The following is a 70,485-nucleotide window of genomic DNA, read 5'->3' as shown; positions in this document are numbered from 1 at the left end:
ATGAATAAAGTTTATTATATTTCTCTGATTATTATAGTCTGTAACTTTGTTTATAAGCAAAATAGCTTCAGACCAATCTTAGCTTTCACTCCATTACAGGTATCGTTTCATGCCGATACAACTGTGGAGGAAGTTTCGCACTATGTTCCTGTGATTACAACTGTGCTTACTATGGCAACTGCTGCCCAGATTTCTGTGATCAGTGTTACTACATTAATTCTGGTATGTGGATTTTTAGTGAACGTTTAAATTTATATTTAGTTGTGTACTATAATTGTAAAACTAGGTGATAAACCATAGAACGGGACATGTAGAAAGTTTTTGTGTATCAGTGTAGTTAAGTTCAGTTAGTGTGTGATTTCTATTCTGCAGTATGTGGTGTGTTCTATGATATTATGATCAGGACAGTTCTGTGCTGTAGTGTTTCAAAAATCTGGATCAGCCTGAAGCACGGTAGCTGAGAAGTAGTTTTGCATCACACCCAGGTTTCCAGTGAGTTGATGCAGTCCTGATGTTTGGTGAGGGCATTGGACAGGCATTAGAACTAAGTCCTGGAAATTAGCCCTGTCAGGGTCAGATTTCAACTGGGTTTTACTAAGAATAAGAACGTTAAGAATTTCTCTTGATGTTTAGAATTGGTGACATTTTCAGCAAGTGGTGAAGGCCTTGCTTTGTACTTCAAGTGTTCAGCTCAGATTGCTTACTCTTTGTCATTGTATTGAATGTATCATCATCATGGGGGTCAGTTAGATCAGTAGGCTGGATGGCTGGTTTGTAATCAGTCTGGTTTCAATTCCTGTACTGACTGCGGTGTCTGTGAAGGACTCTCCTTTTCATCTGCTCCGCTTGCTTGTTGCTTGGTGACCCTCAGGTTAAACCACCACTAGTGTCTCTCTCTTTAAAAACAGAGCAGCCTGATGGTCTGGTGAGTCTATATTCTCTTATCATCCTCCAAGGCCTGTAGGCAGTGTGCCAGCACAGATGAGAATGCGGTACCAGGAGAGAGGAGGAGGAACAGGAGAGAGCTCTCCATGAACAATGCTGTATTTACTCAGGGTCCTCATGGAACAAATTCCTGACATCATCCTCACCAAGAATCAACTTCATTTCCAAAGCAGAAGCTCATTAAAATTTCTCACCACTGGCAGTCAGAACTGTATTGTTGGCTACAAAAATGACAATATTCACCTCTCAATTTGCCATCCACTGTGTTATAGGTAGAGACTGACCAGGCTAGGGTATTTATATTGTCTCTCTGGTCAACAGTGGTTTGCCACATTACACAGGGTAACATTCACTGAATACACATACCTTTGTAAGTTCTGCATTTAAATACTGAGATGGCACCAATAGCAAAGACATGCACTGCTCAATTTTATGCCAGTGTGCGGTACATTTCATTTTATTTGGAGATGCACATATATTTTATGCATAGAATACTATGTGTGACAAGCTGAATGCATCTCTGATCATTTCTCTTGATCATTTGTTTGTAAATCTATGATCTCTTTTTGTTATGTGTTATATTAATATTTTTATGAACAGCAGTGGTAAAAGATTCTTCCTATATATTTGACAAATTCAATAAGCTGAATGTATTCCTCTACAGGGTATTGCGGTGAAAACTCAACAACAGGTTAGTAAGAGTTTAACTGATTTGATTGAATTTTTGGTTTGTATATTTGGAGATACTATGTCATAATAATTGATCTTAATAACCATACTCAGAAAATGACATTGCTGATTTGTTATGGTCTTTGTATATTATGTCTAAATCCTCCATGTTACCTCTGTAGACTAGAGATCACCTGAAACTCTGCTGCCCATTCTTTGTTTGAGTTATAACTGGCCATTCGACATAAAGATGCAGTGAGACCAGATCTCCACCATTCCTAGTGTGGAGATAAATTTCTAGCTATCTAGATTGCTATCTCTGGCCAACTTTTGCAGTTTCTTTCTCAAGCGAAGACCCAACAGACATCGATCACTTCATCAAGAAATTGCCTGGTCTCAGGTTTCTTTAATCCCGTTCAAAAACATGACATGATTTTGGAGCTTGAACAATTATGGAATCACCAATCAGCATACCATCTACATGAGATGGATTTGGAGCAAGAGAAAGTCATTTAGCCCGTTGAGCCACTTCCACAATTCAACACGAACGTAAATTGCCTTGACCATCACAAAACCCTAACCATTACCCATGATTCCTTTGTAGAACAGAATTGGACTAAATTACCTTGAATGTATTCAATGACTCACTGCTCTGAGGTATGGGGTTCCAAAGAGCAATTGCCTTTCCGAAAAATGAATTTCTTCTCAGCTCAGTCCTATGTGTTTATTCTAAAATTACCCCTTTTTTTTGGTTTATCCAACAAGGGGCAACATCATAGTCTAAGTTTTATGGGTTAATTGTGGGAGAGAAAGTGGTCATGTATATGGCTAAATTAGCTTACTCTGGTGTTGATGGTGTGCCTGTGGGAATGAACCCAGTATTATGCCAGACTCAAGTGTGTCAGGGGCCATCTGTTGCTCCATTTCATTGTGGTACACCAGGAATACTAGGTGTGGCCTTCTCTCCTGGCGTGACATAGAACTGCTGGCCTTCGATTGATTGCTTCTTCATGAGTCGGTCTTCCTCCTTGAGAACATAAAATGCCACTGCCTAGTAGGCTATGGACTAAATGCAGGTTCAGTGGGATTAGTATAGTTTAGCATAGACGTAGACATGGTGGGCTGAATTGACTGTTTCTATTCTGTATAACTCTTTCTATGGAGGTCTTACTTCATACAAATCAAAGGGCCAGCTCGTGAAATACTAACATGAATCGACCTTGTCAACTGGAGTTGAGCTAACCTCAGTAATTATGCTGTGGGACTCCATCCTTGGTGTGCAATCTATCCCTACCATTCTTGCTGGTATTGAACCTATAGCGGAACCTTCTTATATACTTTTTTAATCATGTCTTTTAATGTAATTTTCTATTCCTTCTTAACCATATGCTTGTCTGCCTTCTACTATTTTGTCTACAAATCTCACCACTCTGTAGCTGAGGATATTTTTTGAATTGTCTGTTTGTTTTCTTGATGGCAATGTAATATTGAATTTTTTGACATTGCCCATCCCTCAGCTGGAAAGTCTTGAACCTTGAACAAGGCAACAGCTGCCAATTCCACATTTTCCTCCCTGTTTGAAACCCAGCAGTCAGATCGGTGTCCCTGTTATAGTACTGGTTCAACAGTTAATAAAGTCATAAAGGATATCCTTTCTGAATATGCTGCATGATAGCAGCATTAATTTCAAGCAATTGGCATAAAGTTATATCAGACCGAATAGTCTTTTTTCTTTAATGTTGTAGGAAAAGATCACATAATGTTTGAGGCTTGAAGAGGTATGGCAAATATTCCTGTTACTAATGCATTATTTTTTATATTTTGACCGTGCTTTCTGGAACAGGGACACCAGGTATGTAAAACATCTTCAAAGAAATGCCTTCATCCACTTTTCAATGATTAAAGTTCATGACGTTTTTCTGAAAATTGTAATCTGTAACCTTGTTTATAATCAACATAACTTCAGACCTAACTCAGCGTTCACTATCTAACAGAAGTCGGTTCATGCCGATATAACTGTGGAGGATATTCATCAGGATGTTCCTGTGATTACAACTGTGCTTACTATGGCAACTGCTGCCCGGATTTCTGTTATCAGTGTTCTTACATTAATTCTGGTAAGAGGACTTCCAAAAAATAAAGTATTAATGAAATATATAGTGTGTGTATTTTGATTATAAAGCAGTTATTAATTAAAGAATAGGGTGTTAAGAAAGATTGTTGCTGTTTTTGTGAATTAGTCTGGTTTAATACTGTTGATGTGCAATTTGTTTCTTCCACAGTGTATGTTGTGTTCCATGATATGGTTTTGTACCATTGTAAAAAGAAATCCTGCTTAGTCTGAAACAGAGTGGCAGCAAAATTTGATTCCATATCACCCAATGTGCTAACGACTTGATACAGACTTGATTTTGGTGAGAGCATTGAGCAGACATTAGGAGAGTGTACTGGAAATAAGCAAAGTAGATGGATCACAATGTCAGTCAGTGTATAACACAGATTTGACTTCAGTCTATATGTTTGATCACTTTAGTCCTTGTCACAGTCCTTGCTCAGACTCATGGAGCTGGATACACATTTAGATTAGATTAGATTAGATTAGATTAGATTACTTACAGTGTGGAAACAGGCCCTTCGACTCAACAAGTCCACACCGCCCCGCCGAAGCGCAACCCACCCATACCCCCTACATTTACCCTTTACCTAACACTACGGGCAATTTAGCATGGCCAATTCACCTGACCTGCACATCTTTGGACTGTGGGAGGAAACCGGAGCACCCGGAGGAAACCCACGCAGACACGGGGAAAACGTGCAACCTCCACACAGTCAGTTGCCTGAGGTGGGAATTGAACCCAGGTCTCTGGAGCTGTGAGGCAGCAGTGCTAACCACTGTGCCACCGTGCAGTGATAGGAACAACCACCCATCAGCCCGACATAAAAACATTGTCAACTATTTGCCTGATACTATTATTATGATATCAGCTGATGATAATCCTGGATGTGTCAGACCTTAGAGTGAAACCTGGTTTGACAGACCATCAGTTTTATTTTTGCAATTTTGTGATTGTGGTCATCGGATACTGAACATAATTCCATGGGCTGCCAATGTACTTTGAACAAAAGGACGTAAGTTTATTACACAAAAGAAAGGAAAAAAGAAACAAAGATTTATGATTACATATTGCACTGACAAGTTTTAGATTTTAAATTTTAAGAGTTAAATGATGCCTCAATACTAAAAGTAGGATCTCTTAAGACATGAGGCAATGTTAATCAAAACACTTCAAGAAGGGCTTGGGGTGGAAAAGGAATATGTTTCGATGAAGCCATCTCTCATTCTTTGAAACTCTAGAGAACACAGGCATAACTTGCCCAATCTCTCTTTGTAAGACAGTCCCATCACTCTGGGAATAGGTCTAGCGAACCTTTGTTTCACTCCTTCAGAGACAATAATATCTTTCCTGAGAAAAGGAGGCCAAAACTGTACACAGTACTCCAGATGCAGTTTAATCAAGCACGAATACAATTGAAGACTCCACTACTCTTGAATTTGGATCATTGTTAGCCACAGATGAGGTGCTGAAAGACTGGAGGTTGGCTAACATGGAGCCATTGTTTCAGGAAGGTGGTACGGAAAAGCCAGCGAACTACAGACCAGAAAGCCTCACATTGGTGATGGGCAAGTTGTTGGAGGGAATCCAAAGTGACAGGATTTACATGCATTTGGAAAGGCAAGGGCTGATTAGGGATAGTTAACATGGCTTTGTCCGTGGGAAATCATGCCTCACTAACTTGAATGAGTCTTTTGAAGAAGTAACAAAGAGGATTGATGGGTCAGGCAGCATCTAGGGAACAGAAGATTCGACGTTTCGGGCACATGCCCTTCTTCATTCATTCCTGAAGAAGGGCATGTGCCCGAAACGTCGAATCTTCTGTTCCCTAGATGCTGCCTGACCTGCTGTGCTGTTCCAGCAATAAAGTTTCAGCTTTGATCTCCAGCGTCTGCAGACCTCACTTTCTCCCCGTGGGAAATCATGCCTCACTAACTTGAATGAGTCTTTTGAAGAAGTAACAAAGAGGATTGATGAAGACAGAGCTGTGGATATGATCTATATGGACTTCACTAAGGCATTCGACAAGGTTCCTCAGGGTAGACTGGTTAGCAAGGTTAGATCACATGGAATACAGTGAGAATCCAGCCATCCGGATACAAAACTGGTTTGAAGGTAGAAAACAGAGGGTGGTGGTAGAGGGTTGCGTTTTGGACTGGAGGCCTTCAGCCAGCAGTGTGCCACAAGGATCATTGCTGGGTTCATCTCTTTTCATCATTTATATAAATGGTTTGGATGTGAACATAGGAGGTATAGTTAGTAAGTTTGCAGATGACACCAAAATTGGAGATGTAGCGAATAGCAAAGAAGGTTACCTCAAAGTACAACAGAATCTTGATCAGATGGGCCAGTGAGCTGAGAAGTGACAGATGAAGTTTAATTTAGACAAATATGAGGTGCTGCATTTTGGAAAGCCAAATCTTAGCAGGACTTATACACTAGATGGTAAGATCCTCGGGAGGCTGCTGAACAAAGAGACCTTGGAGCACAGGTTCATAGCTCCTTGCAAAAGGAGTCGCAGGCAGCAAAGAAGGTTACCTCAGATTACAACGGGATCTTGATCAGATGGGCCAATGAGCTGAGAAGTGGCAGATGGAGTTTAATTCAGATACATGCGAGGTGCTGTATTTTGGGAAAGCAAACCTTAGCTGTTCTTATACACTTGATGGGAAGGTCCTAAGGAGTGTTGTTAAACAAAAAGACCTTGGAGTGCAGGTTCATAGCTCCTTGAAAGTAGAGTCACAGGTAGATAAGGTAGTGAAGAAGGCGTTTGGTATGCTTGCCTTTATTGGTCAGGGTATTGAGTACAGGAGTTGAGAGGTCATGTTGTGCCTGTACAGGGCAATGGTTAGGCCACTGTTGAAATATTGCATGCAGTTTTGGTCTCCCTGCTATTAGAATGATGTTGTGAAACTTGAACGGGTTCAGAAAAGATTTACAAGGATATTGCCAGGGTTGGAGAATTTGAGCTACAGGGAGAGGCTGAATAGGCTTGGACTATTTTCTCTGCTGCGTTGGAGGCTGAGAGGGTGACATTATAGATGTTTATAAAATCATGAGAAATTTTAATTTCTACATGCTTAAAGCCCGATTTTCAACCATCGCAGGACTCTTATCAATAATTAAATAGTTAAATTTATGTTATTGATAACAAACAAAATATTAAAATATATCAGAGTTACCACTTTATTGAAGATTCTTGCTCATTCTATGAGCTAGTGCAATTTATTTCTGAAAAAGGGAGACTTTTTTCTGCAGTATATAAAATTACATAATTGTCAAGACATATTTATGTTGGACTCAAATATTGAGACTAGGTCAGTCTGATTAACAGGGACTCAGTGCAGTTATAGGTGGCTGGCCTTTAAATCTCTTTTTTAAACCTGTTGAGTGTGTTCTGCTGCTTTACCATGAAGGATGGTGAGGTTAATTTCACTAAGAAAGAGGAGATCACTAGAGAGACAGAAATGGTAAATGCTGACAGTTTCATCTCACATTTTACAGGAGTGTGATTTGGATATTAAGAAATATTTGCAAATACTGAAGTTCTTAAAAATAAGATTGTTGTAATATTAAGATGTTGAAATTTATTTCTGTCATATTCTGTAAAATAGTGCAGCAATAAATTCATTGTATGTGGATAATATATATCATGGCTAGACTTTCTAATGGAAAAGCTAGTATTTTTTCTCTGAACACTATGATCAGAATCTTCACCCCCATTCTGGGTGGGTATGGAGCTGGCCTGGTACAGAGATTTGCGCCACCAGTCAGTGTGCCAGACTCATGCCACCAAGGGGCCATTTACCCTGAAGGATGATGGGAGTTGGTAGACCTAATGCCCTACCAGTGGCAGCTAGTCAATCACAGTGAGTTACTTGAGCTTTACTTGGCCCTTTCAAGTAAACTTTCAATTGTACCCACTGTGTCCAAAGGCACAGGGGACTAGGCCAACTCCCTTTCAGCAGATTGGACAAATGTATGTATCCTCTCCATAATACTCCGCTGCTGTGTATGCTATTTAATTTAAAACTTTATAAGTTGGAGTCAGTGATCGGGTTCCATTCAGGAATTTTCAGGGCCCAAGTGAGAGGGCAAAACAATTTTGGATGCCACGGTGGATGAGACCCAGAGAATATGTTGTGCCCATAGGGAGCGGGAATCCACTACACCTTCCTCTCCCTCTTGTTTGTCTCCCTTCACAGCATCTGGTGCTGTCCTGGACTCACTTGTTCCTTCCATTTCTTTTGCAAACCAAATAAAACTCATGGCAATCTTCCAGTTTTAAACACTCCCTTTCTTCTGCTAACTGCTCAAAGGTATCCAGTATGGTGGAGTATATAACATTTATTCTTTGTATTGAAGTCCTCAGGCAAATTCAGGGTTAAATATTGATTGCTGGTGAAGTCTGGGAAAGAGGCCCAATGTGTTTCAATAATATTTTTTAAATCTCTAGCCAAAAAAGTGATAAATCTTTAAGTAGTGCTTGAACTCCTCTGCAATGAGAATTTAACTCCCAATTTGTTGGTTGAGGTGAGGGGAGGGTGTTTGACTCTTGCCAGACACCAAGTCTTCACTCAATCTCCTTAATGAGTGCTGGCAGGCACTTTGCATGGTAATGTCTAATATATGTCCCTAACACACAAATGATACAAATCTTTGCCTAAGAGAAGTTAGACTGATTCACAAGCTTTTTCATGTTTATCTCATTATATGATCCTAAACAAATAACGAGTACGTGAAACCCAGACGTGATTTTAATCATTGGTGATGCTAACCATGCCAGTCAGGGCCATCTGAATAATTGTAATTTTTAAAAGGGCTTAAATTAGTGTTGATCAATGCATAAATGTGGCTGAATTGTTTAAAAACTCTCAGCAAAACAAAATAATTATGTTCCTATGCAGGATATTGCAATGCTCTTGGCACTACTGTTGGTGAGTAATATTTGCATGGATAAATCTGATACCTTTTCACTTTTCTGATAAATTCTCTAAGTGAATAAAACTTCAACAGTATTGCAGAAGTTTTAAGTTTTTACCAAAACTTCCTTCTTCTTGAAAGTAACAATATCTCTTGACAAACGTTCACTGCATTTCTCTGTTTTGATCTCCTCTAATGTACCTGTCACATCATATGGATATCACTGTGAGCTTTGTTCCAGACAGTATTCCATTTATCATTTCCAAAATACGTGCATCTGAGACTTTGATACGTTTTCAGGTTCATGCACTTCCAGCTGATTTTTCTTTGCTCAGTAGTTTGCTTTCTTCTTCCAGTTCCTTAAAGGTTTGTTGCATCTTATATTTGCAATGACTATGCTAATGTATTCACACTGGGAATGATCAGTGGCACAGGAGTTATTACACTATTTCACAGTCTGACATGAAGTGGAGGAGTGAAACTGAGGTTAAAGAGTAAATTTTCTGGTTCTAAGATGGCACATTTCCTCCTGGCAAACTGCACATGTGAAAATCCTGATTATCTGAGAGTGGTGCAGTCAAAAACATTTATCCTAAAATGTTAAACCCAGGAAAAGTAACATCTATGGCATTGGCAAGAAAACACATTCTATTTTCTCATTTGGTACTCTGATTAATAACAAGTATTAAGTTTTCTCTGCCAACCATAGCATTTTCATTACAATGGCCACTGACCAGCTGGGAATCGAAAACATTCTCCTCCAATCCAATTTCTCTAGGTCAGTGTATTATTATCAGTTAAGGTGCAGATTTTGACTGGCTCTGGGTGGGAATACCTACCCCCCCCAAGGACTGCAGCTGTTCCATGACACGCTTTATCAAAGACACTCAGGGATGGGCAATAAAAGCTGACATAGTCAGCAACACCCATGCTGTGAACACATTTTTAAAAAAATGTAAACAGGCAGGGTGTTTATCAATGAAATGTAAAAGTTTGGGGAGAAGCAAGGAGGAGTGTCAGAGTAGAATGCTAGAAATTCTTTGCAGAGAAAGCAATGTAATGTACATGTGCACATTGTTGACTTACTATTTTATTCAATGGGAAACAAAAATTATTTGTCATTTGCTGCCTTTTCAATGGATTACCTGGACGCAGTGAATATTAAATGACCGTCAAGATTCCTTTACTGTTATGTGCTCAGCCCCACCAGAATTTCTGATTCTTGGCATGCTCCCCCTCCCCTCCCTGCCAGTGTCTCCCCGCGTCCCCCCAACCCCGGCCACCCTCTGCATCTAGTCACAGAACCTCAAAGAAGACTCTTAATCAGTATGTTTGTAACATCTTTGTTGGGAAAATAATTTCAGATGTAACTTACCATTTACTGTATGACAGGATACGGCTCATGCAGATACAGCTGCGGAGGAAATTCTTCAGGTTGTTCCTGTGATTACAACTGTTGGTATAATGGCAACTGTTGCTTTGATTTCTGCGACCACTGCTCTTACATGGGTAATGGTAAGTAAACTTTTAAAACACTGATGCTGGCATTTCTATGCTTGTTCAAATTCAAAAATGAAATGAGTTAGACCTTTCACAGTTAGATCAAATTATTTGGCCTAGTCGATCTTCCGCAATGAGACTTAGTAAAGGAGAAGACGCATGAAGAATGCCTTATGAAGATGAGAGCAGAGACTTAGGAAAATAAGGCACAATGGCACAGGGTTAGTACCAGGGACCAGGGTTCGATTCCAGCCTTGGGTGACTGTGTGTTGGCACAGTCTCCCTGTATCTATTTGAGTTTCTCTCGATTACTCCAGTTTCCTCCCACGAAGATGTGCAGGCTAGGTGGATTGGCCATGCTAAATGTGGGGATATGGGGATAGTGTGGTGCTGGAAAAGCACAGTAGGTCAGGCAGCATCCGAGGAGCAGGAGAATCGACATTTTGGGGATAAGCCTTTCATCAGGAATGAGGCTTGTGGGCTGGGGGGCTGAGATATGGGGAAAGTAGCTGAGAATGCAATAGGTACTGAGAGATAAATGGGAGGGGGGTAGGGTAGAGGATTGGGTTTGGGTGGGATGCTCTTCAGAGGGTCAGTGCAGACACTATGGGTCATATGACTTCTTTCTGTCGGGATTACCAAAACTGAGCAGCTGAATAAACATTAAGACAAGGGCAAAGTTGAGGTAATGATAACCAGGTTTGGTTACGTGTAACCTGGAGAATGGACGATATTGGATGATTCACCAATTATGTTCAAATGTATTGTTGTACAATGTGGGAGGTCAGCTGCAAAAGTTAAAAGTATCTCAATGAGGCTGAGGGCAGGAGCACATTTTTTTAAGAGTGAGGGGAGCTGTACATCTGTTCCTGGAATTGATGTCAAGAGTGAACAAGTTCACAAGATCAATATCAACAGCCAAAGGTTTCCGCAGGCTAAAATAATGGGATCGGTGCCATAGGTGAATGCTGTCCCAGAATCAACACCAGAATTTACAATGCTTCTGGGATGGACTGCAAAACTATGGCTGTTCCTGGGATTGAAGGGTGGAACAAAATTCTCATGAAGTTAAGGTCAAAGGTCAAAGTGTTCCAGAGCTCAATGCTCAGTCAAGTTGTTTTGGAGGTCAGGTTCGGAATCAAGATTTTTGTCATACCCAAGCCAAGAATGACAGTATCCCTGGGGAAGGTACCACCTGTTAAAAGGTACTTGGGGATGAATGCTGGAGAAAACCTGTTTCTACTGGCAGTTAGGGAATTACTAGGGTCAATGATAGGTGCAATTGTGGTTCATGTGGAAGCTTTCAGAGTAAAGGTGTTCTTGGAATTGAGGTCAAGAGAGAAGTGGTTTTCAAGGGCTGTCCAAGCAGTTCCCCTGAGGAGCTGAAATGGATAGAGGGTGATACGCAGTGCAATTTGTTTTACAGTTACTGTATGTCTTCCTGCCTATAAGGCAAGTTTGAAAAATTACTCTTAGTTCCTGGTTAGTCAAATACATGTTAACTTGGATTTGAATTTCTGAGATACTAACCTACTGTTTTTAATTCTGTTATTCATAGGATACTGTTATACCACTACATCTAGCCGTAAGTAAAATTTCAATGCATTTGCTGTTTAGTAGCTTGCAACCCAGAGTGAATACGTCAATGTTGTTGTTTTCCAAAATTCACTTAATAGACCAGAATAGGGGCATAAATCGACAAATAAATCATATTTAGTATTGATTAGATCTTTAAATATTTAAATGCCATCATAATAAGTAGAGAAAACATTGTTGAATATTGAGACACCAGGTAGAGTGTTATATCAGCTACCTTTGACAATCGATAGTATTATCATCACTCATCCCCATCCAAATAAAATGAACAATCTAAGCAGCACCAGTAACGACTCCATGGGATCAGCCTCAATAACATGGTGTCATTCAGACCATGTCAGAGCCAGTTATTCTGTAGCAAGTGGATTCCCTCCTGACTCCCCAAAGCCTTAATCATTCAGTCAGAAACACAAGTCGAGGACAGATTGAAGATTCTCCACTTTCCTTGTTGGTTGCTGTTGCAAAAACATGCAAGGACATTGATATCACCCAGAACTCAAAACCTAGTTGATTGGCAGCCCATCTATCAGTTCAAATATTAAAACCATCCATCATGGGTGTCCCATTGCTGCAGTGTGTGCTATGCGTAGGAAGCGCTGTAGCAACTTCAGAAGTCCTTTTGACAGCGCCAGTCAAAGCTGCAACATCCACTGCCAACAAGAAGAATAGCAGTTGGATCTTGGGAATATCACCATCTCCAAACTGCCCTCAAAGTCTCACATCTTTTCAATATGTCATCATTCATCCATTATGACTGGATCAAAATCCTGAAACTGTTGACTTGACCGAAGTATAGGAATATTTTTACTATATGGACTGCAGCAGTTCAATGAGGGGTCCCGCAATATATCCTCAAGTGTATTTAGAAGGATCAATAAATGCTAGCCTATATGGTGATATCCATATCATGATAAAGGGGTAAAATAATAAATTATGCCCCATACTGTAGCAAAGCATATAAACATTGGGACATTTTAGATAAATTCACTCAAATGCTGCTTTGTATAAGAGAATTCAAAAATCAAGAAAGAGTTAAATAATTGGATCATTGTTTGTAGTTGAAGAGAATTTACAGGGTAATAGAACTGTTTATAATTATGAGAAGTTTTCAGATTCTTTCATAGGATGTGTGCATCACTGGCAATGCCAGCTCATCCTTAATTGCTCTGGAGTAGGCGGTGGTGACTCATTGACTGGAGCTGCTGCAGTCTATTTGGCGCGGTAAACCCAGAATGCTATTAGGAAGGCAGTTTCTGGAGTTTTAACTCATGACAGTGAGGAAATTGTAACAAGTTCTATGTCAGGATGGTTTGTAGCCTTGTGGGAAACTTGCAATATGGTGGTGTTCCCATCCATCTGCGGACCTTGTCTTTCTCGATGAATGCAATAGGGCAAATGGAAACACACTGTTCAAAGTTGTTCACTGATTTAAAGTGAGGGCAATAGATACAAAATAAAATATATGATATTAAGAATGACACGATGGGTGCCATTTTCAATCACAGGGTATTGAGTAGGTACAAATCATTTCCTGGGTCAGTGATTAAGTAGAAGCTATATCAGTATTCAAGATTAGATGGAGTAAGTAGAAAAAGGGTTGACGAAATATGTAAATAAAAGGCTAATATGAATGCAGTTAATTACTTAATTGGTGGGCAAAAGTTGTCATGGTTTTATTGGGGCTAAGAGCCTATTTTCATGTTGCAGTTTCAATGTATTGTATCTGTTCTACTTGTCACAACTTTTTAATTATTTGTTTATGGTTAACCAACACATATCCCCCATTTCATCTTTGCTTTAATCTTTTGAACCCTAGCATCATTTTAAATATCCCTGCCTGCACTGCTCCCTGGGAAGAGAGTTTCATAGACTCACTGCCCTCTGAGGGAAAATTATCCTCATCTGACTTAAATAGACAACTGATTAATTTTACACTGTGTACCTCATTCTAGTCTCCCTCACAAAGGAAATCACTCTGTCAAGTCCCATTGAGAACTTATATGTTTCAGTAAGATCACCTCTCACTCTTCTCACCTTAAATGGATACCACCAGTTCTCATAAGACAGACCTTGCATTCCAAGTATTAATTGAGTAAACTTTCTATGTACTGCTTCTAATGCATTTGTATCCTTTGTTACGTCAGCCTAAAACTCCAGATGTGATTGACTTTTGCTTCAATATCTCCATTCCAAACAGAATGGCAGGATCTCTCAATCTGTGCACACTATTACTTCTGCTTGGATAAAATTACTTCCTGCTATTTTGCCACGTTGTCACTCTACATATGAGCCCAAACTGTTGCTGAGTTACTCAACAATGGAGCCACTATTGTCAATAACTTGATATGATTGAGAAATGAAAACTTGACAGTTACAGGGAAAGATAGATATCCAAGTTCACAAGCTGGAAACTGTGCAAACACAACTGGAGAATTGTCTTTACAATGCAGAAACCGAATGGTGTGCAGTGCAGCAGCAAAAGAAAACAATTCACTGAAGTATAGGCACAGTAGATTAAATTTGAGTAGAAATGCCACACGGCTGCATGTTTCAATTCTTCTACACATTAACATTCACACCTAAAGATTACAAAACTTTATGAACCTTTTTATGCAAGAGGACAACAAAGTATACACATTGATATTTGGAATACTTTCTGTAGGTTTATATAAACATTTTTTGTTGATTATGAATTATTATATTAACAATTATGTTATCAATTGTGTTATCTGGTTTTAGCCAAAGCAATGGTAGAGTATTATTGGGCTCAGTATCCAGATGACCTTGGGCTTTAATGTAGAGGTGTGATCAAGCTTTTCCCTGGCTGCCACTAGTAATGCTTGGCACGGAAATCTGGTGAAATCAGAATCCTGCTCAGCTATTAGTTATCCCGTGAATATTCACTGTCAAGAGTCAAGGCAGGTCGACAGTGACACGAGAATCTAACTAGATGGCGCCTGGTAACAAGCAGCAGAGATTACCAGGAAAAAAAGATTACCCACAATCATATTCACTAGAAATGGAACTGGACCAGTTCTAAAACTACTGTGGCTACAAGAGCAGGTCAAAGGCTATGAATTGAGTGGTGAGTAACTCCTCTTCTGAATTTGCAAAGTTTGTCCACCATCTTCAAGGCTCAACCCATGATTGTGACAGAATTTTTTCCACTTGCCTGGATGTGTGTAGCTCCAGCAAGAGACACCATCACAGAAACAGCAGCCCTCTTGAGTACAACTCAATCCGCACCTTAAACATTCATTCCATCCACATCTGACAGAAAGTGGCAACAAGTAGGCGCCATCTATGGGACAGTGCAGCAACTCCATTAACTGTACCATCCAAACCCACAATATCTACCATTTGTAAGGAGAAGGGCAGCATTTACAAGGGAGCACCATCACCTGTGTGTTCTCTTCTAAGCCACATACCATTTTGAATTATTTAAGTATCGCTGTTCCTTCAGTATCACCAGGTCAAAATCCTGTAATGCTCTTCCTCAAAAGCACTGCAGGTGTGCCTAAGGATTGCTGTGGATCAAAAATGAAGCTCGCCATCACTTTCTCAATGGTAATTAGGACTGGGCAATAAATGATGGCCTAACCAATAATGCCACATCTATTGAAAGAATGGTTTGTGACAAGTTGAATCACCAACCTGATCTGAAGTAATAAAACTGAAAGAACTGCAGATGCTGTAAATCAGAAACAAAAGCAGAAATTGCTGGAAAAGCTCAGCAGATCTGGCAGCATCTGTGGATGGAAATCAGAGTTAATGTTTCAGGTTGAGTGACCCTTCCTCAAAACCTGAGGTGTGAAGTAATGCCTACCTAGATGTTTTATGTTCAGGAAAATTAGTGAATACTTTTGGAAAAGAAAGAAGAAAAGAATAGATTGTTCTTTTGCCATGTGCTGATCTATTTCCTTTCTGGCGATAGCTAATTGTGGAGGGTACCTGGATGCTCCAAATGGGACAATCAGTAGTCCCAATTATCCATTCAACTATCCAAACAATGCAGCATGTATTTGGTACATAAGGAGGTACATAAACCAAAGAATACAGCTGGTATTCACTGACATACAGTAAGTAAAATTGTTTCCACTTTTATATGTTATGCTGAATATTGACAGAAGTATTGGTATCAATTAATCATTGCTGATTCACTTAAATTGCAACAATACTCTAGGGGGAAATCAATAATTTTATGTTGAGTGCCAAGTATTTTTGGTCTCCAGAAGATATAATGAAATTGAAATATACCCTTCAGAGAGTCAGCAAGGAGCTATTCTCCCTGTTGTCAACAAGAAACAATGTATGGGATCTTATAGGGGTCTGAGGGAGAATCAAACAACAAGTGCTGTGAGGCTCACCTTGATGTCAAGATCATTTTGTTCCATGTTTTATGCTTTTCACAACCAGGCCTGACAAGTTTCTCACTCAGAAGTGTCACAATGCCAATTAATGATCACTATTGCCAGTTAAACACCCTTATTAATGTCACAACTCACCACATTATTATTCAGCCTTCCATTTTACTAGTCTCGCCAAACAAGCTCAACATCAAGTAAACCCAACAAGCAAACCAGAGTAAGCACCTTGCCAATTCAGCTCCAAAAGATCTTTATGTTGAAAAACAGATACCAACATCTCAGGAAATGCTTAATGGCAAATGACCACACACACCCACACTACAGACATTAGCATCTAACATGTGCCATCCTCTTAAGTCCTCTCATGACAGACCTCTTATCTACCTAAAGGATGCTCATGCATTTCATTGTTGCACCTCTGGCAGCATTGGCAAGTGTTATTGTTATGCTGGAGCTAGGTCACTCAGGGACATACACCCAGACTGATTGGAACAGATTACATCTCTTGGCTCTCTGCTCACAGTCACAGTTTTCTCTCAGTTTCAGCCTACCTGGATGCTCATACTATCCTTTTCTTGCATTGCCTTTACTTACATATCCATGCTTTACCCTCTCAAACAGAGATACCAGACTTATATTACTGCTATGTCACCTTGCTGTTTACTGCAGACACAAAACCAGGAAGCCTGTTATACTGGTCAGCAAGCCTCAGTCAAGGCAAGGGAAATAGCCTTTGCTTGTGTATGCTGGAACAGTAAGGCAAAGATGATCTCCAACACCAGTTTAAGTCCTGCTTGAGGTCGTCAGTCAGAATCCACTTGTCCATAAGGCGTAAGGAGCTGAATGATGGGGAAGTTATCACCCATCTTGATTCTTTTGCTTATCGTGGACATTTTGCATCCTAGAATTGGAAAGGCTATGTGAGCCTTATTATGTGAGATAAAAGTGGATTGCATAGCTATCGCTTGTGCAGGTAGGGACCTGTCCCACACGATTGAGTGGACAGTGCCGAGGGAATGTAGGATTTGGTCTGTTGGGGGTTGAATAGTGTGTGTGTGAGAGTGTGTGAGGGAAAGAAATGTTGGATTATGAGCCCTAGCGGGAGGTGAGTACTCTTGCAGAGTGAGTTTGAGATATTGAATAGAAGACGGCAGCACTTACTCTGGTGGTATAGAGAAGGATGTTTACCTTCTTCTGATAGTGATGTGCATTCCTCCAAATGGTTCTAACTTGGGTGACAACTCGTGCCAGTCTGACATGGTCTGGTATTTCGGCCTCCACCGCTGGTGCTGGGGGAGGTGGAAGACCTGCCTGTGAATTACTCCCTCTGGCCGGACTTCCAAATCAATGTCCATAAAGTGGGACACCATCAGCCCCCAGGCTACCAGGTGTGGTGTAAATGTCAGGAACAGTGCAGGGACCAAAAAAATCCCACATGACTTACTGAAGCACCAGATCAGAATTCTTTCCTGCCTAGCTGGAGTTTAATTGAATAGAAATCAGCATTTCACTGTGAGGAAACTTATTAATGTTACCTAGTAACAATTGTCAGAGAATCTGTTCAACGTGATAAGGACCAATCAGACTTCACAAGAAAAGGCCAAAAAATCTTAATGAGATAAATACAATAATAAAATCATAGCAGAAGGATCGGTAGACAAACCATACTTTGAGTATGTGATAAATATAAATTACTGAAATGAAAACAGAAATAAAAGTTCAGAAAGTATGACAGGGAGTGCAGAGACAAATATAATGTTAATTTAAATCAGTTTGTCATTCCTCTGAGGAGACCAGAAGTATGGGATATTTCCATCATTTTCTGTTTTTAGTATAAATGAATGGAACAAGAAAGATAATCGAGTGTATACAACAAAGGATTGTTTATTTGTGGAAATTAGACGATCAAAAGATTTGACTGTTAATCATTAATTGAAAATATTCCATCAATGTGAAGTCACTATCTACAATGGCAAGCAAATATTAAGACACATCTCAAAGACATTTTATGACAAGTCAAAACAGGTTTTCTTCCCACTTTGTATCATAGACAGTGTTCCATTGTATAGAAGCCAGAGAGGAACAGTAGGACTTAAGCTTAGAATTTCCTCTAGAGTCTCCCCATTTTGCTCTGTATCTGTAATGGAAAAATTATATGCTCAGCCTGTCCAATGTTTCTGCTATATTTTCCCCTGAAGTTGCAGAGTTCCTGTCATGCATTCTACACTTCAACAAGAACTAACAGAAACAAACCAGGTCTTTCCATGAATATATCAAAGAGTTTATACTCAGGATGTAAGGAAGCTGTTTAATTTTGAATTGGGAGCACAATTCTGGTCTTCTCCCTATCGGAAAGACGTTGTGAAACTTGAAAGGATTCAGAAAAGATTTACAAGGATGTTGCCAGGGTTATGTGGTTGAGGCTGGTACAATTGCAACATTTAAGAGGCATTTGGATGGGTATGTGAATAGGAAGGGTTTGGAGAGATATGGGCCAGGTGCTGGCAGGTAGGACTAGATTGGGTTGGGATAGCTGGTCGGCATGGACAGGTTGGACCAAAGGGTCTGTTTCCATGCTGTACATCTCTATGACTCTATAACTGCTGAAGATGTGTTCGGAATTATTATGTGTGGGAATAAAGCAATCACAATAGAGCAACAAAATTGGAACTAGATAGATTCTCAATTACATGTTTGACAGTATTGAAAGGTTAGAAAAGAATTTAAATTATATTTTTTAAAGAATTTTCCAAAATAAATCACAAATCACATTAAGTCTGTTGAAAGAAAGGAATAAGATGCATTATATGCATGCAAGTGATGACTCAGAAAAACCTTCTTACCTCATCACATGTTCCTGGATTCACATCTTGCTCCAGGACTTGAAGATAAAAATCAAGACTGATGTTCAGGTGTGAGAGGAACCTCTTCAATGTCAGTCATGCTGTCTGGTGAATGAACATGAAACTGAGGTCTTGTCTGCCTGCCTCGGTAGATGTAGAAAGTTCTATGCCACTATTTCAAAAGAGAGTAGAGTTTTTTCTGCATTCAACGTAGTGAAAATAGATTACCATGTTGCTTTTTGTGGGATTTTACTGTCTGTACTCTATCTACAATGTTTCCAACATTACAACAAGGTCTACAATTCATAAGTATTTCATTGACTTTGAAGTGTTTTGAGATGCCTGCTAGTCATGAAATGTGCTTTATAATTCAAGTCTTTCCTTTTATATGCCCAGTATTTTCTGATGTTCTTTGCTTAAACCCCAAAATGCCTTCTAATTGCACTGGTACAAGAGGGGGTATCTATAAAAAGTAAGATTCACAAAGTAAGTTGAGTAACAATAATCAATAAATTGCTGCCACATTAAATTTCAAACTCTGTTCATTCTCGTTACAGGTTGGAAGTTACTTCAAGTTGCTCATTTGATTATATTGAAATTTTTGATGGATCATCTACACATAGTGATTTGCTTTCAAAAATTTGTCAAGGATCAAATCTGAGATTTGCATCATCATCCAATAGTATGACAATTTATTTTAGAACTGACTCCAGTGTTACTAGAAGTGGGTTTTCAGCATACTATTACACTGTACCAGACAGCGATGGTAAGTTTTTTTGATAATTCTTATCTCCAAATACCAGAACTGTACTCCAAATCCAGAAGAAATGTTGAGAAATTAGGAATTGATGTGTTTTAAACATTGAAATTCCAATTTGAAAAGCTTTGTTGGTATATTTAAATAGAAAAGAAGACAAAAAGTCAGATTAAAATTAAGTAACCATGCAGATGTAAAAGTAATCTTGAAGTTGTGCACCCATTATAAAGGTTGCCCCAGTTTATTTCCATTGCGTTCTATCACATTCTCGTTACAGGTTGGAAGTTACTTCAAGTGGTGGAGGCTGGTACAATTGCAACATTTAAAAGGCATTTGGATGGGTATATGAATAGGAAGGGTTTGGAGAGATATGGGCCAGGTGCTGGCAGGTAGGACTAGATTGGGTTGGGATAGCTGGTCGGCATGGACAGGTAGTAACAAGTTGTGAATCTGCCACCTATTTTAAAATAGGTTATCATCACATTTTTTTTCTTTTTCAAAGAACAAAGAACAGCAAAGCACAAGAACAGGCCCTTCAGCCTACCAAGCCTGTATAACACATGATGCCTTTCTAAACTAAATTATAATTGGAATGCTCCCTGTAACCAGCAATTCAGAATCAAAAAAAAACTTTATTTTGTTCAGTACTATATGGTAGAATAGAAATTTGGCTCCACCAAACATTCCCCAAAAACAAAGCCATACTAAAAGGAATTTAGTTGCCGTTTGGGTTTTGCTCTTAGCTAAGGCCATGGTAGGTGTGTTGTTGGCCTTAGAGTTTAGATAGACTAGGGAGGCTAATGAAGATAACTTCCCAGTAGCTGTCATCAGTATTTATTGAGAATGGGCATCTGATGAAATCTGAAACATGCTCAGCTGTGATGCCTCAACAGTTCACTCATAACCATTCATGGCGAAGGAAATCAACAATAATTTGAACCCGGTACAAGATGGTACCTGGTATTTGTTCAACATTATGGTAACAAGGAATGATTAGATTTGAGTTGAAACTTTATTGCTGGAACAGCACAGCAGGTCAGGCAGCATCCAGGGATCACTCATAACCATTCATGGCGAAGGAAATCAACAATAATTTGAACCCGGTACAAGATGGTACCTGGTATTTGTTCAACATTATGGTAACAAGGAATGATTAGATTTGAGTTGAAACTTTATTGCTGGAACAGCACAGCAGGTCAGGCAGCATCCAGGGAACAGGGGATTCGACGTTTCGGGCACAGGCCCTTCTTCAGGAATGAGCAGAGAGTGTTCAGCAGGAGAAGATAAAAGGTAGGGAGGAGGGACTTGGAGGAGGGGCGTTGGAAATGTGATAGGTGGAAAGCGTAGAAGGATGGGTTAGTAAATTTACAAATGACTCTAAGGTCGGTCGAGCTGTGGACAGTGCTGAAGGATATTGCTGCTTACAGAGGGACATAGATAAGCTGCAGAGTTGGGCTGAAAGGTGGCAAATGGAGTTTAATGCAGAAAAGTGTGAGGTGATTCATTTTGGAAGAAGTAACAGTAATACAGAGTACTGGGGTAATGGTAAGGTTCTTGCAGTGTGGATGAGCAGAAAGATCTCCGTGTCCATGTACATAGATCCCTGAAAGTTGCCACCCAGGTTAATAGGATTGTTAAGAAGGCATATGAACCATGGGGTTATGTTGCAGCTGTAGGAAACTATGGTGTGGCCGCACTTGGAGTATTGCGTACAGTTCTGGTTACCACATTATAGGAAGGATGTGTAAGTTTTGGAAAAGATGCAGAGGAGATTTATGAGGATATTGTCTGGTATGGAAGGAAGGTCTTCTGAGGAAAGACTGAGTGACCTGAGGCTGTTTTCGTTAGAAGGAAGAGGTTGAGAGGTGACTTAATAGAGATGTGAAAGATGATCAGAGGATTAGATAGTGTTAGCAGAGAGAGACGTTTTCCTCGGATAGTGATGGCTAGCATGAGAGGACATAGCTTTAAATTGAGCGGTGATAGATATAGGACAGATGTCAGAGGGGTAGTTTCTTTACTCAGAGAGTAGTAATGGCGTGAAACTCCCTGCCTGCAACTGTAGTAGACTCACCGACTTTAATGTCTTTTTAAATGGCCATTGGATAAACATATGGATGATAATGCAACAATGCAGGTTAGTTCAGCTTCAGGCTGGTTTCACAGGTCAGCACAACATTGAGGGTCAGAGAGCCTGGACTGTGCTGTAATGTTCTGTGTTCTTTGAAAGCAAGATAATATTTCGAGTCTGGCGATTCTTCATCAGAACTGTTAACAGCTCAGGAAAGGTGGTAATATATTGAAGTGACGTTTGTGGGAAGGGGTTGGTCTTGCACAAGGTGACTTACTTGCCGATTTACTTCCTCCAACCTCAGTATCCAAGGCCTCAGGCACACCTTCCAGGTGAAGCAGCAGCTTACCTGCACTTCTCTCAACTCATTTATTTCATTCACTGCTCAGAATGTGGTCTCCTGTATATCGGGGGAGATGAAACACAGATTTGATGACCGCTTTGCTGAACACCTACACTCTGTCTGTAAAACATGACCCAGAGTTTCCCACTGCCTCCACTTCAACACACCACTGTGTTCCTACACCAACATTTCTGTCCCAGATCTGTTGCAGTGTTCCTTAACGCAAGTTCAAAGAACAACACTTCATTTTCCACTTGGGGATACTGAACACTCTCTGCTCATTCCTGAAGAAGGGCCTGTGCCCGAAACGTCGAATCTCCTGTTCCCTGGATGCTGCCTGACCTGCTGTGCTGTTCCAGCAATAAAGTTTCAACTTTGATCTCCAGCATCTGCAGACCTCACTTTCTCCTCGATGATTAGATTTGAGAAATATTATGCAGGGAGAAAGATAAATCATCATTAGATTTGATAGTAGAGAAGGCTCAGGAATGTGTGTGAACATTTTCTAATGCTGAAGAAAATTGATAAAAACTTTTGGCAGGGGTAAAAATCAGTGTATTGCCATGTATTCTAGTACATTTTCTTATTGTTAATAGATGGATCATGTGGAGGCTATCTTGAAGCTGCATATGGGTCTTTTACAAGTCCCAATTACCCATACTTTTACGAAAATAATGAACAATGCATTTGGTATATAAGAGGGGATAGCGACCAAAGAATAAAGCTGAAATTCACCTATGTTGAGTAAGTAAATATGTTTTCACTCTCATATTTTAATGTGGGTGACAAGTGGAGTATTTTCTGTCAATTAACGATTGTTGAATTGTGGAAGACCCCACACATCCCTCTCTCAAACCCTTCTCCCTCCTGCCATCCAGCAGAATATACCAGAGCATTCAGTCTCTCATGGCCACACTGTGCAACAGTTTCTTCCCCCAAGCCATCAGGCTCCTTAAAACTGTATGATTGGACTCTTTTCCATCTGAAATCTTTGCACAACTTTGAGTTGCTGCTAGAACAATGTCTAATAATTATCATTTTTCTATTACACTGTAATTTGCATGTTTTGCACTTCTTATGCACATTATGCTGCACTTTGTATGATCATGTAGTTTGTATTTGTCCATGTAGCACCTTGGTCCTGGAGGAACACTGTCTCGTTTTTTACTGTATCAGTTGTATATGGTAGAAATGACAAATAAAATTACTCTCTCTTGCTCTCTGATGGATTCACACAACTTGCATCCAATAATTTGCTACTGAGTGTTAAGAATTCCTGGCCCCAAAGAAATATTTTTAAACTGAATTATACCCTTTCAAAAAACAGCAAAGGGCTTTCTCACTTTTGTCAACAAGAAACAACACATGATTAACTGAAACATATCAGAAATCATTCCTCCCTGGCTGGTGCTCAGTTGAATAGAGATTAGCATTTTATTGTTAGAAAATTTACTGATGTGATCCAGTAACAAGTGTTAGGGAGTCTGGAAGCATTCAAAGTGATATAGATCAATTAGTCAGACATCAAAGGGAAAGGTAAACACATTTTCTGAAATAAAAATAGTTCATGAAATAAAAATAGACAACAAAGGGATTGTTGGACAAATCTTAACTTAGATCAATATAGTTAAATATCAGAGAATGAGTTACAAATATTGTAGTGCTAATATCCATTGCTGAATATGGATATTCAGCAATGGATATTAGCACTACAATATTTTTAATTATATGTGTGATAATCTTGAGAAGTTGAAAGATACTGTTAATATGACTATTTTAGAGTGTTTGTTCATGAAAATCACAAAGCACACCAGTGCTGTTGAAAGAATGGACTATTTTGATTGAGATTATTAGCCAAGACTCAGTTGATAGTACTTTTGTCAGTAAATTGCAAGGTTCTGGGTTCATGTCCTAGGATTTGAGTGCCAGAACCAAGGCTGAGGCTCCAATGTGAGAGGAAACCCTGCACCATTTCAGATAGTGTCCTACAGATAAGTTTTATAAATAAGGCCCTGTCTACCTACGATGTGGGTGAAAAAGATTCCATTGCATTATTTCCAAAAGATAGGAGAGTACTCCCCACTAATATGGATAGGCAGCAAGACCCATATTCCACAAAGGCATTTTAAAATTCTCATGCTCTTTCTTTAGGTCCTGAAATTCCCTTGAATGTGCTTATCTATGCGAGTATACTTTAAATTGCTTTATTTATTAAGTAAGTTCATTTTCAATCTCTGATTACCCTCTTTACAGCCTGGAAGTTTCATCAACTTGCTCATACGATTATATTGCAATATATGATGGACCATCAACAAATTCCGTTTTGCTTTCAAAATTCTGCAGTGGGTCAGATAAGACATTTACATCCACATCCAACAGTATGACAGTTTATTTTAGAACTGATTCCAGTGTTACTAGACGTGGGTTTTCAGCAAGCTACTACGTTCTACCAAATGATGGGGGTGAGCCTTGTTATACTTCTTGTGTCAAAATTGCAATGTAATTTAAGAAATGTGGTGAAATTATGAATTGATACATCTTATTTGAATTCCAATTCGAAATTCTTTTCAATACTTTTAACAATAAATGAGGCCAAAAAAGTCAGAGAAAGATTTTCAATTTACCGCTTAGGTATAAAGTTGAAGTTGTGCACCCATGATAGAAATTGCTTAATATTCACTTCCATGGATTCCAGTTCCAATGCCTGCATCAATTCAGTGGCAGCAAGTTGTGAATCTATCTCTTTTCAAAGAAGCTATCATCACAATTTGGCTTTTCATGGAAAAATTCCAGAGTTTCTCTTGATTTACCAAGAGAGCTAGTTTAAAAAGACCCAAAAGTTTAATCTTTCATCATAGTATAAACTTTAATTTCTGGGAACATTCTAGAAAATTCTAGAAGTTTCATACAACCTGTTTCATTTTCAATAGACCTCAGGGTGAATACTTTTAGTAATTTGTCTATTTATATCAGATCCATTTTGTTCCAGACCACATTGATACATTTACTTCCTGGGCAGTTTGTAACTTTATTTTACTTCCACACCTATTACCACACATTTACCTAGGCTCAAATTCCTTTGTCAATCGCATTTTGCAAGTCTATTGACATCTTTTTAGATTAGATTAGATTAGATTACTTACAGTGTGGAAACAGCCCCTTCGGCCCAACAAGTCCACACCGACCCGCCGAAGCGCAACCCACCCAGACCCATGCCCCTACATTTACCGCTTCACCTAACACTACAGGCAATTTAGCCTTGCCAATTCACCTAACTTGCACATTTTTGGACTGTGGGAGGAAACCGGAGCACCCGGAGGAAACCCACGCAGACACGGGGAGAATGTGCAAACTCCACACAGTCGCCTGAGGCGGAAAATGAACCTGGGTCTCTGGCGCTGTGAGGCAGCAGTGCTAACCACTGTGCCACCGTGCCACCCACTAATAGTTCTTCTTATAGTTTGTTGCAGGTCTTTCTTGTATTAATGCTTCTATCTTTATGTTTAATTATACTCCAATTTGAATTGTAATTCTGACTCCTGAATCCAAGTTGTTTACCTGAATTTTGATAAACAGCATTTGCAGCACAATTCTTTCTGAAGCCGCACTTACCACCATTTATCAATCAAATAACTATGTTGAATTGCTACTTTCTATTTAATTGTTTGTTGCCAGTTTGTTGTTCATTCTGATACTTCCCTGACCCCACATCTTTTCATTTTAGTCATGAGTTTTTATGCAGAACCTTTTTGAAACTGAACAGCACTTACAGAAAAAGACTGTTTGTAGCCGAAAGCAGAGAATGAACTGCACTCTTGCACATGTCCATTTCACAGACAGAATATCAATTAAAATAAGAATGCAGAAATATAACTGTATTTGATAGAAGCATTAACTTGTAACATGCCTGACACAGTGCAATTTCTGTCAGGTGCTCTCTTTATAGTCATTTCCCAATATCAAGGCCAAGTTGTGAAGCTTCTTCCCTGGTGATCCCTCCGTGATTGATTGCCATTTGAAGCTGGTATTCTGGATTTTAAATATTGGTGACATATCCACCTACTTCTTACAGCGATAAGCATTACTAACAGTAGTTTACTAGTCAAACCCAAGAACACCCTTAGAACCTTTAAAACTGATGTGAGAATGGGTGTTGTGGGGTGGAAACACTGCTGTGGGCAAAATAATTGGAAGCAACATGGTGGGGAGTATTGATCAAGACTATTGTGTTCTCCAGAGACCTATAACACTCAAAGATATCTGAAATCCACTGACTAGTTCGAAGGATCACACAAGACTTTTGCAGGATGTCACTTTTGAAACTTTTACTGAAACACAGCCTAAATCAACAATGACTAAACATTATTTGTTATGCAGTTAATATGCCATAACCACAAAAAGTTACTTAAGAGCACACCATCAAAAGCCTTACGTCACATCTATAATTTACACTGCACTCACTGCAGAATTGTAGTCTTCATAGGTACCATTTTGAAGTTACTCCATGCAGCCAACAACTAGTTTGCCGAGTTATAGTATCCAGTGTGCAATGAAAGTCACTCCCCTCAGTCTTCTAAGAATTCTTGGACTGACCAGCAGCAACATCTACTCTGGTTATTCATTCTTTCAGCCATGCCAAGACAAATCCTCTGGTGTCCTTAAATCTTCACCCATTTATTCAACTGGAGAACATGTTCTCATTCACATTCTGTCTGGTTGCTAACAGAGAACTCTATATCTCTTTCCTCTTCATAGCTAATGCAGTTTGTCTCTTTCACTGAGATTCTCTTACTGTCCATGCGTTCTCCAGGTAAGTTTATGTAGAGCAAAGCAAGCTTCTCTTTTGTATTCATATATGAAATCTGGCAATTGGGTCTCAATCAGGCTAGGCCTGGAATTGCTGCTCAAGGCAAACAGGTCACATACGCTTATTATCAGACAGAACCAGTAGCAAGTCCCATATCCTTTTTCATTGTTCCAGTTTACCTTGAATTAACAAGAATTAAAACTTAACAATTCTATAAAATCTTGCAATTGTAAAAGAGAAATTCATTAAAATTATACATTCCTATATTGAGGTTCACACAGATTTTTGATCTTTCAAACAGATTTATTTGTAATGCATAAGATTGATCAGATTCTGATCTTTTTCCAGATTTGTTAACTTGTTCATCAGATTATATGGAAGCAAAAATTAGTAGGTCTTACCTCAACCTCCTGGGTTTCAATGAACATAATCTTTATCTGAATGATCAAAACTGCAGACCGATAATAACAGCCAGTGATGTGATCTTCAAAATACCACTTGATAGATGTGGTACAGGATGGCAGGTAAGGAAAACAGTAGTAGGAGGGCTGGATTCATTAAATACATGTTATTATTCTTTTATATCCCATGATGGCATAATTGTAGAAATGTTCAAGGTGAACCCTCCCACACTTTTAGCTAATACAATATTGCCCTTGTTTAAATACTTTCAAACATAATAGACAATATTTTGATGCTCAAATTATATACACCTGTGGATTCACCTAACCACTCTGTTTTCTGATACTTGATGAGTTGTTTGCCATTGTGTTGGATAACTTCAGAACCTCTGGTACAACTTGATATTAAAGCTTCCTCAATAATGGCCTCCCACCTATGTTTTTAAAAACCTCTTCCAGCAGTTTCATTTTCTGCAGTTGTAAATTTGTCATTTTTTTAACTTTGAAAATACATTATTTCAGTCATCGTTACCTTCTACTCTGTGTCAAATATTTAATCTTAGAAATAAATCAAATTTTAAGATGCATTCTATATTTACAGGAAAACAATGGCAGTATCACATATTTCAACACCATCCGATCTTCACCATCTGACTCAGTTATAACTCGTGAAACAAACCTTCAGTTCAATATTGGATGTGAAATGCAACAAGATACAATGTCTAAAATAATGTATGTGACTAATGAAAACACAACTGGTGACATCATGGATAATATCACAGAATATGGCATGTTTAACATCAGCATGAGATTCTATGAGTCTTCGTCATTTATGAGGCCAGTGCTAGAATCACCTTACTATGTGGATCTCAGGCAGAACCTGTATGTGCAGGTTGACCTCCACAGTTTAGACCAGTACCTTGTTGTATTTGTGGACACCTGCACTGCATCACCGTATAACTTTGACTGGACTTCAAAGGCCTATGATCTAATAAAAAATGGGTAAGAAGTGCTAATTACCGTATCAAAATTCCAAGAAATATTCCTGACTAACTGAAATATCTTGAAATCCAGAATAACCGTAACATTTTATGTGCTATTTTGTCTGATTCATGTATCATAAAAACAAGTTTGTTTCAAATTGAATCTTTCTCAAACAGCATTTGCATTAACACTTCAATGTGTGAACAAGCTTTCTTGTTGGTGTACGCTCAGAACAAAGTTTAAAATATACTCTATTTTCCCTTTCTTGCTTTACATCTAATGGATTGTAAGTGTAAACTGTAAAAAGCCATGAAATGATTCTTAGTTTAACCCCAAATTACCTTTTAAAGTTTCCTTTACACTTGGCTCTTTACATTATGGATTCCAAACAGTTCACTGACTGAAACTGCTCTGATTTAAGTATTCAAGGTTCTTTTATTCCTCTTAATGTCTTCTACATTCAACATTGTATGTTGATGAAACCAAACTTTTTTTTCCATCCATATTCCACTGACTGCATCTTGCTCTGCAGCCAGTGTTCAGATTTGAGTGATGGGTCCTTCAGAGGATTAACAGCCAGAGCACCACAGCTAGTACAGCTGTACAGGCGAGCAGGAGGAAGATTGGGAAAGCAATATGTGATACAAATTAAATTGTTAAGGATTTTTTCTGTCAATATGGTGAAGTAGATATAGGAGGTGAATAACAGATGTTAGATTGATAATACGTTTAAAAACTAGGTTAAATATAGAAAAATCAGAAGGGATCTGTAAAAATAAATAAGATCAACAAGGAAAAAGTATGAGAACAGAATGGCAGCTAACATAGAAAGAAATGCAAGAGTTTTTATAGGCATACTGTGTCCAGTTCTGGTCGCCCTACTATAGGAAAGATACAGAGGCTTTGGAGAGGATGCAAAGAAGGTTTCCAGGATGCTGCCTGGACTGGAGGGCTTGCCTTGTGAAGAAAGGTTGAATAAGCTTGGACTTTTTTCTGTGGAGAGAAAGAGGAAGAGAGGAGTGGAATAATAAGTGGAATAGATAGAGTCAATAGCCAGAGACTTTCCCCAGGGCAGTATTGACTGGTACGAGGAGACATAGTTTGAAGATATTAGGAGGAAGTTATAAAGGAGACATCAGAGGTAGGTTCTTTACGCAGAGAGTTGTGAATGCATGGAATGCATTACCAGCTGTGGTGGTGGAAGCAGAGTCATTGGGGACATTTAAGCGACTGCTAGACATGCACATAGATAGCAGTGAGTTGAGGGGTGCGTAAGTTAAGTTACTATATTTTACATTAGGATTAAACCTCGGCACAACATTGTGGGCCAAAGGGCCTGATCTGTGCTGTACTTTTCTATGTTCTATGTTCTATAAATTGTAGGAGCTTAGTAAAAAGTGGAATACAGCTGATTAGGAACCAAAATGGATTTGTCCATGTCTGAGGTGTTGAATGTGTATTTAACATCTTTTACCAAGGAAGAGGATGCTACCAAAATTGTAGTCAAATAGGAATTAGTTGAGGTTCTGGAAAAGCTAAAAACTGATAAACAGGATATATTAGAAAGATCGGCTGTACTTAAAGTGAATATGTCTTCAAGACCAGATGGGATTCATCTTAGAATGCTAATAGAAGTAAAGACAGAACTTGGGAGGCAATGAACAGTGTCTTCTATTCCTCCTAGGATGGAGGGATCATGCTCCATCATTCCTGGCAGCAGCAGTGCCAGATCTCAGTAGTGTACATGACCAGGAGTACAGAAAGAAACCTGAAGAGGATCCGCCTTGAAAAGTTAAGGCCTGGGGTTTTTGGACAGCAAAGAATTGTGGAGACCAGGGAAAGGTGAAGGAGGGAGAATTCTGGCCAGCAGGTGGTAGAGAAGGAAGGGGGTTAACATCTTGGGAGTGGGAGCACAATATGCACAGGAACCTCAAATGATGTGTCCCCCTTTCCTTCCCAGTTTTATGTCACGTCAGCCATTGCAAACAACTCCCACTCTGACCTAATTACGCATAACTATGCCAAGTGTATTTTGGAAAAGCGCAGCAGGTCAGGCAGCATCCAGGGAACAGGAGAATCGACGTTTTGGGCATAAGCCCTCCTTCCTGAAGAAGGGCTTATGCCCGAAACGTCGATTCTCCTGTTCCCTGGATGCTGCCTGACCTGCTGCACTTTTCCAGCAACACATTTCCAGCTCTGATCTCCAGCATCTGCAGACCTCACTTTCTCCTCAAAGATTTCAACCTACTGCGAATCCTCTTACAAGGATGCCTTCCTTGAAGAAGCTCTCTTCCTCCCTCTACAAAGATTCCTGAAGAAGGGCTTATGCCCGAAACGTCGATTCTCCTGTTCCCTGGATGCTGCCTGACCTGCTGCGCTTTTCCAGCAACACATTTCCAGCTCTGATCTCCAGCATCTGCAGACCTCACTTTCTCCTCAAGTGTATTTTGGTATAGGTAACATACTATTTAGGTCAATAGACTTGTTAACAAGTTTAAATGATCTTTAATTATTTGTTTAAATGTGGTGGGTAGACTGCTGATTTCAGATCCCATTCATCTAACACATTGAGTGCGAGCTCATAACTGATGGCAAGGTAGTGTTTGCATGTGCATTGGCTGAATACATACCCAGCTGTATTTTACCAATGTATTTCTATTTTCATTGAAACTTTAGTTTGGACTGGGATTTTGTGTTCTAAAATTAATGTTTTTTTTTACAGGTGTGTTAAGGATGGGACTTATGGGAATTATCCTTCACCAACTAATAACGTTGCGCGATTCAAGTTCAGTGCCTTTAAATTCCTCAACCTTCATCCTTCAGTCTACCTGCAGTGTAAAGTTGTGGTCTGTAAAGCTTATGATTATTCCTCTCGGTGTTACCGTGGATGCATGCCTCGACAAAAAAGGGCCCTAAGTTCCTCAAAGGGGAGCACTGATGTTCTAATAGGACCTATTGAACTGAAAAAAGATCTAAAACATTATAAAGCGGAAGGTGAGTCAATCAAGTTATTTGCTAATTACATCACCAAAAGAAGGGATAAATTAGAAACTTCATATTCCAGAATGTGCAGTAATAGTCATCATTTTGTAGCTGTCATAACTGATACAGTCAAAAATAAATGGTTTTGAATTTTTTTCAGGATTTGAAGAAGTAAATGAAGCTGTGGAGACAAGTACCGAATCGAGTTTGCCATTTGTTCTGTCTTTGATAGCTCTGGTTGTAGCTGTTTCAGTTTTGGTTGTCACTGTTCTAAAATACAAGAAGCAACAAAGGCACTATGGTTGTGAGTAGCTGGGAGACAATGTTCTAAGCATAGCCACTCACCAAATGGAAAAGTACATGCAATTCAGCTCCGAAAGGATCCTATCAATCAATAATCACAATGAACGAGTTAAATGTTGCTTCCCATTCCACCTTGGACTTATTGCATGGATGAAATTCAAGAGCTCATTAAATGAAGGAATTAATTTGAATGCAGTAGTTGAATTTATTTGTTCAATTGTTTCTGTTATCTTCAGATATTTTGCAAAAGAAATGTGTTGCCTATAATCAGTAGCAAAACAATAAAATGTTTTCTTCTGCTTGATACAGTTGTACTTTATTCAGGTTTTGCAAGATGGTAACTAACCTGTAAAGGAAACAAAATCACGAGCACCAAATGTGGTGTACTGTTCACCGGACAGTTTGCCATCCAAACCGCTGTCTTTCCATCAGTCAATTAATATCACTCCATACAGAAAGTAGGAATACTTAATAAAATGTAACATATGTCTGGTGAATACCAATCCATCCCAAACTAAAATGGAGCATCAGAACACAATAAAGAGTCTCAAAAAAATTGAACAGCCAGAAATGGCGAGATTTGTGCAAATAGGGTGACTAAATTTGAGTGCTAACCAGGAATGTGGGAGTACAAAACTTAGGGAAAACTGTTCCAGTTTGTTTAGCCTGACAAACATTCTTAAAGTCTGTTCTTCATCAAACCCTTATGTTTTTTTTGGCAAAATTAACTCTTAACCAAATAGATGGAAAACCATTATCACTTTCTATCGCTCTGAATCCTATACAGTCCCTCTATCTTGGAGACTAATTTGTTCTACGTCCCTCCGGCTGTTCATAATAAACAGAAATAACCTTACTCAATCAGCCCATGCTTGCAAAACTCAGTACATGTTGCCCGACACTCGATATGATTCCACAATTGGACAGCACTGGCTGAACAAACTTGATTGTGTTAATAATTATGCAAACAAACAACTTAGTATTTTTAAAGTTAAAAATCACACAACACCAGTATTTTCAACTGTGCTTACTATGTGGTTCATGTAAGCTTCGAAGAAGCGACATATATTTATATGCAAGGACCTGTCATGTGAGCATATGGATATTCTCTGCAACCAAAAGGAATATATCCAGACCTAGTTCCTAATTTTTAATCAAACAAAGCACAGTGAGCATTGAATTCCTGGTGCCTTCTCCATCGCAACACCTAACCTAATCAGAATTGACTTACCAACCAATTAGTACCTCTTGCACTAAAAATTGTTGGTCCCTTTGAAATATTCTTGCATCTGCCCTGATGACTGCATGGTAAAAAGCTTTAATGGCATGCCTCATTATTAGCAATATTTAATCGTGTTACAGTAGCAGATGACACATTATTTTTCTTTCCCCAAAATGACAAAGCATATGAAAAAAGGAAATCCACCCTTTCATCTAAATTTCTCTTCAATATCTTTTGTGATAACTCTGGAATCCTTTTTAATAAGCAGAACACATAGATTGAATCTTTCATCACATTAACAGTTCTTTGGTTATTTTGAGATATGTTAAATATATTTGGGTTCACCTATAATTTTTCAAGCAAACTGGAAACCTCACAGCCTCTTAGACTCAACATTGAGTTCAATAACTTTAGACCCTGATGATACCTTTCCATGCTTTGTTGCCATCCCCCCACATGATCCAGTTATGACATGGATTGCTTTTAGCACAGTCAACCTATTCTCAGGCCTATTGTCACACTGCATGGGGTTGCTTTCAGCATAGCCTATTCATTGTCTCCTACTCTCAGTTATCACGATCATTTATTCAGCTTCTCTTCAGGGCAGACCTACTATCAATAATTCCCTCATTTACATATCCCTTTCATATCTCTGTTTGTCTGGGTTCCATCTCCACCTATCCACTCTCAACTTTCCTAATCCCATCCCCAACATCATCTTCAACATAAGTACCATGTTTTTCCTGGCTGCAATTAGTTCTGATGAATAGTCACCAGACATGAAATGTTGACTTTGCTTTCTACCCGTAGATGCTATCAGACCTGTTGAGTTTCACCAGCAATTTCTGTTTTTGTTCCAGCATCTGTAGTTTTTTGTTTTATTCTTGTATAGGCTGCTCTCTTGTCAGCTTCAGAATATACTGTAGTAAGAAACTGTCCTGAAAACATTCTATGAATCCTTCATCGAGGCTAATTTTACCCACTTGATTTATCCAGACAATATGTTGGTTAAATCTCCCAGGATTAAGGAGTGGCATTTCCGACCAGTCCTCATTATTTCTCCCTCTGTAGTTATTGCTCGGGGATCTACATACCGTTTCCATGAATGACTTCTTGTCTTTATTATTGCTCATTTCTATCCACATCTCATTTTCCTGAAGTTGAGTTATCCAGCTCTATTGTGTTAATACCATTAACAAACAGAATCAATCCTCTAACCTTTTCCTACTTTCCTCTTATTCCTAATTGCCTTGTAGACTTCAAGGTTCAGATCCCATCCATGTCATAATGCACCATTGTCTCTGTGGTGGTTACCAGATTGTATTATTCATTTCTATTTGCACTCTCATTTTATCTGGTTTGCTGCAAGTGCTCTGTGTATTCAGATACATAACCTTTAGTTTCATCCTTTAAATTTTTTTGTAAATTCTAGTCTTATTTGTTCATTGACCCTTGGATTCATAAGCTCTATCTCTTCTGTCATAGTCTGTTTATCGTTTACTATATTAATACCTTGCTGTTTGGCCTTGACTCTACTCTTCCATTTACCACATCTTCCCAAAGTTGATCCCTTGCTCCACTACTCAGTTTTTAATCCTATCTACTTCCCTCATTATGCAGTTCACAAAACCATCAGCCTCAGAATGGTTCAGATGTAGTCTGTCCCATTGGTACAGATCCCTCTTTCCCTGATGTTATTGCCAGGACCCCACAAACCAGAACCCAATATTCTCACTTCAATCGTTGAGCCATGCATTTATCTCTTTAATCTGATTTGTCCCATATCAATTTGCATGTAGCTCAAGTAAGAATGCAGAAGTTATGACCTTTGAGGTTCTGCTTCTTAACTTGGAACCCAGCTTGGAACCTCCTTCTTTGTTCTGTCTATGTCATTGGTACCCTAATGTACTACAATTACTGGGTAATCCCTCTCAAACTGCACATTCCTTTCCAGTGCTGAACTGATGGCCTGAACCCTGACAATGGACAGCAAAACAGCCAACTGGATTCATGCTTTTTGCTGTAGAGAATGGTGTCAATCCCCCTCACTGAACTGTCCCAGACAACCACAAAGTGAAAGTGCCCTATTCTTTTCTTACTCTCCTGGGTTGAATGGCTTCCTGTACCATGATTAGAGACTAAAAAAAAATGTAGATGCTGGAATCCAAGGTACACAAGCAGGAGGCTGGGAAAACATAGCAAGCCAGGCAACGTCAAGAGGTGGAGAAGTCAACATTTCGTGTGTAATGCTTCTTCAGGACTGGGGTTGGGTGTAAGAGGAGCTGCAGATAAAGTGGGTGGGTGCGGTGAGGTGTGGTAAGTATAGGTGAATACAGGTAGAGTTTTCAACCTGAGTGGTCAATGAAAGGGATGAATCTGATTGGTAGCTGCAAGGGTCCCAATGCTATGATCAGGACCCTTGCAGCCTCATCCACTCTGCAGCCCTGGATCTCATCATGACAAGCTGAAAGACTCTCAAATCTGATGGATAATTGCAAAGTTTGAGACTCCTGTGTTCTATACTCTTGGTCTCCTTACATGGCCAATTCACAATCCTACTCACCTGTCCCTGAACACTGACGAAATTAGATGACCCAACTCTAGGAGGTGTGATAGCCTCATCGTGCAAAAATAATCCAGGTTACTGTTGCCCAGTATAATGCTGTTGGTTACTTGTTGTGGATCAAAATGACATCCAGGAACTCTCATCTGCTACTCTGTGGCACATCATCTCTTCTATCATCCATTAAGATATTCACTCTATTATGATGCTCTATATATATTTAATTAAGAGGAGAAAGTGAGCACTGCAGATGCTGGAGATCACAGTTGAAAAGTGTGGCTCTGGCAAAGCACAGCAGGTCAGGCAGCATCCAAGAAGCAGGCGAGTCAATGTTAAAATTAGGAAAGATTTTAACCACTTATCAGAGATTCACCAAACAGCTAACTCTGTTTGCAAGAATAGAGCAAGAACTAATTCCAACCAGCTCTACTCTACCTCTATCTCTAACTGCCTATTTCAGAGTTCTGCGCCTCTGAGCCACGTCACTGCACATGCTAAGAATAGAAAAGTTGAAGGTGAGCACATTTTATTTCACCAATACACAGTCTTGAAACTCTGGATAAAAACTGTGAGTGTCATGATAACTCAATCTTTTATCACACTTTGCCCACAAGTTGCTTTTTTACTGTCTGTAGTTCCCAGATCTAATAAAAACAAGGCTCAATGTCTGATATCAAAGGCATGCAGATTTCTAAGCCATGTAAGAGTCTGAGCCATTTTAATGGCCATAGGTTTTGTCAAAGAGAAGGGATTTTAAGGAACGTTTAACGGAAGAAGGAGTTGGACAGGACTGAAGATTAGGGATGTAGTTTTGGAGTGTAGCACCAGCATCCTGGTCACTATTAGAAATGTAAAAAATAAGAACAGGAGGAAACCTTTCGATCTTCAATCCTGCTCTGCTACTCAATATGATCATGGCTGACTATCTAATTCAGTATCATTTCCTGCATTCTCTTTGTACCCTCTGATCCTGTTAGCCCAATGAACTACATCTAACTTCTTGGAAACATACAATGTGTTTGTCTCAATTGCTTTCTGTGGCAGAGAATTCCACAGGCTCACCACTCTTTAGGTGAAGAAATTTCTCCCCATGTTAGCTCTAAATGGTCTACCTACGTCTGCAGTATCTCATTAGTCATTGTCTGCCAGTCAGAAAAAAAGACTTGCTTACTACCACTCCTTGTTTTCTGTATGTCAACCATTTCTTTAAACGGGTCAATACACAAGCCCCAATTCCGTGCTCAAAATGTGTTGCTGGAAAAGGAGCAGGAGAATCGATGTTTCGGGCATGAGCCCTTCTTCAGGAATAATTCTGTGCTCTACAGTTTTATATGCTAATCGCTTATCTCTTACAAAGACAATGCAAATTGTTCATCCAAGTTACCTAAAATAAACTGGACAATAGGAATGTGTTAGGTAACACGTTATTTATTGTTTTACTGGTAAAAGTAAAAAGCAATTTCAAAACAGAAATTTTCTTGCATTTCAAGGTCATTCATGATTCAACAATTAATTTCAAACATTGTCTTTTGTTCCACTGAACCACTGTGGCAATATCAGGGGCACTGCACATTTGTAAATTATTTTTATTCATTTCAACAGAATGACAGTAGCATTCATAAAGCACATCAGAAGCATACAGTTTTAAACATCCCAAATTTTAACTATAATCATTAAACATTTTGACTTACTATCAAGGTGTACATATGAAATAAAATTGTTACGTGATTAGTAAACAAAGTTTTAAATTTAATCATTTTGTAATTGTTTGCATTAACCACTCCACAGACAAGAATCAAAGAGCAGAATTTCATATATTCTGTTCTGTTGATTGTTTTGCTGAGAATTATGCCTCATAGCTATTGATAAGAATATCCTCTCTGAAGTTTCATGTCTAGGTCTAGTTTCGTGATGACTAATAAATGAATGAAGCCACTGCATCAAAGATAAGGAAATGGATAATCAAAATTAATAGTTATCTTCTAAGTTGTGTGTGTTTTTTTGCCAGTTCTGCAAGATAAAGAATTATATGTTAAAATGATTTGATAACTATTTTGAGTTTTCAGCTATTTAATTCCAATATAATACTATCCAATATAGTAATGATGCCAATTTCTAATAATATCAAATAATTACATACTACATGTTTAGCAGGTGAGAGTTATAGTGCAATAAAACACAAATCAATATTGCACACACTGCAAATTTGTGTTTTCAGTTTGCTCCACTTCTTTAGAACGTAGAAATTAAACAGGTGTACTTCTGAGGAATTAATGCAAGATGCCAAAGTAAAATATGAACAAATGGTGAATAAAGCATTAATTCAGCATTTGCAATCAGTGGAAAGTGAAACAAAAGGGAATATTTGGCAAATATGTCCAAAATGTATTAAAGTTCACTTAAAACTGGATTTAAACATAGTGAATGAAAACCTTGGTTGGTTCATAATGAGGCTTTGAATCTAGTCCCACCTGTTAAACCATTTTCCTTCTGTTCTAAGTTGAACTGTATTGAAGTTTAACTTACTGTTTTACATTGGCAGAGAATAGTAATTTGCGGTAAAGCCGTAATCAGTTCCAAAATGATCAGCTTTAAAATAAATTGTCACGTTATTGGATGATGATATAAATGATAGTTCTGATCCACTGCATCTTTTTGCGATCAGGGGGGAGCTTTTTGAAGGCCCATCAAAAATCATAATATAATCAGTTTTGCAACCTGATGAATCTTCCAGCCTGTGGAGGGAATGATCATATATTCAAAATATATTTCAAAGTATTCCTTTTGTGTATTCCATGTGATGCATTTTTTTCATAAATGATGTTACACATATACATGCAAATACAAATACTATGAAGGGACATTGGATATTCACCTACAATATAAAGTTCAAGAAATACAAATTTCCTGTGCATGAACACATAGGAATTTAGTTCATCAACTTAGTAAATCTCAGCAGGTCTGCCAGCAACTGTGGAGAGAAAGCAGAGTTAATGCTTTGGGTCCAGTGGCTCTTCTTCTGAACAGACCTTTCTGCCAGACCTGCAATTTCTGCAATTTTTCCAGCAATTTCTGATTTTATTTATGATTTCCAGCATTCATGGTTCTTTGGATTTTTTTTTTTCAGTTTTCGAAACAAGTGGAGAAATATCACTTCCTCACAACATAAGGATTCCAAAAATTGTGCTAACACTAAGGATCCAAAACATCAAATAAAAAAGCTTCAACATTCACCACACAAGAATACTAAAAACATCAAAGTGACTATATTTATTCTTCCTTTTATACCAGACCCCTGCCACACTTTAAACTTTATACCTATATTCATGTGTGTTTTTTGTTGCAATTTATTATTTTACTCAGTGTTAGCAACTAATAAAATTCTTCCTTCTTTCTCTCTCTCTCAAGAAAACCTTGCAATCCACTCATTCTGATCCAGGGAACTATATTCTAATTGATGTGTAATATAGCTGTGTGCTAAAAAGAATTAAAATCTTTGTTGCTGTCCACTGAGGGGGATTGATTAAAGAAAATGATTCACCCCTCCTCAGCTGGTCATAACAAGAGATTTCTTTCTTTACTTGGATAACATTAACATTCCATATGGACTAAGTTTTTGACTTGAATAACACTGAGATGTTGAATTGTTTTTTAGCTGATAGGAACCAGTGAGAAACTGAATTGGCTTAAAGGATTTCATCTGTTATAGCACTTGAGCGGTGTGTTTCCCTTCCTGAAAATTTGACATTATACATAGTGTTCTTATTGTGTTAAGGGCTTTGATTTAAATGTATTCTCCTGGAGTACTGACACTTATTAACTGAAACCAAAAGAAATTGTTACTGACACTTCTAACATTAACTACAATTAAAATGTGCAAATTGATTCACTTACCTAATTTCACTGAAATCCAACCTTATTCTTTGATTATTGTGCACATGTATAAGCCAAATGCATTCCACATTATTTTCATATTGGAGTGGATAACTGGGGCTGGAAAAAGATCCATTCTCAGCCATTAAAAGCCCTCCACACTCCACTCCAGCTAGGAACAACAATACAGATAGTTCACTTAGAATAATTTCACTTCCATACTTTGCCCAAGGATGTTAATTCTCACCACAAAAATCATATTCTTATACCTCACTGAACTCGCTGGTATTCTTATCTATGATTTCACAATGTATGCTGAGACCCTGTGTTGGACAATGTAACATACTTTTCTAACGTTCATGCATTTGCAAGCTCTGCTGAGTCCATTGTGTGTAGATAATTGTATTATTGTTTTAAGAGCTGGATATAGTAATGTGCTAGGGACTAGAATGAAACCACATGATCAACTGAGAAAAATGTGATGTAACAATGAGCACCTTTTTGAAGATTGAAGGAAATTATAGCCAGTTCTGTAAGCATGATGGGACATGAAGCCAATTCTGTGGAAAGCTAGTTAAGAACATAACTTGTAAAACTGAATGATCTTCATAGTGGTGCTTAATAACACCACTAAGGTTATAAGGAAAGGGACAGGACGGAAATAAAGCCATAATGAGAACAATGCTTCACAGGGTTGTTGAGAACATGAAAGGAAAATTTGCAGGCTGGTAAAGCTTTGTTCATTTACAAGGATATGTGATGTAAATAGTAAAATAGTCAACAACTGCACTGTAAAATATTATAATGAATTAGAGTCAGAGTCATAGCGATGTACAGCACGGAAACAGACCTTCAGTCCAACTCATCCATGCCAACCAGATATCCTAACCTAATCTTGTTCCATTTGACAGCACATGTGAGAATTCGGAATATAAATTGTCATGCTGACTGTTTCAGTGAGAAATCTTGGTGAACTTCATACCAAGTGAAACTCCAGCGTATGCTTGACTAAACTCTTCATTCCTGAAGAAGGGCTTATGCCCGAAACATCGATTCTCCTGTTCCTTGGATGCTGCCTGACCTGCTGCGCTTTTCCAGCAACACATTTTCAGCTCTAAACTCTTTAGCCCAAGATTTGAAGTAGCTGCTTTAAACCACTACAACAGTATTAGAATTGAAAATGGTAAGAAATATTATGTTAAATATTGTGTATGTTGCCTGAGAGGGTGGTGGAGGCTGGTATTGTCAAAATGTTTACAAGGCATGGAATGAGCACTTTAAATGCCAGGGCATAGTAGGCATTGGACCAAGTGCAGGTAAATGGGATTACTGTAGTTTGGAGTTTGTTGGCCAACATAATGAGCCAAAGGGCCTGTTTCCATGCTATAGGACTGTATGAAGTTATGAGAAATTTATTAAATGGGAAATGATAAAGGAATTGTGACAGGAAGAGATTAAAGTACAAATTTAATAGTAAATCAACAGATACGGCAAGAGGTTACAAAAATAATAAAATGCATGTAGCATTCAAAACAAAATAGATGAGCTGATAGCACAAGTATAAATAACTAAATTCAATCTGACAGCCAATACAGAAACATGGACGCAGCATGACATTAATTGGGAATTGAATATTGAAGGGTATAGGAAATTTAGGAAGTATAGGAAGCAATGATAAGGCAGAGGGTTAGAATTGCTAATTAGTCATGGTATTAGCACAGTAGATATACCTTAAATTTAGGAAACCATGGTATAGAAGCAGTTTAGGCAGAAATGAGAAGTAATAAAGGCAAGATGTCATCTGTGGGAGTGATATGCAGGTATCATAATAGTAACCACATAGTAGGGTGGAGTATAAAGGCAAAACTAATGGAGCTTGTCAGAAATATATGGTAATGATCATGGGGGATTTTATAGACTGTATACACTGGAAAAATCAGGAGACTTAATATAACTGAGAAAAGAAGTTCATTGAATATTGTTTTGGGATAGTTTCTTAGAGTAGCATATTCTGAAGCCAACCAAAGAGAAGACTATACTAGATCTCCTATGTGTAATGAGATACAATAAATAAATTACCTGATAGTGAAGGCACTCTAACATAGCCGAGATGGTAATATAATTAAAGTTTACATTTAGTTTGAGGGAGAGAGGAGTGAGACAAAGATTAGTATTTTAAAATTAACTAAGAGAAATTATGAGAGCATGAAAACAGAGCTGATTAAAGTTAAGGAACAAGTCAATAAAGATGAAGTGGTTGATATTTAAAGGAATATTACAGAATACATATCTGCTGACATTCAGAAGACTAAGGCGTGACTTGGTTGAAACAAGCAAGATCCTGAATGGTCTTAAAAGTGTTGACGTGAAAAAGATGCTTCCTCTTATGGGAAAACCTAGAACAGAGGCTCGGTATTTAGGAATAAGAGCTGACCATTTAAGACAGAGATGAGGAGCTTTTGATTTTCTCACAGAGGGTCATGAGTCTTTGAAATTCTCTTCTCAAAAAGGAGGTGGAAAATGAATCATTGAATATGCTAAGGCAGAGATGGAGAGTTTCTTGATAAGAAGGGATGCAAAAGGATATTGTAAGTAAGGAGGAGAAATGTGACGTGATCTTACTGAATGGCAGAACAGGTTTAAGGGGTTGAGTAGCATGTGTCTGCTCCATGTTCATATGTGCACATGCCATGTGCAGTCTAGCCAAAGCATGCTCAGGTTAGGATGTATACAAAGTTATAGCCTGAACTATTAAATCAACCTCTTTCAGACTGTCAAGTGAATTGAATCTCAACCTGTGTTACTACCAAATACACAAGGATTTTGAAAATCAGGACAGGAAGCCTGGTTGATTTTTGTCGTTTAGCCCAATGATTCTCTTTGAGAATGGTTATATTCTCCTAGGGGCATGATTCAACAAGCATGAGTTAGCTTCTAGCACTTGATTCATTATTTGAGTATGCCCACACCGTAAGTAATTTTGAAGGTCACACCTTACAGCTAAACCTATACCCTGGAATGAGATTACTGTGGAGAAATGATAGATGTTGCCATTCTCACACCTTCTCCCAAATGCTCTCAGCTGATTTTGCCAGAAACAAAGAGGATCCAAGATATCCATATAAGTTGACAGCAGCATCACTATGGAGCCAGGAGGTAGGCCCCAAGAGCTACCTCAGATACTAAAAAAACTGAACCCACACTGTTGGCATTTTTCTGCACTACACTCTTAGTCAATTGAGCTAACTAGCCTATGTATTCTTTTTGTGATAGTTTGACAGAACTGGACTGGCCCTTTCAGTGAACAGTTCAGAGTCAACCATGTTGATATGGACCTGAAGCCCCATATGGACCAGACTCTGTGAGGATAATATGTTTCCTTCCTTACAGACAAGGCAATCCATATGATTGGCATTTATCCATCACCTTAAATATTCAGTCCCTCCACCAATGCACACAGTGGTAGCAGCACGTGTCATATACGAGATACACTGAGCAACTCACCAATGCTCCTTCAAAAGCATATTCCAAATGTAGAAACTTTACAAACTAAAAGGCCAGGGGAATGAATGGAAACAATAACTGTTCCCCTCAAAGCCATACATTATTCTGATATGCAACTTCCTTCATGAAATCAATATGGGTGTTTTTATACCAGATGGAAAACAGTGGTAGAAGATTACAGATCCTCAGCTCCTTCTCAAGGGTAATTACATTGGCCAACAAATGCTGGTCTTGCCAGCGATACTCAGTAAAGTTCGTAGACACTTCTAATAATACTCTCCCTTATAAGTTTCAGATTTATTTAAAACTGAGTTCAAATTCACAAAGTGCCATGTTGAGTTCTTACTCACATCTCTAACTTCTTATCTGAACCTTAGGGATTACTAGGTAACTAGCATAACCAAGACACCACCATACATTGAACTAGAGTAGAAATTAGGATCTCATTTAGTCATTGAACTAGGCAGACAGAAGTTTTTTTTAATATAAATGAAAACAGCAGCCTTCTTTATATAATGTCATTTTAGAATTAGCATTAGAATCAAGGTTATTGTCACATGTACTCAAGTGCAGGATACATGGGCACAGTAAAAAGTGACAAAGTCACCATTTCCAGTGCCAGCTTAGGTACAAAAAAATGACTAGACACAAAATCTTAAGTATAAGTTAGAAAAATAAAGAAAAAGTAAATAATTTCAGCATTCTGGTTGTTCTAAATCAGGGAGTCCATGCTGGGCTTTCTCAAGCCCAGGAGTCTGCCCTGGACTACACTTCAAGGTTGGAAGTCTGCATTTGGCTTCCTCAAAGTCTTTTACTGAGCTTTGTAGCGATCGGCAATGATAGAACAAGGATTAGGAGCAGAAAATAAAAAACATGCAGAGCAGTGGCAGTGGAAACTTGATTCAAAAGATCACCCATCTGTTTTTTTCGAAGAAGGATCTGGGAAGTAAATGTTCCCCGAAGTTTACAGGAAGAAAAAAAGTGAACTTCATTTTTAATAATTTCTTCACTTAACTTACAAGTTAAATATTTGGTAATTAAATTGAACTTACTTGAAAAATACTTGATGGAAGTCTTTTCCTTAATACTTTATAGCTCTTTGAAACTAGTCATCCATTATGAATCATTTCCCTTCCATGCTAATCTAAGTTGCATTGAGCAAGATGCAAAATATACCAGTCTTACCTGGCATGGAGATATAATATGCAGCAAAGCCCCGTCTCGCAATGCTGAATGCAGATTGAAAATGAACAGTCATTCTGTTGAATGATGATGTAAATATAGCGTCAGCTTTTCGACATGTTCTTCCAAGCAAAGCATCATTTATTGAAGGTCCGTCATAAATCTCAATATAATCAAGTTTGCAATTCATTGCAGTTATCACACTGTAGACAGAATGATGACAGATTGAAAATGTATTTGGAATTAATTTTTCATTATTAGAATTTTTCATAAACCCTTGCAAGTCATTCAAACATCATTAAGAGATGTGGAGGTGCCAGTGTTGGACTGGGGTGGACAAAGTTAAAAATCACACAACATCAGGTTATAGTCCAACAGGTTTACTTGGAAGTACGAGCTTTTGGAGCGCTGTTCCTTCATTAGGTAGCTGTGGCGCAGGATCATATGGCACAAAATTTGTAGCAAAAGATTACAGTGTCATGCAACTGAAACAAAATATTGAACAAACCTACATTGCTGTTAAGTCTTTCATTTTTTAGAATGGCTTGCAGGTTTTGGTTCATTAATATGTAAATCCCAGAACTTTTTTTTAGTCACATTCTCGAGATAATTTAAGGTTTTATAAAAAAAGGTGACATCTCAGTTCAGACAATGCATTAAAGGTGTGAGATTAGAGTCTGTCTGTATCCCAATCTTGTGTCAGACTGGTTCTATTTCCAAAGTAGGAATTTATAAAATGTTACATGGTTGACTGCCTACATTGACTGCCTGCAGGTTGTGTGCTTTTTGAGCAAAAATAGAATGTATCTGCAAATACAATTCTGCAAATGCAAATTCACACTATAGACTTATATCTGTGTGTGCGTGCATGTGAGAGGGAGAGAGAGTGTGTTTGTGTATGAGTGTGATTTTGAGTGCACATGAGAGTGTGTGTTTGCGTGTGTGTATGCTTGGTAGAGTGTGTAAATTTGGAAAATCTGCCACTTTACCATAAGATATCATGACAGGACTTGCAAGCAGTTATCTATAAACCCACCATTATGTCCCTCTGAAAAATATGAAAGCAGAAAGACTGTGGACATTATCTCAAGTGCTGATTTGATGTATAGCTGATTTGACTTTACATTATTAAACAGAAGCTGATAACTACTTTTCTTCTTATTCATCTCTAGCTAGGGGTTATCTCGCTGAGCATGAGTCAATATCTGTCCTTCCCTGCCTCATTTAAGAAGTCTCAACACTGTATTGATTAATTTTCCAAATTTAACTAACACTGAGTTGTTGAGCTAGCATTTTGCTAGTTAGGTGAACTGAGTGACAACTGGATAGCAAAATGTTCATGTAGTGCATCATACAGATGAATGGCTTTCAATTCTGAAAATTTAACATAACATGCCAGTGACAAAACCAAAGATATAAAACATCTTTTTGTGGAGAAGACTTCAGTTTGAAAATGCACAACTGGATGAGCATTTAATTGAATTGATGACATTTAATTGAATACATCATAGAACAGAATCATAGAATCTCTATTCAGCCCATCCAGTTCACACTGACCCTCTGAAGAGCATCCCACCCAGACCTACCACACATACACACCAAATCATATCCCTGTACTCTGCGTTCCCTATGCCACCTAGCCTGCACATCCCTGGACAATATGGGCAATTTTGCATGCTCAATCCACCTAACCTGCACATCTTTGGACTGTGGGAGGAAACCTGAGCACCTGGAGAAAATGCACGCAAAAACAGGTAGAACATGCATGGTGGCTCAGTGGTTAGCACTGCTGCCGCATTGTGCCAGGGACCTAGGTTCAGTTCCAGCCTTGGGTGACTGTCTGTGTGGAGTTTGCACATTCTCCCTGTGTCTGCTCCAGTTAGGTGAACTGACCATGCCAAATTGTCCATAGTGTCCAGGGATGTGTCAGTTAGGTGCATTAATCAGGAGTAAATATAGGGTAGGGGAATGGGTCTGGGTGGGTTACTCTTTGGAGGGTCAGTGTGGACTTGTTGGGCCAAAGGGACTGTTTCCACACTGTAGGGACTCTAATTCCACACAGACACTTGCCCAAGGGTGGAATTGAACCTGGGTCCCAGTGTTGTGAGGCAGCTGTGCTAAATTTGACAATAGATACTTTTGGACTTATACATAAATAAAATTTGTAAGTTGACACTGTTACTTACTTAATGTCAGTGAAATTCAACATTATTTTTTGATTATTGCCCACATGTATGTACCAGGTGCATTGTGCATTATTTGGATAATTTTCTGGGTAATTGGGGCTGGTAAAATGTCCACTGTCACCTCTCAGAATCCCTCCACATGATGCTTCTCCATCTATTAACAATGAAGAAATGAGTGACAATTAAACTCTGCTTTTTCTTCTCTTTCAATAATTTTGCTGCTTTCTTTCTGCTAAGGATTTACAGTTGAGCTTTGACATCTCTCCCCTATGGCATATATAGTGGAAAAAAGGCATTTAATCAAGCAGGAGGAGAATGCCATATTTCTGCTTCCACCCTGACAAGCTCTTGGTGGAAAGGTCGATGGACGGCCATGTATGAGTTATTGAGTAATTATATGATACATTCAATCACCTCTAAGTGATGCCTACTATCACCGAAGAAATTGTGAAAACAAATTGACAAATAAGTGGACACTGATTGTATTCAAGTCCCAATTAGAATGTTTCTTCAATCAGTTTATAATAGAGGTTTTCACAGGCTAAGATTATTCCCAAAAGTCAGCTTCACTTTCGGTAATTTCCAATTTGAATGATGAGGAGGATGTAGCTACTGCAGGCAGGGGGCAATGAAAGCCATTCCATCTGTTCCCTCATTTACTCACACAAAAAGCAACAAGCTAAATTTTGGATGCAACGGGTGTATATTTTGGATAGATTTTTGACACTAATGGTAGAACTGAATGGTATTGGGATGGTTCACAAAATGGCAGTTTCTGGGTTTCTCGCTTCTATTCCCAGTTCTGGGATTTTTCACAGGGATAGGAAAGGAGTCATGTTGGTTATGTAATTGCAGGGAACTCAATGCTTCCAACATGCTGGCAGGAATAGGACATTATTTCCATCTGCAATTTTTCAATGAAGGAGCCAGCATGTTGGCAAAGCCTCCTATTAAGAGCATACGTGAATCTAGGTGAGCTATGCCATAGAGGTGAGAACCACATCACAGGTAATATTTTAATGCATATCTCATCTAATCCTTTGCAATCTCTGCTGTGGAGTGGGCTGTATATTTTAGGTGGTGAACGTCAACATTTATGGTTTTGCATCATAATTTCATTGGGGCATGAAAGCATATTATCGAGTAATGTCAAATACAGTATTAGTCACATTTCTCAGAGATCCATTAAAGATACATGGAGAGAAGGGGAATGGAAATTCCATTATGCCTTCCAACTGGACTGGTGCAGAAATCAGGAAGCCATTATTTCAGTGCCTTTTGCTGAGGAGTGCCCACTAACGTAGGAAATTGACTGATCATGAACAGCTTTGTCCCACTTTCCCGGGAGATCTGATGCAGAGTCTCCAATTTCTCCAACTGCAGAAGCTAAGAAATAAGTGAGCCACAGATGTAACAGTGAAATAATGGGTGAACATGTCTAATGAGAATAAGTATTATGGAATTCTTTGGAACTTTTATTTGCGACGGTTGTTTGGAACTTGTTAATCATACAGATTAAGTCACAAACCTTGCATTCTCATATACATTTTATTGAACGAGAGAAGCAATTTATCACACATACTGTCCGTCAATGGCTTTGGGTAATAATATGCTGTAAGTCATGACTTGTTCCATCATTATCACATGTAAATAAAATGGTCATGCTACTCGATGATGAACTAAATATGCTGTTTGATGAAGTACATTCTTTTTTGAAATCAAAGGAGAATATATTGAAGGCCTATTAAATATAGCAGTAAAATCTTTTGAGCAACTTGTTGAAAATTCTATGCTGTGGAGAGAATGATCATAGATTGTAACGTATTCTGTAGTGAAACATTTTTCATTATCAAATTGCTTCATAAAAATATATTGGAATATTTTATTGTCTACAATTGCCCAATTCTGACTGGTTTCTCTCTATTTCTAAACTTTTTAAAAATGGTTTCCTAATCATCTTAAATTTTTTTTCAATTTTATAACATTTGTTTTCAAATTGGTTCTAAAGGAATTTCCACTCCTCTTAAGAAGAGCAAAGCTGGAAAAAACTGTAACTTTTCTGCCAATTACATGAGGGGATCTGTGGAAAATTAATTTCAAACCAACTATTCCTTCTTTCCCCATGAAAATGTGACTCAAGTATCAATTAATCAGGAAGATAGATTGGAGTTTTATGATGACGTCTCATTCATATTTATGATGTTATGCTGAGGTGGATAAAGTCAGAAGTCACATGAGAGCAGATTAAAGTCCAACAGGTTTATTTGAAAGCACAAGCTTCCAGAGCACTGCTCCTTCGTCGGGTGAAGTGATGTCTAACTTTGATATTTATGACTTGATTTTAGAGGATTAGAGAGAGATTGAAATTTGTTTATCTTTCTATCCATCCGAAAACTATATGGTTGCAGAGATCAGTAGTTTGAGTAATACAAAATTTGAATGCTGATTAATTATACCCAGCCTTTTCTGATGGAAAGAAGTTGAGTTATGCTCAACCAATGAGTAAACACTGGCCAAAGGAGAACTGACCACATGCATCTCTCAGGTGCATTTTTCCTTGAAATTTAGTCAAATGCAGATCTCAGTGATGGTTCCTTTTCACTGACAAGCCAGAGACAATGGGGAGAGCTTCAATTTAATAGCCGAAGACAATTGGTGCCTCATAAGTGAATTCATCAAAATTAGTTATTTTTCAATGGATACCTCTGACATAATCTAAGGTTAACATTTGTAAGTGGATATATTATCACTTACTAAGGTTAGTGAAATTCACACTTATTCTTTTGTTATTGTCTTTTTATATGTATTAGAAGCATTCTGCATTATTTGGATAATTAGGACTGGTAAATGATCCATTATTCTAACAAGGTACATTCTGCAATCTCCTTGATCTAATAACAATGAAAAAAGACATTTTAAAAATCTGCTTTTCTCTCTATTCAAACAATTTCACCTCTCCTGAGGATTTTCATTTATGTAATTTTAAAGGTTATTCTTGTACCACATGCAACTATCAGAAAATCCCTACACTGTGGAAACTGGCCATTAGGCCCAACAGGTCCACACCAACCCACCGAAGAGTAACCCACCCAGAATCATTCCTCTATATTTACCCCTAACCTACACATCCCTGAACATTATGGGCAATTTAGCATAGCCAATTCACCTAACCTGCACATTGTGGGAAGAAACTGGAGAACCTGGAGTAAATCCATGCAGACACGGCGAGATAAATAGACAGTTGCCCAAGCCTGGAATCAAATCCAAGTCCCAGTTACTGTGAGGCAGCAGTGCTTACCACTGAGCCACCGTGTTGACATCATTACATACACATCAAGTGCTGATATATCCGGGTGTTTTGGGTCTTCAATACAGGTACTGAAGGACATAGGGGGCCAACCAAGTCTGCTATGCCAATCAATAGAATCATGGCTAATCTTGGGCATCAATCTAATTTTCCCATTGGTTAATTCCATGAGAGATCAGTGATTGAACTAATCCAGCTTTAAAACAAAATTCAACAATGGAGCATCCACAATGCTTTTGGGCAGATAACTGCAGAGATTCACAACCCTTCTTATTTCTTCTTATCTCAGTCCTGAATAATTGTCCCATCATCCTGAGACTGTGGGAGTCCTTGTCTTTTTCATTCCATGACGAGCAGAAACTATTTCTCAGCATTTAGACTCACAGAATCAGAGAGACGTACAGCATGGAAACAGACCCTTCAGTCGAACCCGTCCATGCCGACCAGATATCCCAACCCAATCAAGTCTCACCTCCAGCACCCGGCCCATATCCCTCCAAACCTTTCCTATACATATACCCATCCAGATGCCTTTTAAATGTTACATTTGTATTAGCCTCCACCACTTCCTCCAGGTAAAAACAAGGACTGCAGATGCTGGAAACCAGGTAGTCACGGAGGGAATGATCTTTGCAGAAAGTGGAAATGGTTGGAAAGGGAAATATATCCCTGGTGGTGGGGTCCGTTTGGAGGTGGCGGAAATGTCGTTGGATGATGTGGTTTATGCGAAGGTTGATAGGGTGCAAGGTGAGCACCAGGGGGGTTCTGTCCTTGTTACGGTTGGAGGGGTGGAGTTTGAGGGCGGAGGTGCAAGATGTGGACGAGATGCATTGGAGGGCATCTTTAACCACGAAGGAAGGGAAATTGCAATCTCTAAAGAAGGAGGCCATCTGGTGTGTTCCCTTTATGACTACCTGGTCAGGTCCACGCCCCCCAACAACCCACCCTCCCTTCCTGGCACCCTCCCCTGCCACCGCAGGAATTGCAAAACCTGCGCCCACATTTCCCCCCTCACCTCCTTCCAAGGCCCGAAAGGAGCCTTCCACATTCATCAAAGTTTTACCTGCACATCCACCAATATCATTTATTGTATCCGTTGCTCCTGATGTGGTCTCCTGTACATTGGGAAGACTGGACGTCTCCTAGCAGAGCGCTTTAGGGAACATCTCCGGGACATCCGCATCAATCAACCCCACCGCCCTGTGGCCCAACATTTCAACTCCCCCTCCCACTCTGCTGAGGACATGCAGGTCCTGGGCCTCCTCCGTATTCTTGTAGAGAGAGGAGGAAAACTTGCAAGGATGCCTGCCTTGAAGAAGTTTTCCTCCTCTCTCTACAAGAATACTCTATGCTACTCTCTCCCCACCCCCACCACCCTCTCATTTATCTCTTCACTCTGCAGGTACCCCACCTCTATTCCTGATGAAGGGCTTTTGCCCGAAATGTCAATTTTCCTGCTCCTCGGATGGTGCCTGACCTGCTGTGCTTTTCCAGCATCACACTAATCTAGACTCCACCACTTCCTCTGGCAGCTCATTCCATACATGCACCACTCTCTGCATGAAAATGTTGCTCCTTAGGTCTCTTTTATATCTTTCCCCTCTCACCCTGAACCTATGCCCTCTAGTTCTCGACTCTCCCATCCCAGGGAAAAGACTTTGTCTAATTATCCTTTCCATGCCCCTCACGATTTTATAAACCTGTATGAGGTCACCCTTCAGCCTCTGACGCTCCAGGGAAAACAGCCCAATCTGCTCGGCCTCTCCCTACAGTTCAAATCCTCCAATCCTGGCAACATTCTTGTAAATCTTTTCTGAACCCTTTCAAGTTTCGCAAATTCTTCTGCAAGGAAGGAGACCAGAATTACACACAATATTCCAAAAGTGGCCTAACCAATGTCCTGTACACTCACAATATGACCTTCCAACTCCTGTACTCAATACTCTGACCAATAAGGGAAAGCATACCAAACACTTCTTCACTATCCCATCTACCTGCAACCCTACTTTCAAGGAGCTATGTACCTGCACTCCAAGGTCTCTTTGTTCAGCAACACTCCCTGGGATCTTACCATTAAGTGTTTAAGTCCTGCTAAGATTTGCTTTCCCAAAATGCAGCATTTATCTGAATTAAACTCCATCTGCCACTCCTCAGCCCATTGGTCCATCTGATCAAGATCCTGTTGTAATCTGAGGTAACCTTCTTCGCTGTCCACTATACCTCCAATTTTGGTGTCATTTACCCTATCAAGCCCCATCAGAATTTCATTGAGATTGCTTCTCATCATTCTAATTTCTGGAGAAGGGTCAGTGAATTCAACATGCTGTTTTTCTCTCCACAGGTGCTCCCATACATGCTGAGATTCTCTAGCAATTTCTGTTTGAAGAAATTAACTTTAATGAAAACCTGTTGAAAAATCTGTGCTGTAGCTTGGAAACACCTTTTGGTTTTGTAACATATTTAGAAAATCTGAGTAGGTAAGACAGCAGAACAAGGGACTGGTTCTGTTACTTTCTCCGGGGCAGCCACTCAACGGACAGTTTAGCTAAGTTAGTTTTGTTAACAGGAAACTCACAGATGTATTCTATTTGATTAGTACACTAGAAAGAATGAAAACCGCAGCAACAATGTCATATAAATATTTTGAAAACCTTCTAGGACCAGGAATGAGAGTGTTTTTGGTTCTGGAATATTAAAATGATAGTGTGAATAAATTGAGGCAGAGATGGAAATAATTATAGTGCATCTACCACAGAGAGATTAGGTGGTGAAGAACTGTTATAAAATTTAGATAGGATATAACGCCACCTTCCAGAGATGTTTCAGAGTTACGTAACCAAATGGCTGAAATATAAATTATTATGTAATGATAAATGAGAGAAAACATTGTCAGCTCTATCTTTTATTGATATAGAAAGTATTTCACCGATCAATCAAAAGTCTATCAATTTAACTCTGGAAGTTTTGATCAAATATGGGAGAAAGTTAAACTTATTCTGGAAAACCACATCATTGGACCAAATCAAAGTATGTGGTGTTCTCAACAAGCTTAATGGACTCACTGAGTGATCTTTAAAATTCTCATTTATTGTGTCTGAGCAGAAGGATTACATTCAGTCCACTGGGCCTTTTTGTGGTGCAGTGGCACTGTCCCTATCCCTGGACCAGGGAGGCCTGCGTTCAAGTCCCACCTGCTCCAGAAGTGTTTAATAATGGCTCTGAACAGATTGGAAAAAATGTTACATTCAGAACATTAGTTGCTGAATGTAACCTAAATATTGTTCTCATCCCTTAAAGAAAATGTTTTTGCAGTGACCGAAGGAAGAATTTTAGTACTAACGCAGATGATTTATTTTTAACTTAGAATATATTTAAATAATATAAAAAGTCCCAGATAAGAATAAATTAACAGTCCCAAAATTCCAAACCATCCAAGTTCATCCATTCTCTTTGATTTGCTAACAAAGGATATTACAACAGATGTTGCAAAACAGAAATAAAAACAAGTGCAGAAGACACATAGCAAGTTCAGCACAGTCTGTGGTGAGATACACAGAGTTATTAATTCTGATCAAGGTTATTACTGTTAATGGAGTAAATTTACATTTTTCAATATTGTTGCTTTATTTTTTGTCTGCATTTGAATAAGAGAATCAGTTGCTTTACCTGATCTTGATTCTGGTCTCCAATTCACTGAAAATATTAAAGTATAAATGAACATTCAGAAATAATAAACAAGTAAGGATAATGCTCTGCATATTACATGATTAACTGCCATGACAAAATCTTTCAACTGAGTACATCTTGGAGCAACACACCTCTCCAAGATATTGCTCCTTCAGCACAAGAACATAAAGATAATAGAAAGAGAAACAAGAGTAGACCACATAGCCCATTGAGCTTGCTGGGTCATTCAGTACAATCATGGCTGATCTTGACCTTCAACTTCACTTTGCAATGTGCTCTCCACATCCCATGATTCCTTCAGGAAACAAAGAGTTGACTACTCCGCTTAAATGTTTCAACAATGGAGCATCCATAATCTTTTGGCTAGACAGTTGCAAAGATTCATGCAGTTTGGGTAAAGTAAATTCTCCTCATCCCTGATCTAAATGATCAACACATTATTCTGAGACCATACCCCTTTAGATCCTGTGGAGATAACTCAACATCTGTCCTTTCAAGGGCTTTCACAAACTTTTCTGTTCTTTTGAGACTGCTTTTCTTTTTTTCTAAACAATCACAGTTGATTCAGTCTCTCATCATATGTAACATCCTCAACTGAATGACAAATTGAGTGAATCTTAACTGTATCATCATCAACGCAAGCATATCCATGCTTAACATCGAAATCAAAACTGCACTCAATGTTCCAGATGTGATTTCACAAATGCATTGTGCAATTGTTACAAGATTTTCTATTGCAGTATCCAATCATTCTTGCAATAAAGGCCAACATTCTGCATTTATTATATGAGCACATCTAATTCTATTTGATAATCAACATTTAGAGATTAAGTACCTTCGAAAAAATATTCTATTGTCTGACCTAAGTGAATAACCGACTGCTTCCCATGCTGTATGATGTATTATGCTGCTCACGTGCTTAAAATGTCTATACCTGCTAGAGGCTTCTCAATGTACCCCAGTCACAATGCCTGTTAAGGTCTATTTGTTGATCTAACATTGCACTGTCAGATTAGATACATTACTCTCTGTCTATTCGTATAAGTTATTAATATAGATTGTGAACAGCTGAAGTCCCAGCATTGATTTCCTACACTCTATTGGTCAAACTGTAGATTGACATTACCTTGCTTATATCCACTCTCTGCACCTTGTCCATTAATCAGTCCTCTATCGAGGCAAATGTATTACCCTCAACTTCATGGCTCATTTTTTGCCTTTGAAACATTTAGAACATAGAACATAGAAAAATACAGCGCAGTACAGGCCCTTTGGCCCTCGATGTTGCGCCGATCCAAGCCCACCTAACCTACACTAGCCCACTATCCTCCATATGCCTACCCAATGCCCGTTTAAATGTCCATAAAGAGGGAGAAGATCACACAGGTGCCATTTGTGACACTGAGCCAGATTGTGTTTGGTAACTGGCAGAAACAGAAATTTGATTGGAAGGATTCAAACATTGAGATCTGAGAAAGGTGTACACTGATTGTGGGGAGTAGTACATTGAAGGATTTTGAAGAGTAAAAGGAAACTGAAGATAAGAACATAAGGACAGGAATGTGGGATTTAGCCACTGAGTCTGCCATGGCTGATCTCATCTCAACCTCAACTCCACTTGCATGCCCATTCTCCAAACCCCTTTAACCCATTATGAATTACAAATCTGCCTGTTATAGAGTACAGCACGAAAACAGACCCTTTGGTCCAACTCGTCTCAAACTTACTCAGTTTCTTGGAGTTCACTGCACTCTAGAACATAGAAATATACAGCGCAGTACAGGCCCTTTGGCCCTCGATGTTGCGCTGATCCAAGCCCACCTAACCTACACTAGCCCACTTTCCTCCATATGCCTATCCAATGCCCGCTTAAATGCCCATAATGAGGGAGAGTCCACCACTGCTACTGGCAGGGCATTCCATGAACTCACGACTCGCTGAGTAAAGAACCTACCCCGAACATCTGTCCTATACCTACCCCCCTTAATTTAAAGCTATGCCCCCTTGTAATAGCTGACTCCATACGTTTGAACCTTTGCCATCAACTTCTACCCTCTGTCTTCTTCCAGCCAGCCAATTCCTAATCCAAACCTCCAACTCACCCTCAATGCCATACCTCCGTATTTTTTGCAGTAGCCTACCATGGGGAACCTTATCAAACGCCTTACTAAAATCCATATACACCACATCTACCGCTTTACCCTCGTCCACCTCCTTAGTCATCTTCTCAAAGAATTCAATAAGGTTTGTGAGGCACGACCATTTGTATGCCATTTTACTGTCTGGGAGTAAAGCAGATTAGCTCACTGGCAAGCTACCCGACTATCTCAAAGGGCCTTAAAAAGATTCCATTGAATGCAAAAAAAAAAGATTTAAGACTTGATACCTCGAACATTTTAGGACTGGATTAAACAAGTTTTGTTTTTGTTCCTTGCGATTAGGAATGCACGTGATGAGTGCAATTCACCCAATCAAGCTAACCTATAGTCTTGAAGAACAGGGGTCTGTTAGCTTATGTTAATTATGGCCCAGAAAGAAGAAATTACTGTTTTGGATCATGTCCCCAAGTGTCAAGAAAGGATTGTGAGAACCTTACACTGTAATCCAGAAACATCAAATGATTTCCTAACAACACGTGAAAAGTTGAACAGATAAGACACCAGAAACTTGATATTTTTGGATGATGCATAAAGTCCTAGTTCTGTTAGTTTTGTTATGGGAAAAGGCACTGAAGATTTGATTCAGGGAACCTTTTTATGGGATTAGAAGGGTCACAGATGGAAGCTGCATAAGTAGTGCCCCAGACAGAAGTACCTATCAGCAAAAGGAGCAGATAAAAATCAATACTTACAAGTACCACACTTTATTCTAAAAAAATGCTTTTGTATTTGTATGAACAAATCTTCCCCAATTTGAAAAAATTAAAATGCTGCATTTGCCAACAGTCTCAAGTGTTCAATCAATACAACTTATTGCTTCCCCATTGTCCATGATTTGCTAAAATTCTGCAGATGCAGGAAATTTGCAAACAAGAACAGTAAAAGCTGAAAATACTCAAAAGGTTTTGTTAATTCAAGTCAATAAAGTTAAAAATTCAGGTTAAAAATTCCTGCTGATTCAGAAAAAAAATACATTCTTTTCTTATATTATGTTCATCTCTCTCTCTCTCTCATTCACACACACACACATACTGGTTTAAAAATAAATCATGTGTCTTGAAATACTGACAAATTAATAATCAAATCATTTCATTCACACAGGTGAAAATTGACATGCCTCTAATTCAAATTCCAAAATCTGAAATAACTGATATTAATGAATGCATATGAATCACACACTTCACAACACACAGAAGAATGGAATGTAGTTGCTTTACTTGGTCTTGATCCTGGTTTGCAATCTACTGAAAAGTTTAAAGAAGTCTAAATGAATATTCAGAAATATTATTGGTTGATAAAAAGAAAATGTGCATTCAACATTCTGCACCTACATACACTGATAGAGTTGACTCACATATTTCAAAAAAATTAATCTTGGCCTCTTGGGTGTAACTGGTAGGCCCAAATTTGTAAGCATCTCATCACACATCAACCCCCTGAGCTGAGGTACAACTCGTGAACATTTACTGGATTGCCCCAAAAGCAAGTATATCATTCATTAAATGTGGAGATCAAAACTACTCACAGCAATTCAGATGTAGTCTCACCAAAAATCTGTGTAATTGTAGCAAGAATCTTTAGTCCCTGTCCTCCACTCATGTTGGAATGAACGCCAGTATACCATTTGCCTTCCTACTTGCATATGATACCCACATATTGAGATGGAGCATTCTTTGAATGACCATTTTCATGTCTAATTGAGCGTCAACATTTATGAGATTCACCCCATTTAAAATATATTCTGATTAAGACCTAAATGAATAAGCTATCACTTCCCACACTGTGCTGCATCTATGACACGTTTTCCACTCATTACATGCCCACATCTCTTTGCAGCCTCTCTATGGAGTTTTGCTTTTGGCTTAGCTTTGTATAATCATAAAACATAGCCACAGTATACTGACTTTCTCCATCTAAGTCATTAATATATATTGCAAATATTTTTGGCTCAAGTCCACTGGTTATAGGTTGCTAACTTAAATTACCCCCCTTATTCCAATTCTCTGCATTTTATTAGCCAGCCAATCCTCCATCCATGCTAGTATATCACTTTCAGAACCATGGGCTCCTATTTTGTTAAGTAGCTAAATAAGTGGCGTCTTATTGAATGCCTTAGGAAAATCCAACTATTACATGCACTGGTATTTTGTAAATGTTGCAAAACTTGTTAATATTGGTTGTTATTTGCCTGATGATTTTTTTTCTGAGTAGGGTACTAATTTTGCAGCTTACAACCGTCATAATAAAGTCCACTAAATTGGGGACTCAGTTGCTCCCACAAAAGGGATAATGGAACTAGCGAGTTATCCCTAGGTTGAAAAATTCAGATTTCTGGTATTTTCCTGCTTGGCTTCTCCTGCCTCAAATAAAAGCTCAGTTGTGCTTTCAACAGTCTTTTTTGAAAGGTGTGCAAGGAATTCAAAGAATTAATTTTTTTCTTTAATAAATCCAAGGGGCTTACATATGTCAAGGCCCTATACTTGTTCAAAGGGATGAAAACCATTGACTCATCAGATGCCTCTCTAATAACATATAATAAAAATGAAATTCCTTTATCAAAGTGTACAATGTTACATTTTGCACAGCTCAATGTACATCATATTGTTCAATCTATTGAAATCTCTAAATCTTGATGTAGGTTTGCTTGTTGAGCTGGAAGTTTTGTTTTCAGACATTTCATCACCATGCTAGGTAACATCTTCAATGAACCTCCGAATGAAGCACTGGTGGTGTAGCCCACTTTCTATTTATATGTTTGAGTTTCCATGGCTTGGTGATATCATTTCCTGTGGTGACATCATTTGCTATTGTGTTCACAATTCGCTCTGATGACTCCTGCAGGGTGCTCGAGAACCGACGGATGGCAACTCAGGAGACTTTAAACTGCAGGAAATGATATCACCAACCCAAGGAAACTCAAACATGTAAGTAGAAAGCGGGCTACCCCACCAGTGCTTCATTTGGCGGCTCACTGAAGATGTTACCTAGTATGGTGATGAAACATCTGAAAACAAACCTTCCAGCTCAGCGAGCAAACCTACATCCAGAACCTCAACATGAGCTACAAATCGTCTCAAAGCTCACTAATCTCTAAATCTATTTGCACCTCCCTCTGTCCTTCCCACTGCTTAGTATAGTTTCAACAGCAAATGTAGACACATTAATCTCTGTCTCTTTAGTTAATTACAGAAAAATCAAGGCCTACAAAATATAAATTGCATTTTTGGAATATGCATCCAATCTTCAATGATATGTCACTGAAATCTTACACTGTATCCCATACATATCTTACAGTTTTCAAACAAATAATGAAAATTCGAGCAGCCAGGACAGCAGAACCTCTCTCAGTTCAGCCAGGAAGAAGGTGCTAGTTGTTTCATTGGGGGTGACACTGAAGGTTTGGTTTACGGAACTTAATTATGTTACCAGGAGAGCTCACAGTATTAAACTAGGTTATTAGAATGCAGACAGAATTCTAAACTAAACGTTCTCTTGCAAATTGAAAGTGGCTCCATTCAACAATGGATACCTGAGAACAATCAATCCAAACTAAGTTCACCATTCTCCATGGTTTGCTAAAATAAGATAAAAACACTGCAGATACAGGAAACTCACAACAAGGTCAAAAAACTCTGAAAATACTTAGCAACCACACTGTAGTGACAATAACAAAGTAAATCATTCAGATCCGGATCATGGCTGTTGATTCTGAAAAATTCCATTGTTCAATAATAATTCATTAGGCTCTTTAATAAACAATGTGCTGTGATTCCAGTTGATATTACTACCTGCAAGTCGGATACCAGACTACAACCTGCTTTGATTGACCATAATTTTGATTTTTACAGTTGAACATACTGGTCTTTCACTGAAAGACAATGATGCAATGTTGCTGATACGCTTTCAGCAATGAGACAGAGGTTTATTATGCAAAACAAATGAAGATAAATAGAACAAACCAAACTATTTACATCTAACAAAATTTGAAATGTTTCACAAAATAAATTAAACTACAATCCCCATCTATCCAAATTCAATCAGTACATAAACAGTAGAAAGAGTTTCATTCTCTATCACATCTCTAGATTTGACTAATTTGTGTCTTGAGAGCTTGATAGTTTTTTGATGGTTTAGTCACAAAATGAGCTTAGATATTTTCAGCTTCAAGCAACCCCTTCTGGGTTTCACCCAAATATTCTTGGTTTGGAACTGTCAAACCCACTTCCTAACTGTTCCATACTAATGCTTTTCTTGGTGAAAAATTGTTTCTTACCTTGAACTTCAACACGACTTTTGCAAACTCAAAACTGAAGCGTTCCCAGCTATGAGTTTTTATCCTATGCAATAAAAAAATCAATTCCCAATTCTTCTGAAACAAAAGCAATCTCATGTTTTTCATTGGTTACTCTGTTTAATTGTAAAACTGTCACAAGGCTAATAAATTCACAACTTCATTTCAAGGACTCTCTCTCATACTAGTATTTAAAAAACGGTTTTAGAAATCATGACAAGTCAGTCATTAAATCACCTCATATAAACCGATGAAAAGCCACAGTTCACACTCCAAACTCTTTTCATTAATGATGTTAATAACTCACATTCCTTCACATCAAGCATGAGACAGGAATACAATTGCCTTACCTGATCCTATTTCTGGTTTTGAGTTCACTGAAAATATTAAAGGAGCAGAAATGAATATGCATAAATAGTATTAGTTGACAGTAAATAAACATTGACAGCCTTCGGCACCTAATTACAGAGATATGATTAAGTCACATAATCAAATATTTTCAGTCTCGGATGACTTGGTTGCAATACACCTCTCCCAGATATTGCTCCTTCAGCTCAGGAACAGACGAAAGAGCAGACCACATGGCCCATTATGTTCTGTTGTTGATGATGATCATGGCTGATTTTGAGCTTCAACTTTTTCCTCCCAATCCCCATATCCCATGATCCCAGATCAAAATCCTGTCCATCTGGGTTTAAAGATGTTCAACAGTGGAAAGTCCAAATCCCTTTTGATAGTGAATTACAAAGATTCACATTGTTTGAATGAAACAAATTCTCCTCATCTCAGTCCTAACTGATTGTTCAATTATCTTGAGACTGTCACCATGTATTTTAAATTACACAGTTAGTGCAATGATTTGTCAGTATCTATCAGATTAAGACACTTCTGAGTCTTACCAATTTCAATGAGGTCAACTCTCATTCTCTTGAGAGTTGAGAAGATAAAACAAATTACTTAGCCTCTTATCATAGGTCAAAACCCTCACCTGACGGACCAATTTATCGAACCTCTGCAATATTGCCCCCAGTACAAATATATACTTCCTTTAATTTGCAGACCAAATGACACACAAAATTCCAGATGTGGTCTCAGCAAATTCTGTACAATTGTAGTAAGAGATCTTCATTTCTGTCCTCCAATCCTCTTGTAATATAAACCAATATTTCATTCACCTTCCTAATTGCAGGATGTATCTGCTTTTAAATTGCTGTAATGCTTGTACAAACAAACCCAAGTTTATATGAATATCAACAGTTACCAGTTTCACACTTTATAAGAAGCTTTTCAGTTTTCGATATTGAGCCTAAAGTGAGTAACAGGACTTCCAAAAATTGCACACAATCTGAATCATGTTGCACACTCATCTGAGACACCTCTGACATTATCTGAGTCACCTCTCTTTTTTTCTTCCCACAGCTCAGTTTTCCATCTCACACTTCATCATCAGCAAACTTAGATAAATCCTCTCCATATGCTCATCTAGGTGGTTAGATATTTTCTAAACAATTGGTGCAGAGATGTTATTACACTGTTACAATGCTGCCCCTTTAGCAACGTTATGTTGCCCTTGGTCTTTTTTCAAGATGGGTTGTAAAGGCAGAGGTGCTCATTTGTCTGGAAATAGTTACTTTGAACAATGGAGGGGAGTGGCCAGTTCAGGTTTTTTTCTAGTTTGGTTTAGTTTTTTAGCAAAGTCGGAAAACTGCTGGTAGCAGAGAAGCAGCTACAGTGAAAATAGGTTCCACGTTTGAACAGAGGTCTTGCTTGTACTTTCTCCCTGATAATTCCAGCCTGTAGGAACCTGTGTTTGAATTTACCTTTTGCCAAGGGGTGTATTTATGGGATGTTGCAGGGATTGGAACAGCTTCGTTAAGTTGCGGTATCGTGTCGGTTGTGTTATGAAATAAGTTGTTATTTTAAATTCTGTCTTTGTTTGTTCATGTTTCACCTGCAATGTTGAAATAAGTTCTGTTTTGTTTAAAGCTGAGTGGTTGACCAGCTGTATCACTCCTGGAATATTCACTTTATATCTACCTAAAAGAAAATTAAAGTTAGGGTCTGGGTTACCTTCTTAAAATGTTTTGAGAGGTTCTGGCCTGGTCCAAATACACTTGCCAGAGCAGGTAGGACTGGATCCCTAGCCTCCTGTCTCAGAAATAGGGACACTACCACTGTCACCTAGGATGCCCCAATCTGTCCATCTAATTCACTGATATAGATTGTAAACAGCTGAGACCCAAGCACTGATTCCTGTGGCAGTCTGCAAGTCACAGCCTGCTCGTTTGAAATTACCTGATTTATGCTCCCTCTATTTCTTAACCATTGACCACTCCTCCATCTATCCTGCTGTCTTAACCCCAAGTCTATGAATCCTTATTTGCCTAGGAACCTTTCAGTTACATACTTACTGAATACAGAGCCTGGGAGTAAAGCAGATCAGCTCATCTACAATCTCAAGGGACCTTAGAAAGATTGTATCAAAAAGTAAAATAAAAGATTAAGGTTTAACGCCTGGAATATCCTGTGGATTTAAGATAAAGGCATTTCAGTTTTGTTATGTGCCTTTAGTGATTGACCAAATGAATCTTTGGTTTCACTCTCTTCAAGCTAGTCTACAGTTGTGATGTATGGTGAGCACTTAAGTCAATTGAAGAAATATCAAGGCCTACAAAAATGAATTACATTTTGGGAATATATATCCAACCTTCAAGATAAACCTTACTGTATCCATACAAATCTTACAGTTTCAAAATAAATATGTAAAATTGAGCTGTTAAGACGGCAGAACCTCTCTCAGTTTGCCCAGGGAGAAGTTGTTGGCTTTTCACCGTGGAGATGACACTGAAGGTGCAGTTTAGTGAATTTAATTATTTTACCAGGAGAATTTACAGAATTAAACTATGTTATTAGAAACCAGATAGAATTCTGGTTCCCTTTCAAAGTAAATGTTCCCTTTCGAATTAAAATGGCTTCATTCGGCAACATTCCCAGATGTCAAAACAATCCAAACTAAGTTCACCCCTTTTTCCTGGCTTTTTAAAATAAGAGCAAAACACTGCAGATGCAGGAAACCTATAATAAGAACAGAAATTCTAAAAAAACTAAGCAACGATGGCAGTACCGATAGCAACAGTAACAAAGTTTATGATTCATATCAGAATTAATGTTGTTGAATCTAAAAAACGTCATATTACAACAATAATTTCTGAAACTCTTGAATAAACATGTGTTATGATTTACTGGGCAATTCAGGTCCTAGTCTGCAATCTGGCTGAGAGTTTAACATGCTGGTCTTTGTCTGAAAGATGAGGATTCAATGATGCTGGTATGCTTTCAGCTATAAAATATGAATTTATTATGCAAAAGAAAAGACAAATGAACTAAACCAAACTGTTTACATCTAACAAAATTTGAAAGGTTTCAAAACACATAGTAAATTACAATCCCATCTTTGCAAACTCAATCACTTTATAGTCCATAAACACCAGGGAGATTTGCCTTCAGTGTCACATCTGTAAGTTTGTCTGAATTTATTCTTGGGAGTTTCATAGCTTCTTTCTTGTTTAGCCACACAAGTGAGCTTAGATATTCTCGGCTTCAAGTAATCCCTTCTGTGTTCTCCCTAAATACTAGTCTAGAACTGTCAAATGAGACCCTTGCAATGAGGTAACCTGTTCCTAGATGCTGTATACTAAGTGTTTTCTCTGGGCAAAATTGTTTCTTATATTGAACTTCAACCAGGACTTTTCCAAACTGATTATTGAGATATCCCAGCTATGGGCTTTCCTGTTGTAAAAAAAAATCAAATCAAATAAATTCTTTAGAACAAAAACAATTGAACGTTTTTCAGTAATTACTCTGTCTAATTGTAAAACTGTCACAATGAAAACATACTCCCAGTTCCACTCAAGTGATTCTCTCCCATACTAGCATTAAAAGAAAATCAAGGCTTTAGAAATACTGACAAGCTAGTCATTAAATCCCCTCATACACAAGGATGAATAACAACAGGCCATTAGTTCATAACCGAAACTCTTTTAATTAATGATGCTATTAAGTCACACATCTTCTCATCAAGCACAATTGCCTTACCTGATTCTATTTCTAGTTTTGAGTCCACTGAAAATATTAAAGGAACAGAAATGAATATTCAGAAATAGTATTAGTATTCATCATTAATAAACAAATAATGACAGCCTTCTGCACTTATATGCACTGATATAACTAAACATAATCAAACATTTTCAGTATTAGTATCAAATGACTTGGTTGCAATACACCTCTCCAAGATATTGCTCTTTCAGTTCAAAATCAGAAGGAAGAGGTGCAAGAGTAGTCCACATGGCCCTTTATGTTCTGTTGTTCATGGCTGATTTTGAGTTTCAAATCTTTTCGGCCCATTCCCCACATTCCCTGATACCAGACCAAAAACCTGTCCATCTGGGTTCAAACATGTTCAACATTGAAAAGTCCAAATCCCTTTGGATAGTGAATTACAAAGATTCACACCCTTTGAATGAAATACATTTTCCTCATCTCAGTCCGAAATGATCATTCAGTCACCTTAAGACTGCCATCATGTATTGTAAATTCCATGTTTAATGCAATCATCTCTCAGCATTTACCCAATCAAGATACTTCTGAATTTTGCATATTTCAATGAATTAACCTTTCATTCACTTAAACTGCAGAATAATTTACTCAGCCTATTATTGCGGAGGGACCAATTTATCTAACCTCTACAATATTGCCTCCAATGCAAGTATATTCTTCTTTTAATTTGCTGACCAAAAGATACACAAAATTCCTGATGTGGTCTCAGGAAAATCCTGCAGTAATAGATCTTCATTTCTGTCCTCCAATCTGCTTGTAATATAAATCAACATTTCATTCACCTTTACCTATTTTCTAACTTGCTATGATCCTTGTATAAACACATGCAGGTATATATGAACATCACTATTTACAAATTTCACACTTGTAAAATGACTTCCCAAATTTCACCCAATCTGCATCATGTTGCCTACTCACCCAACATTTCCATAACATATGCAGAAATGTTAATACACAGACTGGAGCAGGTGGTTCAAGAACCCAAGCCTCCTGTCTCAGAGATAGAACACTACCACTGCATCAAAAGAGGCCCCCTGTCTGTTCATTTAAGTAAACTAAACATTGTAAACAGCTGAGGCCTCCGCATTGATCTTCGTGGCACTCCACTAGTCACAGCCTGCCAATATGAAATTACTTCATTTATGTCCCTTTCTAGTTTGTGTCCTTTATACTCCTCTATCCATGCTGCTATCTTACCCTCAACTCCATGAATCCTTATTTGCTTAGGAACCTTTTTTTGTACATACTCATTGAATACAGAGCCTAGGATGAAAGTAGAGTAGTTCATTTCCTGTTTCAAGGGGCCTTAGAAAGATTCCATCAAACCTTAAAATGAATGACCAAGACTTAATGCCTGGAATATCGTGTGGATTTGGGATAAACAAGTTTCAGCTTCATTAATGTGGCATTAGTGATGCACCAAATGAATCAATAGTTTCAGTTTCAGTCATGATATATGAGGACCTTTGAAGTCAATTAAAGAAAAATCAAGTTCCAGAAAGAAGAAGTTGTGGTTTTGGTCTGTGTGTCCATCCTTCAAGATTTTTCAGAATTTTCTGTTCTTATTCTGGGTTTCCAGCATCTGTAGTGTTTTGCTCTTATTTTAGCAAATCAGAGTGAACTTAGTCTGGAATGATTGGACCCATGGTAATGTTATCGAATGGAGCCATTTTTAATCTGAAATCTTGCACTGTATCCCATAAGCATCTTAGAGTTTCAAAAAAAAAATTTGCACAGTTAAGACAATGGAACTTCACTCAGCCAGGAAGAGGCTTCTGGTTCCTTCACCAAAGCAGATATGGAAACAGTGGCTTAGTTATCAGGAAACTCAGAATTAACTATGTTATTAGAAACCAGACAGAATTTTAAAGTAAAAGAAGAAGTTACCTCAGATTACAATTAGATCTTGATCAGATGGTCCAATGGGCTGAGAAGTGGCAGATGGAGTTTAATTTAGATAAATGTGAGGTGCTGCATTTTGGGAAAGCAAATCTTATACACTTAATGGTAAGGTCCTAGGGAGTGTTGCTGAACAAAGAGACCTTGGAGTGCAGGTTCATAGCTCCTTGAAAGTGGAGTCGCAAGTAGGTAGGATAGTGAAGAAGGTGTTTAGCATGCTTTCCTTTGTTGGTCAGAGTATTGAGTACAGGAGTTGGGAGGTCATGTTGCAGCTGTTGGTTAGTCCACTGTTGGAATATTGTGTGCAATTCTGGTCTCCTTCCTATCAGAAAGATGTTGTAAAACTTGAAAGGGTTCAGAAAAGATTTAGAAGGATGTTGCCTGAGTTGGAATATTTGAGCTATAGGGAAAGGTTGAATGGGCTGGGGCTGTTTTCCCTGGAACATCAGAGGTTGAGGGGTGACCTTATACAGGTTTATAAAATCATGAGGATAGGTTAAATAGGCAAAGTCTTTTCTCTGGGGTGGGGGAGTCTAGAACTAGGGGGAATAGGTCTAGGGTTAGAGGGAAAGATATAAAAGAGACCTAAGGGGCAACATTTTCACTCAGAGGGTGGCACGTGTATTAAATGAGTTGCCAGAGGAAGTGGTGGAGGCTAGTACAATTGCAATATTTAAGAGGCATCTGGATGGGTATATGAATAGGAAGGGTTTGGAGGGATATGGGCTGGGTGCTGGCAGGTGGGACTAGATTGGGTTGGGATATCGGGTCAGCATGGACGAATTGGACCGAAGGGTCTGTTTCCACGCTGTACATCTCTATGACTCTATAAATGTTCCCCTTCAAAATAAAAATGGCACCATTTGACAACATTCTTAGGCGTCCAATCAATCCAACCCACTCTCTCTGATTTGCTAAAAGAACAGCAAAATACTTCAGATTCTGAAAATTCTGAAAAATACTCAGCAGTAATGGCAATATTTGTAACGACAGTAGCAGTTAATCATTCAGATCAGGGACACTGCTGCTGATTCTGAAAAATATCATTTGTCAATAGTAATTCCTTAGGTTTCTTCAGTTTACTTTTGAAGAAGCTGATGTTATTATTCCAACTGACGTTATTACCAGACAAGACAAATCCCAGACTGCAATCTGGCTGGATCATAATTTTGATATGTAAAGTTTAACTTGCTGGTCTTTCACTGAAAGATAACGATGTCGTGCTGCTGATATGTTTCAGCAATAAATCAGAATTGAAGCTATCTATACCTAACAGAATTTGAAAGGTTCCAATATGCAGTAAATTACAATCCTCTCCATCCAAATATTAAGTTTAATATTTTTAAACAAAATGTTCTGTTTTACGGTAAACAAAATATTCAATTTTTCATAAAAAACAGAATTCTACATGAAGTGCCAAATCTGAATAATGCAACCTAGTTCTCATCTACCCTAATGACTTATATTGCTTCCATTGGTCAACTTCATTTTATTATTTACAAATGTAACATTTACAATGACATATGGACTGGAAGCATCTTTATCACACTTAAAAATGTTAAATTGTCATGGTTTAATTATGTTGAAATTGTACTTTATGTCACCAGTTACATTGTGCAGCTGACCAATATTCATTGTTTAGTTTCACATACAAACAAAAGTTACTGGGTCAAAGTAGTAAAGTTGGATGTAACAGAGCATCACATTGAAACTTTTCAGGAAAGATAGTTTCAGGAAAGAAATCTAATGGGCAGAATGTTATAAAGTGAAAATGAAAAGAAAACAAAATCAGTTCACTCAATTCAATAAAATGATATTGTTCTATATTATTTCATGACTATTTGGAAAAGCATAGTGTGATTAAAGGCAGTCAGCATGGCTTTGTGAGGGGCTAGTCATGCCTCACAGATCTTATTGAGTTCTTTGAGGAGGTGACAAGACAGGTTGACAAAGGTAGAGCAGTGGATTGTGTGTATATGGACTTCAGCAAGGCATTTGATAAGGTTCCCCATGGTAGGTTCATTCATAAAGTCAGGAAGTATAGGATACAGGGAGATTGGCTATCTGGATTCAGAATTGGTTGGCTGACAGAAAGTAGATGGAAAGTATTCTGCCTAGAGGTTAGAGTTGAGCGGGGTCCCGCAGGGCTCTGTTCTTGGGCCTCTGTTCTTTGTAGTTTTTAAAAATGACTTGGATGAGGAGGTTGAGGGGTGGGTTAGTAAACTTGCAGATGACACAAAGGTTGGAGGTGCCGTTGATAGTATCGAGGGCTATTGCAGGCTGCAGTGCAACATAGACAGGATGCAGAGCTTGACTGAGAAATGGCAAATGGAGTTCAACATGGATGACTGTGAAGTGATGCATTTTGGAAGGTTGAACTCGAATGCTGAATATAGGATTAAAGACAGGATTCTTGGCAGTGTGGAGGAACAGAGGGATCTTGGTGTTCAAGTACATAGATCCCTCAAAGTTGCAACCCAAGTGGATAGCGTTGTTAAGAAAACATATGGTGTTTTGGCTTTCATTAACAGGGGGATCAAGCTTAAGAGCTGTGAGGTTTTGCTGCAGCTCTCCAAGTCCCTGGTGAGACCACACTTAGAATATTGTGTCCAGTTCTGGTCGCCCTACTACAGGAAAGATATCGAGGCTTTGGAGAGGGTGCAAAGAAGGTTTACCAGGATGCTGCCTGGACTGGACGGCTTGCCTTATGAAGAGAGGTTGACTAAGCTCGGACTTTTCTCTCTGGAGAGAAGGAAGAAGAGGGATGACCTGATCGAGTTATACAAGATAATAAGAGGAAATGGATAGAGTCAATAGCCAGAGACTTTTCCCTGGGGCAGGATTGACTGGCATGAGGGGTCATACTTTTAAGACATTAAGAGAAAGGTATAGAGGGAACACCAGAGGAAGGTTCTTTACGCAGAGAGTTGTGAATGCATGGAATGTGTTACCAGTGGTGATGGTGAAAGCAGAGTCATTAGGGACATTTAAGTGACTGCTGGATATGCACATGGATAGCAGTGAATTGAGGGGTGCGTAGGTTAAGTTATTGTATTTTACGTTAGGATCAATCCTTGGCACAATATCGTGGGCCAAAGGGCCTGTTCTGTGCTGTACGTTTCTATGTTCTATGTTCTATGTTCATTACAATTCATTTCATGAATAACAATATCAATTTAAACGTATTAAATGAAAGAAAGCTCGGGCTGAAAATGCAAAGATATCTGGCCACACCGGTGAATAAATCACTAAAAACAACATTGCATTTCAACAAACCAATTGAAAGTGCTAACAGACCTTTGGAATTTATGCCTAAGTTATATAATCCAAAATTCGTAAATTCTATTAAGATGGTATGGGACAATGTGGGGCCACACTAAAAGTGTTGCACTCAGTTCTGTTCTCAATGCTATAAAGGTCACAAGATTACACTGTAATCTGGAAAACTGATGAGGACAGTGCCAAAACTGAGAGATTACAGTTATCAAGAATGGTGAACAGGTTGGGGACTTTTCTTTCTTTGACAAAACGCAGAATGACCTGATAAAGGTTTTTAAAATTATGAATCATATGGACAGTGTATTTATGCAGGAAATCAAGAACATGAATCCAAAATACGAGCGCATTCCTAAGCTATTTAGGAGCAAAGTAAGGAGGAATTTATTCACTCAGAGAATGGGGTGAACTACCAAAGGAGAGGGTTGAGGCACTCATTTTAGGTAATTTCTCAGGAAAATTAGATATCTGTATGGATGAAATTGGAAAGGAATATATACTGAGCTAATTGAAATAGGAGAAATTGGGTGTAGAGTATGAACACAACACAGCTTAGTTACTATGCTGCAAATTCTATGTAATCCTCTATATTAAAAGGAGGTAGATGTAAAGCATAATGACAGTGGATTTAGCAAATCCTTGGTGACTCTTTGAAAGTGGGCATGTTAAATCATGTGAATTTTGAATCATTTACCTTTCCAGTTTTTCTTAAATTACAGTAATTGAGAGAAATATGTTAACACTTACTTTGTCTTGGAGATATATCATAATAATTTGCAGTAAATCCTGGTCCAGATATTTGGGAATCAGATTGAAAATAAACAGTTAAAGTATTGGATGATGATGTAAACACATGGTTTGATCCAGTGCATATAGTGGCAAGTAATGGAGAATTTGTTGAAGGCCCGTCATAGATTGCAACATAGTCGTGTGAACAATGGGGTGAAACTTCCAGCCTGTAGAAAGAACGCATTTCATTTAATTTATTTAATTACCAACTCACTCCATAAAACATGCACCATATATGGGATGTTTAGTCAAAAAACTACATTAAGACATGGAACATGGATCAATTATTCAACATCTGACCCCAATCTATCCAAAAAATAATAAAATTCGCCTTAATGTGACTACCTCAATTATTTGATAATCTAAGGGAGAAACGAGGGAATCTGCGCTTGTTCTCCTTAAATTTAATAGTGGTGCTCAAATTCAGGAAGGATTTTGACAGGCTAAATAGTCAGAAATAAGTTCCATAAGTGTCAGCAAACCGCAGGAAACAAAGTTTAAGGTAATTATCAACAGAAGATCAGATAAAATGAGAAAAAATGATTTCATAAAATAAATCGCTATGAATTGGATTGCAGGGTCTGCAAAAAAAAAGTCATGGGGGTGGATTCGGTAGTACCTTTAAGAAAGTGTGTTGCATAAATATCAGAAAGGGGATAATTTGAAACGCTTGGAGAAGGAGTAGGGAATTAGTTGGATAGCCTATCAAAGAAACAACAGAAGGATATAGCCCAATGGTTTTCTGCTGTGCTGAGAGAAACAATGGCTGCAAAATGTGACTCTGTAGTTTCAGCAATGAATATTAACAGAGCAGATAGATTCTGAG

General features: G+C 38.5%; 2 protein-coding genes across 6 annotated transcripts; one reads left to right on the top strand and one right to left on the bottom strand.

Annotated features, from left to right (window-relative positions):
• The first annotated feature begins 10,088 nt into the window (after positions 1-10,088).
• LOC122560968 (deleted in malignant brain tumors 1 protein-like) lies at positions 10,089-31,870 on the top strand. The gene is made up of 10 exons (XM_043712209.1): positions 10,089-10,166; positions 11,710-11,736; positions 15,682-15,826; positions 19,515-19,723; positions 22,725-22,872; positions 24,382-24,590; positions 27,284-27,459; positions 27,938-28,338; positions 31,043-31,314; positions 31,463-31,870. The coding sequence occupies exons 1-10, from the start codon at positions 10,157-10,159 to the stop codon at positions 31,612-31,614; spliced, it is 1,749 nt and encodes a 582-aa protein (XP_043568144.1). The 5' UTR covers positions 10,089-10,156; the 3' UTR covers positions 31,615-31,870.
• A 5,346-nt stretch (positions 31,871-37,216) lies between these two features.
• Positions 37,217-61,738, bottom strand: LOC122560969 (deleted in malignant brain tumors 1 protein-like). 5 transcript variants are annotated; one of them, XM_043712213.1, is made up of 7 exons: positions 60,038-60,104; positions 59,930-59,956; positions 46,136-46,289; positions 43,953-44,152; positions 39,285-39,435; positions 37,917-38,125; positions 37,217-37,400 (listed from the first exon to the last, which is right to left on the bottom strand). In XM_043712213.1, the coding sequence occupies exons 3-6, from the start codon at positions 46,156-46,158 to the stop codon at positions 37,921-37,923; spliced, it is 579 nt and encodes a 192-aa protein (XP_043568148.1). In that variant the 5' UTR covers positions 46,159-46,289; positions 59,930-59,956; positions 60,038-60,104; the 3' UTR covers positions 37,217-37,400; positions 37,917-37,920. The 5 variants fall into 5 exon arrangements, with proteins under 5 accessions (XP_043568148.1, XP_043568146.1, XP_043568150.1 ...); XM_043712211.1 differs by adding an exon at positions 53,109-53,135 and having other exon boundaries at positions 59,930-60,102; XM_043712215.1 differs by lacking the exons at positions 59,930-59,956; positions 60,038-60,104 and adding an exon at positions 61,650-61,738.
• Positions 61,739-70,485: the final 8,747 nt, after the last annotated feature.

Source organism: Chiloscyllium plagiosum, chromosome 22 (assembly GCF_004010195.1).
Source record: "Chiloscyllium plagiosum isolate BGI_BamShark_2017 chromosome 22, ASM401019v2, whole genome shotgun sequence".
Taxonomy (NCBI): Eukaryota; Metazoa; Chordata; class Chondrichthyes; order Orectolobiformes; family Hemiscylliidae; genus Chiloscyllium; species Chiloscyllium plagiosum.
Note: the sequence above shows the minus strand (reverse complement) of the source record. Positions and strands in the feature narration are given on the sequence as shown.

What these genes read in the sequence shown, in the direction of transcription:
- LOC122560969 (XM_043712210.1), bottom strand. Translation starts at nt 60,021, where the DNA reads ATGTTTATTTACTGTCAACTAATACTATTTATGCATATTCATTTCTGC. An exon ending in AAAACCAGAAATAGGATCAG is followed by an intron (nt 44,153 to 59,929) that starts GTAAGGCAATTG and finishes TTCTGTCTACAG; the next exon opens with TGTGATAACTGCAATGAATT. An exon ending in TTGGATTTCAGTGAAATTAG is followed by an intron (nt 38,126 to 39,284) that starts GTAAGTGAATCA and finishes TTCCCTCCACAG; the next exon opens with GCTGGAAGATTCATCAGGTT.
- LOC122560968 (XM_043712209.1), top strand. An exon ending in GATGTGGTACAGGATGGCAG is followed by an intron (nt 27,460 to 27,937) that starts GTAAGGAAAACA and finishes CTATATTTACAG; the next exon opens with GAAAACAATGGCAGTATCAC. An exon ending in TATGATCTAATAAAAAATGG is followed by an intron (nt 28,339 to 31,042) that starts GTAAGAAGTGCT and finishes TTTTTTTTACAG; the next exon opens with GTGTGTTAAGGATGGGACTT.